At 35.9% G+C, this 72089-nt stretch overlaps 3 protein-coding genes across 3 annotated transcripts in view; 1 reads left to right on the forward strand and 2 right to left on the reverse strand.

Annotated features, from left to right (window-relative positions):
• The first annotated feature begins 8575 nt into the window (after positions 1-8575).
• Positions 8576-37438, forward strand: LOC148860691 (hydroxyproline-rich glycoprotein family protein). The gene is made up of 4 exons (XM_088985839.1): positions 8576-9847; positions 9936-10085; positions 14010-14195; positions 37090-37438. The coding sequence occupies exons 1-4, from the start codon at positions 8819-8821 to the stop codon at positions 37168-37170; spliced, it is 1446 nt and encodes a 481-aa protein (XP_088841965.1). The 5' UTR covers positions 8576-8818; the 3' UTR covers positions 37171-37438.
• Positions 37439-64874: 27436 nt separating this feature from the next.
• On the reverse strand, positions 64875-66769 carry LOC148860692 (uncharacterized). Its single transcript, XM_088985148.1, has 3 exons — positions 66204-66769; positions 65745-66102; positions 64875-65640 (listed from the first exon to the last, which is right to left on the reverse strand). Exons 2-3 carry the CDS (start codon positions 65980-65982, stop codon positions 65414-65416), a joined length of 465 nt encoding a protein of 154 aa, XP_088841274.1. The 5' UTR covers positions 65983-66102; positions 66204-66769; the 3' UTR covers positions 64875-65413.
• A 470-nt stretch (positions 66770-67239) lies between these two features.
• Positions 67240-72089, reverse strand: part of SIP1A (small and basic intrinsic protein 1A) — a 15993-nt gene continuing 11143 nt past the window's right edge. The window contains exon 2 of the mRNA XM_088985147.1: positions 67240-67610. Coding sequence (XP_088841273.1) covers positions 67461-67610 — 150 coding nt within the window. The 3' untranslated portion in view covers positions 67240-67460. The remainder of the gene's footprint in view (positions 67611-72089) is intronic.

Consider the following 72089-nt stretch of genomic DNA (forward strand, 5'->3'; position numbering starts at 1 on the left):
AAAAAGCCAGACCCAAACCCGACTAGGCCCAACTCATTTATATAATATAAAATATTTAATATTTATTATAATATATACATTAATAATTTAATATATACATTTTTTTATTTTTTTCTTTATAATTTCTCTCTCTATTCAGCCACTTTAGCAACGGAATGAGCTGTATACTTTGGGCTCGAGCCTTAAAAAAATTTGTTAATGCAGAGTGAAAGCTCGGCCCGAGCCTAGCCCGAGCCTAGCCCATGAACAGGTCTATGTAGGAAATATGTTGAGAAGGACCATGTTAAAATCTAAATTTGACTTTACTCAACAATATATCCTAAGTGAAAACATTGTTTCTCTTGCTGCTACCTACTCCCTAATGTAGGGTGAAGAGTGTAAGATAGCAACCATGGTTGAAAATTCTGCTTTCATGTCATCTAAGTCCAAGCAAAGCAATAATAAGTCTATAATCATTGAGAGGTCTGATGATGTAATTTGTTAATATTGCAAGAAGCCCAAGCATACTAAGGATAAATGTTAGAAGCTCCATCCTCACTTGAAGCTTGAAAAGTTTAAGACATAAAAGAAGGGCAATGCACACTTGGTTGTAGTTCGTAATCCTTCCAATGAATATACTAAGTTAGGTATTATACTTGCTTGCCTCTCCACTAATAACCCATGGATTGTTGACTCTAAGACTAGTGCCCACATAAACTAGTATGTTTTCCTCTTTTTCTTCCTATACATTGACCACTAGGAAAGGTAAAGTTACAATTGCTAACGGATCCCGGACCCCTATCTCCGATTTGGGTGAAGTTAAATTTGTCCACAACTTTTCCTTAAAATCTGCCCTTCATGTTCCCTAGTTGTGACTTCCTACCCATTGTGTTTTTCAGGACCTGAGCATGGGGAGGATAATTGAAAGTGAACTCAAATTTGAGAGAGTCTACCTTTTTGATAAAGCTCTGGAACAAGGAATGTTATGTCAGGTTGAATCCTTTACAAGTAAAAATTTGAGTTTTTTGCAACTATGGCATTATCGTCATGGTCATGTATTTTTGGTTTTGTTAAAATTTTGTTTCCAAAGTTGTTTGGGTCAGTATTAAACTTGAGTCCTAATTGTGAAGTTTGTCAATTGTCAAAACAATATGGAACCGCATATTTTGCAAGTAATAGAAGAAGCAATGTTGCCTTTCATTTGATCCACACTAATGTCTAGGGCCATATACTAATCCTTGTATGGAAGGTTACAAGTATTTCATTCTTTTCATTGATGATTATTCTTGACACACCTAGCTCTACTTGATATAGAATCGGGATGAGGTTCCTAAAATTGTCCAAAATTTCATGAATATGGTGGAAACACAGTTTGAGAAGATAATTAAAATAATAAGATCTAATAATGCAAAAGAATACTTTGAAAACCAACGACAAGTATTTCTTGAAGAAAAGTGAGTCATCCACTAGAGTTCATGCACTCCTATTCCAAAATAGAATGGGATTATTGAGAGAAAGAATAGGAATTTTGTTGAAGTTACTAGAGGGTTATTGTTTCAAACTCATGTTCCCAGTAGAGGTGTAAATCGAGCCGGGCTACCCACGGGCTGTGCCAGGCCTGGCACAATGGTCCATCTCGTGCTAGGTTAGGGGTTCAAGGTCCATGGGTCGGCACAACACGGCATGACTGTTCGTACCATGCCGCCCGCAGCTCATCATGAGCGGGCACAACATAGCCCGCAAGGCCCATAGCGGGCCACACTCAGCCCATTCGCAAACAAGCCGTTGGGCCAACCCCCAATGGCTAGTTTCAACTTTTTGAGGGATTTTTTACATAAATACCCCCCTAACAATCAACACTCAACAATTCTCTTATTCTCTTAATCTCTTCAGTCTTCCCTCTCTCAGTCTCTCTTAGTCTCTCATACATTCCCTACAATCTGAGTGAACTCTGATAGTCTCATAGTCTTATTGGCTAATTGTCTGATTATCAAAATTAGCAATTTGGGAGGCTTGGAGTCTTGGACGTTGTCTCGTTGAAATCAAGTTGGGATTCTGAACCGACAATCCGGGGTAAGTCCAATTAAATTAGTTTTACTTTTTTAAAATTTGAAAAAAAATGGCCAGCTCTTCCCAAAACCCCAAGTTTAGTAGCCCAATTTGGAAAATATTTAAAATAGAGGATATTTAGGGGAAGGGGAAAATAACAATTTGCCAAAAATGAATAAAAGACTTTAGCTATTGTAGCAAGGGTGGTAGTGGCCATTTGACTAGATATTTTCTCACACATGAGAAGGAAGAAGAAATAATCCACAATTTAAATGAATTGTTGAAATAATGGAAAATAAATTTTAAAAATATTGGGAGAAGTCAAAGAACATTTTTCGCCACCAATCCCACCATGGCACATGATCCGTGATCTACTAACCCCTCTTGTGTCTACAAGCTACAGTTCCATCGGAGTCTTGTTTAGTTGTTTTAGTGCATGACCTGCAGGTACCACTATACCAAGGTTGGCTAGATGCAATCATGAATCATGATGCATAATATACATTACAACTTTACAATTATAAGACAAAGGAGGGCATGATACTACTACATATATCGGATATTTCACCTGAAGCAGATGATGTAAGTGTTTGTGAATGCTTTCATCATAATGTATATGTAAGTTTTGTTTAAATGTAAATTTTAACAAATAACCCATAATTTTTTATTTTTTTTCAAATCATTGTAAATTTTGTTTTAATTTTATTTAATTTATTTGCTATTAATGTAATTTTGTATTTTCAATTTGTAACTATATTGTATTTTTTATATTTTATTAATTTATTCCATTTTCATATTTCATTCATCCAAGTATGAAGTATGAGCTATCCAACCATTGTATATTTCAATATTTGTATGCTTTGTAATTTGTATCATTATTCATACAAATTTAAATGAATTAAAATTCCTATTTGAATTGTTTTATACTTTTATTTATGTATTTATTGGATAATCATAAATTTATGTCTTGATATCCATTTAGTCTAGCTTGGTTTGGCACAGGCCCAAGGCCTACCCTGTGGCCCAGCCCAGCCTAGGCCTGCGGCACGGCACGAGCCCACACGGGCCTGGGCCGTGGGCCATGCCGAACTGACCCCCATAATTTTCACCAAGAAGGGCGGCATGGCCCGTGATGGCTCACAGACTACCCACGGGCGGTCCACTTTACACCTCTAGTTCCCACTCATTTTTTGGGAGATGCTATTGAGGCGTTTGTTTATCTCATTAACTTACTTCCATCAAGGAGCCTCAAACTTCAATCTTCTCATCAATTATTTTTTTCTGATGAACTACCTTTCTTTCTCCCTCTTAGGGTTGTTGGTTGCCTTTACTTTGTTCATGATATGAGTCCCTTAGACACAAATTTGATCCTAAGTCTATCAGATGTGTTTTCTTTGGTTATTCTCCTGTCCAAAAAGGGCCATCACTACTTTGATCCTTAATCTGAAATGAGATATGTTTCTAAGGATGTTACATTCATCAAATCCTCCACCTTTTTCCTGTCATCTCATCCTTCTCTTTAGGGGAGAATGTCAATTCAGACTAGATTCCCTTCTGTCTTCTTGTTTTGGACTCATCTTCTACTTCTAATCCATCTTCTATTACCATTCCTTCACCTCCTCCTCCCCCTCTTGTGTATCATCCTCGGTCTTGGCAACAATTTTTTATTAGGTGGTAGAAAAAGGTGGCTCCTAATGCTGAATGTTCATCACTCAAGTAACCTTGATCCTACTCTTCTTAAACCTATTGATGCTCCTATCATTGATCCTAACATTGATCTTCCATTGCCATCCGCAAGGGAAAGATAAAATGCACCAACTATCCCATCACCAATTATGTCCTATCATTGATCCTAACCTTGATCTTCCAATGCCATCCGCAAGGGAAAGATAAAGTGCACCAACTATCCCATCACCAATTATGTTTCCTATGATGCTCTTTCACCCTCTTATTGTGCTTATATCTCAACTATCTCTTTTGTTTCTATTCTTCATAGTATTACAAAAGCAGTGCAATCACCTCATTTGAAACAAGCTATAAATCTAAAGATGGATGCCATTATAAAGAACTTGACTTTGAGCTTGTTTCTCTACCCAAGGATAAATCTATAGTTGAATGTAAGTGGGTGTATACAATCAAACACAAGATTGATGGCTCCATTGAAAGATATAAGGCACGATTGGTAGCCCTAGGGTATACCCAGACTTATGACATTGATTATTAGGAATTGTTTGTTCTAGTGGCTAAAATGAGTTCTATCCGTGTGATTTTGTTTCTTGTGGCACACTTCTCTTGGCTTTTATATCAAATGGATGTGAAAAATGCCGCTCTTAATTGGGACCTACAAGAGGGAGTTTATATGGACTTGCCACCATGAGTGAGCCTTCCTAATAGTAAGGGAAATGTTTGTCACTTAAAGAAGTCCTTGTATGGACTTAGGAAATCTCCTAGAACTTGATTTGATAGATTTAGAAGACCAATGTTGATAGTTGGGTTCTCTCAATCTCAGGCTGATCATACTTTGTTCATAAGAAGGCATGATGGTTGGGCGACTAGGCTGATAGTTTATCTAGACAATATTATTTTGACTGGAGATGACATCTCTAAAATTTCTTAGTTGAAATATATTTCTTGCCTTTGAGTTTGAAGTCAAGGACCTTGGTAATTTTAAATACTTTTTGTAATTGAAGTAGCAAGATCAAAGAAGGGTATTTTCATTTCTCAAAGAAAATATATTTTTTTATTTGTTCCAAAATGTTGGAAAATTGGTGTTTAAATCAGTTGGAACCCCAATTAATCCTAACCACAAGTTGAATGTCATAGATGGAGATGTTCTTCCAGATAGAGAGGTCTATCAAAGATTGGTTGGTCGTCTTCTCTATCTATGTTTGACAAGACCAGATATATCCTATTCAATCAATGTGGTTAGTTAGTATATGCATGAGCCCAAAACCTCTCACATGCAAGCTGCCAATAGGATTCCACTTACCTGAAGTGTCTTCACAAAGGAATTTTATACTCCAATCATGTGCATTTGAAAATTGAGGTCTTCATAGATGCAGATTGGGCAGGGCCAATGGATGAGAGATCTACTTATAACTATTGTGCCTTAGTTGGGGGCAATGTGATATCTTGGAGGAGCAAGAAGCAATCTTTTGTTGCTCACTCTAGTGCATAGGCAAAATACATGGCAATGGCTTATGGGGTTCCAGAGTTGCTGTAGTTGAATATCTTGATAACAGAAATGAAATTCCAACAAAAAATGCTATGAAACTTTACTATGACAATTAGGCAACTATAAATATTACTCATAATCATAATCAACATGATCATACAAATCATATTGAAGTGGATAGGCATTTCATTTGAGAGAAATTTGATAATGGACAATTTTGTTTTCCATTTGTAAGATTTGAGGATCAACTTGTTGAGTGCTTACTAATGGCCCATTTGGTTGCTGAGAAAGAATGGGATGAGAAAGGATGAAATGATAAGGGATGGGATGAGAAGGGAAAATTTATTTTTCCAATTTTGAATCTTGTGTTTGGTTGTTGATACAAAATATGTGAGAAAATTAATTTTTTTAGTGTTTGATTGGTAAGAACTGAAATTTTAACCAAGGAATGCTTTGAAAATCTTTATGCCATTTGAAGATTCAAAATACAAATTGGATCCTTCCTATTCTGCTAATTAAATTCCTGAATTCCATTGCATTCTAAATGCTTCTTTCAGCCAAAACGACAAATATCGACTTTGTATCTCTGCAACTCCACTCAATGATTGATGGTGTCCCTTCGTGAGTTCCATTTAGGTGTACTATGGGATGCCTTTGGGGAGAAGAAGTAGGCCTTTTGATGGTTAATGGCAGTCATGACCATTAGTTTCAGCATCAGAATGGTGTACTACAAGATGCCTTTGGGGGACAGAAACCTGACCTTCGATCTCTACTTGAGTGTCACCTTCAACCCCTTATCAAAGCTTCACCTTCAATCTATGACTTTAAACATCAGAAACAGTGGCTTTTAGCCAGCAAATGACCATTTCTTCCCAACAGCACAAGGAGACTGGTGGCACAAAAAAATGGACTAAAAAATAGTCACTAGACATCAATGATCATGGATTTGGTCTTACCTTGGTCAGATATTGCCAGGAATGTTGTCGGAAGCTTGACCATTGTAGATGCAGGGAGGCGATGAGAGTTGACTGTGGAACTTTAGTCGAAAGACTCAATACTTTTTTCCATAACTTTCTCTTTCTCATTGGTTCACACCATTTTACCACGACCCCGTGTCCTTGATTTTGGGAAGTGGCATCACACAATTTCCCATCTCATATTGACAAACAAACCTGGGAAAATAAAAATTTAATGGGAATATTCCTATTTTCCCATCCTAGTCACACAAACCAAACATACCATAAAGGATTTCACAAGTTGAAGTTCGATAGTAACCTAGGCAAGCTGGGCATGAAAAATATTTATGCTTAGCTTGAGGGGTGTGTTTAGAATATGCAATATGATGAAAAGGCTTTTTTTGGTTTTTTTTTTCTCATTTCCTCTTTATACTTGGGCGCCCAAGTAAGGGCAAATTTATACTTCTAATAACATTATAAACTTTTAGTCTCTAGTATGAACAATAACTCGAGACACATCTTCACAACATTTCTTCTTCTTCTCTTCTTATCCCTTCTTCTTCACCTTTCTCTTCTTCTTCTTCTTCTTCTTCTTCCATTGTTTTTAGGTTTCACCTTAATAGTGTTAACCCTTGAACATGGAACAATAAAAACAATTTTTTATGCTTCTTGTATTAGTAATGGTATCTACTCAACAGCCAGTATAGGAGAAGCCAGCTTGGTGAAGTAGTTGACTTTAAAGCCAACAACATTGACACCACCATCAACATTGCCAAAGCTTGGGCTGCATGGGAAGCCCACAACCTAGTGCTAAACTTTAAATATCACTCCAATATCATCAAGGGAGACTCAAAGCTTGTGATATCCTCTTGCCTTCAACAAGTGCTAGGCTCACCATGGAGATTAAGGAAAATCATTCATGATTTCCTAGGAACAAAGGTCTATTTGGTAAAGGCTTAATGCACAATAGACCTATTCACAGGCTTACCCCATTCAAAATTTGGAGAAAGCCAAGCCCGAGCTTAGCCCACAAACAAGTCTACTATATAGAAACGTGTACTACAAGTTGAATTAAGCTTTCATGAAGATAAATCAAATGTGTAAGGGTTTGTATTTCTTAATCGTTGTGATCTTCCTTGGTCTTTAGCTTTCATTTGTTCTAATTAGGGGTGAGCAAAATAAACCAAAAAACCGAACCGACCAAAAAAATCGACCGAAATCAAACTGAAAACTCGGTTAACTGAATTGGTCGGTTTGGTTTAGATTAACCTTAAAAAACCAATGGTTAACCGAATTGACCGGTATATTATATTTTACTTTTATATTTTTGAAAATCAAATAGGCTTCTCGTCGTTCTCACTTTCTCTTTTTTTTCTTTTCTCTTTTAAAGTTTTAAGTACAATCCTTTCCCTTTTTGACTTTCTATCGTTTTCACCTTTTTCATGATTTCCTATTGTAGTCTGCTACAACTAGCTAGTCAACTTTTCAAATTTTCATGATTTCCCATTGTAGTCTTCTAGATCTAGTCTTCTACAGCAACGTGCATCCCCATGAAAAATTGCAAATACCCTTTTCTAATCTTCCTCTCTTCGAATCAAATTAAACGCCTTTCCCTTTCTCTATCACTCTCAGTTCTTCGTCTCTCATCTCTTTGGTTTTCTTCTTCCCAGACTGACTGACGGTCTCCGAGTCCCTGACTGATGACCTTCGGGCTCCGATCGAGGACCTTTGAGTTTTCAATCTCTCGTCTCTCAATTCTCTCTCTATCTCTCTCAGAGTAAACGCCTTCCCCTTTCTCTCTCACTCTCAGTTGTTAGTCTCTCATCTCTCTAGTCTTCTTCTTCCCTAGACCGACCGACGGCCTTTGAGTCTTCGACTGACGACTTCCGGGCTCAGACCGATGGCCTCCGAGTTCTCAGTTTCTCATCTCTTAGTCTCTCTCATATCTCTTCTTCTTCCCCAATGGGAAAAAATCTCAGATCGATCGACCTTTCTATTTTTTTTGAGTGCATAAAAAGCTGAAAAATTGAACCGCAGTTAACTGGTTGCATCAGTTCGATTTCGGTTTGAATACTCAAAAAACCGATCAGGTTGGTTCGGTTCAAAAAATAACCCCACGAAACCGAACCGTGAGCACCCCTAATTCTAATGATTTGTGGGGATGTGCTACCTCTATCTTGTGTAGCCCCCTTTGGGATTTATAAAAAAGGTAAAATGTTGAGACATCCCTTGAAGTTTGGTAATTACAATTACATTCCCTAAACTTTTTGACATTGCAAGTAGGCCCACTTTGAAGGTAAAGTTACAACTTTAAATTCTTTTAAGTTCTCTTTTTTTTTTGTTTTAATAAAGTTTGTACTGTGTTTTCAAGAGAAACCAGCTTTAATAGTAAATTCATGAGTATTTTGGACATTTTATGTCTCTTTTTAGAGGACTTTAGGAATGTTAAAGGGAGTGATTGCAATTACCAAAATTCAAGGAAGTTTTTGCAATGGTCCAAAATGCCAGGGGAAATTTCAGCAATTTAAAGAAAATTGGGACGAGTATTTGAAACATCCCATAACTTAGGGGGTTATTGAGTTAACTCAAAATTAAAACAAAGAAGAAATAACCCTTGAGCAGTCGAGCATGCTCTTACAAAGTGAAATCCAACGCCACCATGAGAGGAAGCATAGGAAGATTAGCGAGTGGCAGTAGCAGTAGCAGCGCCAAACAGTCCCTTTATCTTTCTTCCTCTGCTTTCTCCACATTTTCCGGCGGAGGCGGCAGGGGTCGAGGACGTGGTCGAGGTTCAGGTCCCTTCGACTCTCCAAGCTCCTCTCAGTTTTCCCCTCGGACCCCCGGAAAACCCGATACTACCGGTGCCGACGACGCCGAAGCTGACGATTCTTTCCTTCCTTCCGGCCTCGGTCATGGCAGAGGTAAACCAATTCCTTCGACCCCAATTCTCCCGTCATTTTCTTCATGGGTATCTGGCATGCGTCCTTCTGCTGGTCGTGGCGGCCGTTCTACCCAGCAGCAATCCGATTCACATCCATCCGAGCCTCAAGATTTTCAACCCAAGAAACCAATTTTCTTTTCTCGGGAAGATCCACAGGGGCCATTGACCCAGAATCCTCCTACTGGCGAACCTGGTCGAAGCCCGGGGGGGATTGTTCTTCCGTCAAGTCTTTCGTCGGGGTTACCTGGTGCCGGACGCGGAAAACCGCCAAAGCCATCGTTGGGCCCCAGTGAGACTTCTGTTAGCGAAGAAAATCGACATCTTCGGCCGAGAAGAGAGGGAGCTGCTGTTGGGTTGCAGGATAGGACTTCTCCAAGCCCGCCAAGGTTGAGCCGCGAAGACGCAGTTAAGAAGGCGGTCGGAATTTTGCGTAGAGGAGGAGATGGTATGGAAGAGGGGGGAAGAGGAAGAGGAACTAGAGGAAGAGGTGGTCGAGGACGTGGAGGAAGAGGAGTGCAAGGTTGGAGAGGAAGAGGTGGAAGGTCTGGCGGTCGATTCCGTGACTTGGAGGATAATTATGGAACTGGTCTTTATCTTGGTGACAATGCCGACGGGGAGAGGCTGGCTAATAGACTAGGAACGGAGAATATGGATAAGTTGGTTGAAGCATTTGAAGAGATGAGCTACAGTGTGCTTCCTTCACCAATGGATGATGCTTACTTGGATGCTGTCCATACGAATAATCTGGTCAGGATTCATTGTTTTGATCAAATGTGGTTTTAATGGATAAGTTGATAGTTGGGTTTTATTGATTGTGGATATTTCTTGCTTGCAGATAGAGTATGAGCCAGAGTATTTGATGGGGGACTTTGAGACAAACCCGGATATTGATGAGAAGCCTCCAATTCCTCTTAGGGATGCTTTAGAGAAGGTGAAACCATTCTTGATGGCTTATGAGGGAATTCAGAGTCAAGAAGAGTGGGAGGTTTGTATGTCCAATGTCCATGATGCATATTCCAACAAACTGGCCATGCCAATTCCTATTCTCTACTCCCGCAACTTTTACTTTTCTTTGTTTGGATTGATTGCATTCCTTTTATATGCCATAATTTTATCATTTTCTTATAATAGTTGCTTTTACATTTTATTGTTCAATTTCCCATTGGCTTTCTGATCATGATACGTTCAAATTTGCATTTTTGTGTCTACTCAAAGGCTATTCTTTTTAACTATCAACTGTTCATGTGAAACAAGATCTTTCTATAATATATTCTCATGTTGCATAAATGCATTGTATTTGTTCACACTGTCTTTTTCTTTTCTGTTTTTATTTTTCTTTATCATATTTTACTTTTGGTTTTGTGCTTAACAGGAATCTAGATACCATTGGAAATGGCCAAATAATACATTTTATGCTCCTGAATATGCTGGTCTCTAATTTATAGAATTTGAACTTCATCTTCTTTTGAATGAATGTATAGTGAAATTTGAAGTTCAGATGCTAGAAGTGTTGTCATAGATTTTTCTGCACTTTTATTCAAAATGGTTTGTTGGTATCCTTGTTTAAAGTGACATTCCTGTTCATATGACTATACATTATGAATTGTTTCCAGTATCCTTTGATGTTTATTGTTTTTTCCTGTATGCTTTGTTTATTTCAGTATGGATTGTCATTACACTCTTAGCATCATTTAATATTCAATTGACTACGATTAAGCTTAATGGTACAAATTGTGTACCATGGGCCAAATCAGTTCAAGTGTTTTTGATTGGTTGAGGTAAGCTGGTATATATTAAGGAAGATAAGTCGAAGAGTGGGTTTGATGGGTTCAATGAATGGGTGCAAGAGAATGCATAGGTTATGACATCACTATGGAAAATCAAATTAGTATAAATCTTATGTTTCTTGACACAACTAAAAAAATTTTGGATCATGCCAAATAGTTGTATTCTGGACAAGACAATGTAACAAGAATCTATGAATTGTATCAAGAATACTTCACCCTTCAACAAGGTGATAAGATTGTAGACGAGTATTATGCAGCCCTGAAGAACTTGAAAAATGAACTGAATGTCTATCAGCCTTTACCTTACAGATTAAAAGGTTCAACAAGAACAGAGAGAACACTTGAATGCTGCAAGGTTCTTGTTTGGATTGTTGGCAGAATTTGAACCTATCTAGGCTCAGGTTTTGGGTAGTAATAATCTCCTAAATCTATTGGTCATGGGTTTATAGACAATTATGGTGGAGGTAGAGAAAGAGGAAGTATCAGAGGAGGTGGTAGAAGTGGTGGTGAACGTAGGATAGTTTGTGAGTGTTCTCATTGTGGTTGTGAAAGCCATACAATTAATTTTTTCTATGGTTTGCATGGCCCACTATCTATTTGGGCAAACCATGCTGCAGTAGGGGATAATCTTTGCTACAATACCTCCACAGTTGAGACACCTGTTCAAGGAGGTGGTGAGGACAAGGAGTTGATTTCTATTACATGTGAGGAGTATGATAGACTTCACTAATCCTATTCTTCTGATACTACTATCCTTGTTACATCAAGTATAGCTTACTTTGCCTCCAAAGGTCACATGATTGGATCTTTAGACCTGTTTATGTATTCGTCTTCTCCCTCCACACCTCAAAATGTTACTTAGCTAATGCTACTACATCTACTACTGGTACTAGTAATGTGTCTTTTGGTTCTATTACTTTACATTTTTTCTTTTGTGTACCCAAATTTTCCTTCATTCTTCTATCTGTAAGTAAACTTGACCTCTTAATTGTTTTAGTCACCTTTTATCCCTCTTATTTTGTTTTTTAAGACCTCAAGACGGGGAAGTTGATTGGTGGCGGGTGTGAAATTGGAGGACTGTGCTACCTAGATGACAATGATTTTTTTTTGATAAGTAGAAAGAAAAATTCACTAAAAAAAGAAAACAAACGAATACAACCTAGGACGGTGTTGAGAGAACACCTCCAAAGGATCTAAAAGAAACAATAAGTAGCCAAAACCCAGCAAAAGGCCCCCATAACAAACAGACCCCAAACATCAAGCAGCCCAACCAGCCCATGAACAAATAAACAACAGACAAAAACCCGCGAGTAGAACAAAAAGTAGCCTCAACAACAAGCCAGCTGAGCCCAACAACCATGGACCTCTAAGTCTCACCCTCTCAACTGCATCACTACTCAGTACCCACATCTTCCTTTACTCTTCATCAACGGAATCTGACTCCTTTCCTTCTCCTTCCTCCCAATTCTCACCTCCTTCCCCAACTACGCTTCTCTCGTTCTTTTTCTGCCTTCTATTTTGTTCAAATTGCTTGATTGCCTTCCTCACCACTGCTTCTCCCTCTAAAAAGAAAAGGGCAAGAGACTTCCTAACTGCTACTTGTTTATCAACTAGTTTATCAATATTGACTCTTTTCTCAATGCTGACATCCTCAGTAGCTTTATTCCCTCCTATCTCCTTCTCCCCTCTCTGTTTTCCTCTCCAATCATTTCCTAGTCACTTCCTTTTATCTTTGTATTCCTCTCTAATCATCCATTCCTAGATGTCCTTCCTCTTCCCCAATAGATATCGGAAGCTTTTCAAAGTAATTTGCTTGAAATCTTTTACCACTTGTGCCCTTAGGAACATAGCTGAATCCTCCCTCATCCTTCTTCCTCCCTTGAATGACCTTCCACAAGTAGGAAACCTCTCTGGTATCCACGTTTCAGTTGGACATCACAAACAACCTTTGAAGGAGACGAGAATAGACCATTCTTGCCATCTATAGGATATGACGCAACAAAGGTCACGTGCTCTATAGCCTTGTCATTTTGGTTATAAACTTCTTTTGAAGCGCCTGACCCCTTCGGCCTAACTCAACAACCCAAGAGATTGGATCCGTCTCGCCCGTTCATTCTTAGCACCGCCTCTTCATCTTCCTTATTTTGAACCAGGCAAACCTTGTTTGGTGATTTCCAAAGTTCAGACATGATTCCCCTCCCTTGTTCTTGAACTTCTCCCCCCTCTCTCCTCATCTTCTGCTTGTAAACACACATGCCACATCATCATCTTCCTCAGGCGAATCAGTGATTCTCCATAGCAACGCTTCAGCTTCTGACGCGATCCAAACTCTGTGCCAACAACCATCCGCCTACAACTCCACTGACCTTGGAATGAACTTAGGACGGACCTCCGATAATCTCATTCCTGTAGCATGAAGATCCTGAACATCCAAATCAACCAGCTTTCCCCCAATGGCCTTTGCAATATTTTCGAATACTCCTTCCTCCCAAAGTTTGAAAGGAAGACCCAGACAATGTTTTAAAATGTGGAGGTGTGGCGTGAAGCGTTCCACTACCTAGAGGCTTGAGGCATAGTTCAGAATGTAAGAGGCGTAAGCCTCCTGAACACAAGGAGGCATAAGCTTACTTAAGAGGAGGGGGGATGAGGAGGAAGGAGGGAGAAGAGGAAGGAGGATCTCATTTTTTCTTTATTTTTAATAAAAATCTTTTATATTAAGAAGAATGAAGATGTGTATCACTAGTTAAAAGGGGGGGGGTCTTGTCGAAGCAGAGGTGAGTGAGCCGAAGCGGAGCCATTTTATTCTTTCCTTGTTATTTTATTTTATTAATTTTTTGCACAAAGTGGCCACTCTGAGACCCGAACCTGTCTCATTCTTGCCAGCCTGAGATTTTGTACTATTGCACCAAGAAATTGTCCCTGGACTTGTTTATAAATTCTAATGTAGACTAGTGGCTTCTATGTAGAAAACTTTTAAATGTCATTTGGTTCAACCTTACAAGTCAATATACCAAACTATCCTACTTGCTAAGTAATTTATGATAATATGGTTATGGCATGCAAAGCTTTTCTTTTTTTCATTCTTTTTGTAGTTAGCTTAATTAATTTCTCCCCTTTAACAGGAAATTATGAAGGAAACAATGGAGAAACTACCATATATGAAGGAGCTTATTGATATCTACAGTGGTCCTGATAGGGTAACTGGAAAGCAACAACAACAGGAGTTGGAAAGAGTTGCAAAAACTCTCCCTGAAAATGTGCCATCATCGGTAAAGTGTTTCACTGACCGTGCTGTTCTGTCTCTTCAGGTTTGCTCTCATCCTTGTACATTCCCTGAATATCTGCTGACTATGCATATTGTTCATTGGGAGGTTTCTTTACTTCCCAACTCCAAATCCAAGAGCTTGAGAGGCTGGATGGATCAACTATTGACATGGTCAACCTGGTGTAACTGTTTGATCCAGCTAGGTTCTGTTTAACAAAATTGTTAAATTATTTCAAGTCATAAAAGCAAGGCCTGGCATCATGGGTGTTAACGTAGAGCTGGTTGATAGTAGGCAAGATTGATGGGTAACCTTGCTTTAAAAACCAGCTAAGTATTCTCCGAATTTAGGGGATAATTTAGAGAATTGTTGCCGGTTTTCTTCTAGTAGCAAAAATTTACCAGAAAATAACAAAGAAAAAAAGAAATCATGTGTTTCTCCTATACTAATTTCAAGAGAAAAAGTGAGCATCCACTGAGAGGAAAAAAAATTAACTCATTTGGTTCTGTTATGGAAAGATTTATGCGTTACCTTTCGAAAAAAGGGATTTATATGTATTTATTTAACTCAAAGCTTTTACTGAAATAGAAATTTGGTATTTACAAAAAGTGCATTTGACTCGTAATTAGAATCCCAGAAACTTCCAATAATAGAAACTTAGAAAATCAAAGTAGCAGTTGGCTCAAACTAATAGTTTCCTAGACAAAATAGAAACTACCAACTATGAACATTCCAAAAAACAAGGGAGAAACAATAGCTTGTTTTAAAACATATAAATAGAAAACATCTATTTAGACACTGTTAGCATCAAAATTTGGGCACAACCATTGATTCCTTCATCTTTCATATGTTTTAGTAGCTTTGGGGTTTAAAACTCTCCAGAAGTTGATTTGTTGTATTCTTTATTGCTATACTACTGAAGGCTGAACTGTCTCAGTTACCCCCTCTGAAAAGAATTCACCCTTAAATTTCTCTGTCATGCTCCTTGTAATAAGTAAGTGAAAGATGCTTCAGATTGTGACAGTGATTTGCAAATGTGGTGATCCTTGCTAGAACCTCACAAGACCAATACTTATTTAGAGGGTGTTCAATGACATGGTTTTGTTTTTGTTTTTTTTATCAATAACAGGAATTCATTAAATTAATAAGAATTAGTTAAAGCACTTCAGAGAGAGATAAAAAGGTGTAACTCTCTCCAAGAGGACAACAAAAAACAAAACAACTTATAATACAGCCCAAAACATTTGGTCCCTTCCCACCCCCTGCTTTGCCAAAGCATCTGCAAATGCATTTGCTGTTCTCTTCACCCACTGAAATTGGATTGCCCTCACTACTACCATCAAAATTTACCTTTATAACACCACAGCCTGGTGGTGACCACACAGGACAAACAGAAGAGCAAGCAGGAGCAGAATAAGCCACCTCCATCTAGCTGTTCAACAACATATCTATAGAAATATCATTAAACAGGTCCAAGGATTTTAGCCAGTGCACCACCCCAACTGTTATTACTTCAAAATACTTTCTTCTTTCAATTTCAGAAAAAGTTCTGGAGTTCCTTTCTTGCCATAGAGTTCAGCAAATAGCATCCCTCACACACCTCCACATAATCCTTTCCCTTTTCTTTGGCCATCGAAGGAACAAAGAGCTAAACAACCTTTGGATATTTGACGGTGGGGTCCACCTGCAACCAAAAAGGGAAAGAAACCAGTCCTAAATAACAACAACAAAAGGGTAGGGGTTTTCACCACTAGCCTTGCAAAGAATGCACCAATTCAGAGATAAGCACCAAAAAAGCCTTTTTCTTTGTAGTAAGTCACATGTATTACACCTTTCTAGGAAGGCTTCCCAACAAAAGGCTCGAATTAGCTCACCTGAAACTTCCTTTACTGGAAAATTTTGTGCAAAGTTACTAGCAAAGGCAAGAGGGACTTAAAAAAGGAAGCACAAGAGGTCCCAGAGGGAGCTAGGGTCCACAGTCTCTTATCCCTCTCAAAGGGATCCAACACCACCCCATTTAAACTCTGAACCAAATTCATGACATTTTCTACTTCATCCCTTAGGCCTCTTCTAAACCCCAAATCCCAATCAAACCCGAAGTGAGACTGAGAAGGAACTAGAAAACTAGACACAACCTTGCCTTTATACTAGGAGAGGGAAAACAAGGAAGGGAATTGGTCTCTCAAAGGTACATCACCCACCCAAATGTGCTTCCAAAATTTTACTTGATTCCTAGAGCAGAGGTCATACCTGATGTGCTACAGAAAAGAAGGAAGAATGGTATGCATAGATTTCCAAGGAGAGGCTCCAATAGATCTTGCCATATTCCCAATGTCCCAGCCATCATCTGCCTGACCATGAATACTCAGAATTACCCTAGCCCACAACTTATCCTTCTCACCTTCCAAGCTCCACAGCCATTTCCCCAAAAGAGCTTCATTTTCTTCTTAATGTTACCTGATCCTAATCCTCCCTCAGCCCTGCTTTTAGAGACCATTTCCCAATTCACTCTATGATCCTTCCTCTCCTCCCTTGGTTCCCACGACATGGTTTTGTTTTTGATAAGAAAAACAACTCCCATGTCAGCAAAAACAATATAATTTTGCTGATGTGGCAGCTGTTTTTGTTTTCAAAATAAAACAAACCATGTTGTTGACCACCTCCTTAGGTTTTGGAAAGTGTTGAAAGAGTAGCTTTACTTGTGTTTATTTTCACTATTTATAACAGTATTTTCATAAATGGCAGCAATATTGTTATTTTGATTTATCATGAGAGAAGAAAACCAGTCCAAGAATTTCCTACTTGTATAATAAGAAAAATGAGAAGGGAGAAGGGAGAAAGAGCTTTTCAAGAGAAAGAAGAAGTTGGAAGAAAAGAGGAAGAGAAGAGAAAAACACCCCTCTCTCACTCCTTTAGTCTCCTTATATATGTGCTGGATTAATTTAAAGAAGAAATTACATGGGTCCCTTGGTTAGGTGGCTGACCCAATAAACATAAGAACAATGTGTTAAGGGCCCATAAAGACAGCTCATTACAGTGGAAATAAAACAATAAACAGCTGAACTAAAGCAAGGCCCATTTAGCCACCAAACTAAGGTCATTTGACCTAATCTCTCTACATTCTCCCTCAAGCTGAGCATAGATGTCATTCATGCCCAACTTGCTTATATAGTGTTGGAGCTTTGCCTTAGGTACTTCCTTGGTCAAGTTGTCTGCCAGTTGTTCCTTTGAAGAGATGAAAGGGAGGCACACTTCTCTCGAGGCCACTCTCTCTTGTATGAAGTGTTTGTCCACTTCAATGTGTTTGGTCCTATCATGTTGAATTGAGTTATGAGCAATGTCAATGGTACCTTGATAATCACAATACAATATACACATTAGCGGCCTTCATAATAAATTTCCATCTCTTCTAAGAGAGATTTGAGACACAACAACTCTAACACCCCATGAGCCATAGCCCCTATACTCTGCCTCAACTAAAGATCGGGCAACAACAGATTGCTTCTTATTCCTCCAGGAGACTATTTCCATCCACCATGACACAATAACCTGATGTGGATCTTCTGTCATCTATATTGCCTACCTAGTCAACATCTGTATACGCTTCTAACTTCATATGTCCATGCTTAGTAAAGAGTATACCTTTCCCAAGAGTACCCTTAAAATAACACAACACCTTTTCTGCAGCAGCCATATATGTGTCTCTAGGAGCATGCGTAAACTAGCTAATCACACTCACAACATAGGAAACGTCTGGCTGTGTCATACACAGGTATAGAATCTTTCACAACAATCTTTAAAACACTCCCTTGTCTTTCAAGAGCTCCCAGTCATTAACGAGAGCTTATGATTCACATCAATAGTTGTGGAAGTAGGCTTGGCACCAAGTTTCCTAGTCTTAGTTAGAAAGTCTAACACATACTTTCTTTGGGAGATGAAAAGTTCCTCTTAGACCTAGCAACCTCAATGACCAAGAAGTACCACAACTCCCCCAAATCTTTATCTCAAATTCAGAGTTATGGAAGTATTTGATATCATGAGTTTCATGTGCATCACTACCTGTGACAACAATGTCATCCATATACACAATAAGGAAGGTAACATGAGAAGCTCTCCTCTTCACAAATAGAGTGATCTAATTGTCTCTATGTATAACTAAACTGAACAAGTGCAGTCCCGAATCTATCAAATCAAGCACTAGGAGATTGCTTAAGTCCATAAAGAGATTTTTTCAGTTTATGCACCTTATCTTGCATCTCCTTACCAAACATTCCAGGGGGAAGGGACATATACACCTCTTTTGTCAAGTCACCATTCAAGAAGTCAGTTTTGACATAAAACTGGTATAGAGGCCAATCATAATTTATTGCCAAAGACAAGACCTGAGTAATCAATCCCATAGACTTGAGTATACCCCTTAGGCAACAAGGTGGACTTTATACCTCTTAATCTGTCCACTAGCATGGTACTTTATGGTATAAAGCCATTTACAAACAACAGGCTCCTTTCTAGTAGTCCCAAGTATTGTTATTACGAAGTGTTTCTATCTTAGTTCTCATAGCATCCCTCCATTCTGGCTTAGATAAGGCTTCTAATACATTCTTAGGGACAAGTTGGGCTGAAATGGAGGCCAAGAAGGAATAGTAGGAAGGGGACAAAAAACTGTAAGAAAGGTGTTTAGAAATGAATTGAGTAGTACATTTCCTTTTAGCTTTTCTTACAATAATGGGTAGGTCAAGGTTTGGGAATGAGGGTATTGGTTGTGGTTCTACAGGACCTGTCCTCTCTTCAGTGATTAGAAGTTGCAGAGGCTTACTTGGAGATGGGGGAACAAGTTGTCCATGTCTTAGTCCTTGACGTCGGTACCACCTCTGAAGTACAGGAGGTGTAGTGAACACAAAAGGACTAGGAGGAAGAAGAGGAGGTGAAAGAATGGAGGAGCCAAAATGTTCAACTACTAGAGCTAAAGGAGCTGGAGGACTAATACAAGAGCCAATAGGAGCTGGTAAAGGTGGGGAAGAAGCAAACAACTCACTAGAGGGCTCTCCCTCAGAAGAACAACTATAAAAAGGGGTTGACTCTGCAAAAGTGGCATCCATAGAAACAAAACGGGTGCCACTACTAGGATCAAAGCAATAATAACCCTTCTGTGTGGAGGCATACCCTAAAAAAATGCACTTCCTAGCAACGTTCTGAAAATCGTAATCGTATCGTAAATCTTAAAGGGGTTTGAATTGAATCGTATCATGAATGTATCGTAAATCGTAAGATTTTTTCTTATTTTTTCAAAAGTCAAAAACTCTAAAATATACCTAAATCTCTCTCTCTCTCAAAAAAAAAAAAAGGAAAAAAGGACTTTGCACAAGCTTTCTAACCCATAAACATCTTATAACTATATAGTAATGATAGACTTATAGTTACACTAGTGTCAATAAGAAGCAATATCTTTAATTATCTTGGTATGAAATATGAGTGAACCATAATTTTTTAAAAGGAACCATAACTATATAGTATAGAGTCTTGTTTCTATTGTTTTAAATTTTTACTTTCAACTTTCAAGTGTTTAACAAAGTAACAAACTACGCCCATCAAGTCATCAATTAGTAATTATCCATACAATTTATAAATAGTGAGACAAACACTACAAATGAAAGTTATACAACTAAAGAAATTATTTTCTCTGAAATTAATGAATATAAAGAGATATCATATGTATAGAACTAGGGATGAGTTTTAATTCCATTCTAAAAAAAATCAAATTTTAAAGTCTAAGTACAAGTGCTTCATAAATCATAATCTAAGTTCAAGGAGGAAGGAAAATATAAACAAGGGAAAAATGAAGAGAAGAAAGAATGGGGCAGAGTCATTGTTTTAATAAGAATAATGAAAGAAAGAAAACAAATGAACCCTGTTTTCATGTTAGAAAAGAGTGAAAAAATAGAATATATCCCTGGTTTTTCATAAAAAATGAGAGTGGAAATAATAGAATGCAACATGTTTTAACATTAGCAAAAAGGAAAAAAGGAAGCTATTTTTGCACAATAGAAAGCAATCTGTTTTAACCTACAAAGTGCAAATACATCTCTATTTTTGCATAATACAGTTTTATTTTATGTGTAAAAAAGAATGAAAAATGGAGATGAACCCTGTTTTGTGATTAGAAAAGGGTGAGGCGAATATATTAGGGATAAAGCCCTATTTTCATGCAAGAAAACAAGTAAAAATATTGGGGAAAAGCCCCTGTTTATGCATGGAAAAAGGGTGAAAAGTAAAGGGCAGAGCAAAAAGGATGCTTTTAGTAACTTCCACAATGTGTTTGTTCCTTCTCTAATTCTCTCCACTACCCCATTTTGTTTTGGAGTGCGAGCACAAGAGTTTTGGTGAACAACTCCAAACTTCTCAAAATAAGAGTGGTGAATGTAGAGAGGATGGGCCGAATGGCCCATAGGCTCTTTATTCTTTCTTACCTTTTATATTCCTTTCTGTAATGGGCCTTATTCTGGGCTCATCCTTTCTATGTTATGTTCTTTTAATTTCTTGCCCAACTAAGGGCCTCCTTGTAATTATTCAAGTTTAACTTAATAAAATAGTGTTTAGGTGTAGGAGAAGAGAGTAAGGTTCGAAACTCTCATTCTCTGAACCCTTATTGTCGCCATCTTCTTCTTCACCTTCTACTCCATAGAAGAAGCATTTTCTGCTGTTTCTTTTTGATTTCTGCATCTATTCTAAACAGTCCCCCATTCCTAAGGACTGTTTTACTTCTTGGTATCAGAGCAGGCCTAAACTTGGCTTGGGCTCTCATGTGGGTGTAGTCCAGCCGACTACATGAGAGTGTTCTAGGGCTGGAAGCTTCAGCTTGTGTGCCTGATTCTTGGAGGTCATTGGAGATTGAAGAAAGTGCCCAAGATTCAAATCTCTTGGAGAGTGGTTCGGTGACTAGGAAGAATCATAGAAAACAGGTCGGTTTTTGATTTGGAGCTTAAGTTAGAGATAGTAAGTTGTGCTCAGTTATTTTTGGGTTACTTTTTTTGTTATGGACTGTTGAAGTGTCCGAAGGTTCTTTGAAAACTGTACAACTATTCGGCTGTTTTTAATCTGGTTTAACCTAGAGATTTCTGGGTTGTTTTCATTCCTTTTTTGGACTGTCAAGTTGTCGAAATACCTTTGGATTCAGTGCTGCGGGTTGTTGCTTCCTTGAGTTGTTTTTTGGGCACCTGTACAGGCTGTTCCTGAGCTGTTTTTTACCTTTGACAGTGGGGTCTTCTTTGCTGCCCACACTGTGTTTGTAAAAAGGCCTCTTCGTCAATACAGATTGTTCTTTGCTCTTTTGGGGGTACTTTTTGGTAAGTACATGGAATTTCTGTTTAGAAAAGGAGTTTGGATTGGGTGCACAGTGTTTGGAGGTTTTCTGATTATTTCTTGAAGGCCGAACCAAGCTCTTTAGTGTCTCGTGTAGTCAACAAGGTGCTGCTTCAGTCTTGGTTCTCACAGCTTCCGGGTGTGATTTGGTTTTGTGTATTGCTGCTTTGAGGCTGGTTTAACACAACCCTTGCTCATCCTCATTCAGTACTTTTGTTGAAGTTGGTCGAAATCTTATTTGAAGTGTTTAAAGGGATGGACTCCTCAGAGATTGAAAATAAGAATGTTGCTGAATTCGGGCAAGTTCAGGGGGCTCCAGTTGATTCTTTATTGATTGTGACCACAGTCAAGCTGGATGGAACTAATTATCTGGCATGGTCACAATCGGTAAAGATTTATATATGTAGTAGAGGAAAGTGGGGCTTTATCTCCGGGAGCAAGAAGGCTCCCCTAGAGGATGATCCATTCTATGAGAAGTGGATGCAAGAGAATTACACTGTTATCAGGTGGCTTGTGAACTCAATGCAGCCACAGATTAGCCAACACTATCTATGGATGAATTCAACAAAGGAAATCTGGGACAGTGTTGCAGAAACCTTTTCCCAAAAACTAAATGTGGCTAGAGCTTATAAATTGAGAAGTGATGTAAAGAATTTAAGACAGGGGGAGAAACGTTTAGCTGTATACTTCTCAACCCTGAAGTCTTTGTGGCAAGAAATAAACTTAATAGAAGCTGTAACCTGCGACACCACCAATGATGCAGAGACCTACATGAAAATGGTTGAAAGAAACATGGTGTTTGAGTTCTTAACCGGACTAAACCCAGAATATGATATCACAAAACAAAATATTTTATCCAAGGAGAGTGTCTCATTGTCACAAGCATATGCATTGGTGAGTAGTGAAGAGAGCAAAAGGATTGTCCAGGTTCAAGGGACTGGTATAAGTGATCACTTTGTTAATATGGGAGTGAAACCCAAAGGAGTTGCAGGGACTTCTAGTGGCTCTGGGAAGAAAGATGTATGTGACTACTGCAAGAAGCCAAAACACACCAAAGACGAGTGCTGGAAATTACATTCTGATCTTGTTTCCCTTCGGTTTCAGAAAAAAACATGATAGTAAAAGGGCAGAGAGTGCAAATGTTGCTGCTGGTCCAGATAGTGACAAGTACCATACTGAAGAGATATTTGCTTGCGCACAGTTAGCAGCCATGGAAACAGAATATGAAAAGTTTGGGAAGATGATTAGTCATCTAGAGGGTGTGACTACTTCCAACCCTTTGGGGAATTCAATCTCTTATGCATTTGCTCATTCAGGTACAAGGGCCTCTGCCATTCATGCATCCATATCAGGTAATCTCACGATCCCTTGGATTATCGATTCAGGTGCTTCTGATCACATGACCAATCTTTCTACCTTGTTTGTTTCATATGACTTGCTTCCTGGACGTGATAAAATCACCCTAGCTGATGGTTCTCTTGCCCCTATTTCTGCCAAGGGAACCATCGAGGCTATAGATTCTTTGTTCCTATCTTCTGCCTTCATGTATCTAGACTAAATACAAATTTGTTGTCTGTAAGTAGTTTAACTAAGTCATTAAATTGTTGTGTAACCTTCTTTCATTCCTACTGTGTTTTTCAGGATCTGGATTCTCAAAAGGTGATTGGGAGTGGCCATGAGGCGAATGGATTATACCTGCTTGATACTCCGGGACAATGCCCTGATCAACCTGGGAATGTTGCTTTTGGGTCTGTTTCTTCAGAGTCTATTAGTCGAATTATCTTATGTCATTTTCATTTGGGTCACCTTTCCTTTTCTGCTTTGAGTCATTTATTCCCTGAATTGTTTAAGGGAATTAGTTTGTCCAGTCTTCATTGTGAATCTTGTGAGTTGTCAAAGCATTGTAGAAACAATTATCCTTTGAATAATAAAAGATTTTATTTTCCTTTTAATATTGTGCACTCTGATGTGTGGGAGACTTACCACTTACCCTCTATCGGTGGCTACAAGTATTTTATCCTGTTTATTGATGATTTTTCTCGGTTCACTAGGATATTCCTGATGAAATCCCGTGATGAAGTTCAAAGACTCGTGAGGCAGTTCCATGAATTTGTTGTAACACAGTTTGATCCAGGATTAAAATTTTCAGATCTGACAATGCAAAATAATATTTTGAGAAGAACTTATCATGCTATCTCTCTGACATGGGGGTTTTCCATCAAAGTTCCTGTGTTAGGACCCCATAACAGAATGGAGTTGCTGAAAGAAAAAATAGGCATATTGTTGAAGTTGCAAGAAGTATTTTGTTTGTCTCACATGTTCCTACAAGGTTTTGGGGTGATGCTGTTCTCACTATTACCTACCTTATAAACCGTATGCCATCCAGGGTTAGAAAAAAACAGTCATTGAGAGTGTGGGACTGTTTAGGATAGATGTAGAAATCAAAAGGAATAAAAAATTGCAGAGAAGATTGCTTCTATTGAGTAGAATATGAAGAGGGAGATGGCAGCAAAGAGGGTTAGAGTATGAGAGGTTCGAACTTCACTCTCCCTCTAACACCCTAACACTATTTCATTAAGTTAGTTTTGAATAATTACAAGGGGGGGGGGTTGGTTGGGCAAGAAATTACAAGAGCATAACATAGAAGAGGATGGGCCCAGAATAAGGCCCATTACAGAAAGGAACATAAAGAGTAAGAAAGAATAACAGCCTATGGACCATTTGGCCCATCTTCTCTACACCCCCTCAAGTCGAGCATAGATGTCAATCATGCCAAGCTTGCCAGTGTCATGTTGAAGCTTTGCCTTGGGAATGCCCTTGGTGAGAAAATCTGCTAACTATCCTTTAGATGTGATGAAAGGAAGACACACTTCACCTGATGAGACCCTTTCTCGAATAAAGTGTCTATCAACTTCAATATGCTTAGTTCTATCATGTTGCACTGGGTTGTGGGCAATGTTGATGGCGGCCTGATTATCACAGTACAACATCATTCGCTTGTCATGTTCAACCCCAAGTTTCTCTATCAATGATTTTAGCCATAACAGTTTAGAAACTCCATGTGCCATGGCCCTGTATTCTGCTTCTGTTAAAGATCGAGCAACAACCGATTGTTTCTTGCTTCTCCAAGAAACAACATTACCAGCCACCAAGCTGCAATACCTAGAAGTAGATCTTCTGTCATCAATGTTTCCAGCCTAATCAACATCAGTATAGGCTTCAAGTTTCATATGACCATGCTTGGCAAATAAAATTCCCTTTCTTGGAGAGCCCTTCAAATAACACAGAATTCGCTCTGCTGTTGCCATATGAGTGTCTCGAGGAGCATGCATTAATTGGCTAGTACAACTGATAGCATATGCAATATCTGGCCGAGTCATGCATGGGTACAGGAGTTTCCCAAGAAATCTCTGGAAGACCCCTTTGTCTTCTAACAATGTTCCATCTAAAGCAGAAAGTTTATGACTCATATCAATAGGAGTAGCAATTGGTCTAGCACCCATCTTCCCAGTTTCATAGAGCAAGTCAAGAACATATTTCCTTTGGGAGATAAGAATCCCATCCTTGGATTTAGCAACTTCTATGCCAAATAAGTATCTCAATTCCCCCAGGTCTTTAATCTCAAACTCTGTGTTGAGGAAATATTTGAGAGCATGAATTCTTGAAACATCAGTGCTAGTCACAACAATATCATCTACATACACAATGAGGTATACTGCTAGAGGTCCACTCCTCTTCACAAAAAGAGTATGATCAAACTGTGTCTGAACATAGCAAAAGTTAACAAGTGTTGTTCTAAATCTCTCAAACCATGCTCTAGGGGACTATTTGAAGCCATAAAGGGATTTCTTCAGTATGCATACATTTCCTTGCATATCTCTTCCATACATCCCTGGAGGAAGAGACATATAAACCTCCTCATGTAATTCACCATTCAGAAATGCATTCTTTACATCCAATTGATAAAGGGGCCAGTCAAAGTGAGCAGCTAGAGATAGAAGAACCCTCACAGATGTCATCTTAGCAATAGGTCAAAGGTCTTTAGATAATCAATCCCATATGTCTGTGTATAGCCTTTTGCAACTAGCTTGGCCTTGTACCTCTCAATGGTCCCATCAACCTGATATTTAGTAGTAAATACCCACTTGCAACCAACTGGGTCCTTCCCTTCATGCAAGTCATCCACTTCCCAAGTGTCATTCTTGTGTAGGGCATCAATTTCAGATCTCATTGCATCCCTCCATTCTGGAATATTAAGGGCTTTTGACATAGACCTGGGAATAGGGTTAGAGGCAACTGAAGAGAGAGAGGAAAAATATGAAGGGGAAAGCAGACTATAAGAAAGGTGTTTGGAAATGCAGTGTGCAGTGCACTTCCGTTTTCCTTTCCTAACAGCAATGGGAATATCAAGTTCAGGGAAAATGGCTCCAAAGGGGTTGAAACAGTACCTGTTGTCTCATCTGTGACTGGAAGTGCATGAGGCTCATGTGTTGTAAGGGAAATAACCTGCTCATTCTTGGATCTTTGCCTTTGGTACACCTTGGGATTGAGGATAGGACGAGCAGGTAAAGAGTGAAGAACACTGAGACTAGGAGAATGGAATGACTGACCCTCCCTTGATTCATTTGAAGGAGACGCAGACTCATCAAAAGACTCAACTGGGACAGGGAGAGGAAGAGCAAACACTTGTGATAAACCCTCCCCCTGTGGACAATGTTCTTTTAGAGAGGAACCATAAAAGGGAGAAAACTCATCAAATGTGACATCCATTAAGGCATATCAAGTGCCAGTCTTTGGATCAAAACAACAGTAACCATTCTGTGTGGGGGAATAACCAAGGAAGATACACTTGTGGGCTTTTGGTTCAAATTTATGTCTTTGGACACTTGGAACATGTACATAACAGGTGCAACCAAAGACACGAAGAGGAACAAGAAAAAAGTCCTTGTCCGGATGAAGAAGATTGAAGGGAGACAAACCCTAAAACCCTGGATGGCATACGGTTTATGAGGTAGGTAGCAGTGAGGACAACATCACCCAAAAATCTTGTAGGAACATGTGAGGCAAACAAAGTACTTCTTGCAACTTCAACAATATGCCTATTTTTTCTTTCAGCAACTCCGTTCTGTTCTGGGGTCCTAACATAGGAACTTTGATGAATAACCCCCATGTCAAAGAGATAACAGGATAAGCTCTTCTCAAAATATTCTTTTGCATTGTCAGATCTGAAAATTTTAATCCTAGTATCAAACTGTGTTAGAACAAATTCATGGAATTGTCTTACAAGTCTTGGAACTTTATCACGAGATTTCATCAGGAATATCCAAGTGAACCGAGAAAAGTCATCAATAAACAAGATAAAATATTTGTAGCCCCCCATAGAGGTTAAGTGGTAAGGCCCCCACACATCAATGTGCACAATATTAAAAGGAAAAGAAGATCTTTTATTGCTCAAAGGATAATTGTTTCTACAATGCTTTGATAACTCACAAGATTCACAATGAAGACTAGACACACTAATTCCCTTGAACAGTTTAGGGAATAGATGACTCAAAGCAGAAAAGGAAATGTGACTCAAACGAAAATGACATAACATAATTCGACTAATAGACTCTGAAGAAACAGACCCAAAAGCAACATTCCCAAGTTGATCAGGGCATTGTTCCCGAGTATCAAGCAGGTATATTCCATTCGTCTCATGGCCACTCCCAATCATCTTCTGAGACTCCAGATCCTAAAAAACACAGTAGGAAGGAAAGAAGGTTACACAACAATTTAATGACTTGGTTAAACTACTTACATATAACAAATTTGTATTTAGTCTAGGTACATGAAGGGCAGAAGATAGGAGCAAGGAATCTGTAGCCTTGACGGTTCCCTTGCCAAAAATAGAGGCAAGAGAACCATCGGCTAAGGTGATTTTATCACGTCCAGGAAGCAAATCATATGAAACGAACAAAGTAGAAAGGTTGGTCATATGATTAGAAGCACCTGAGTCGATAATTCAAGGGATCTTAAGATTACCTGAAGTGGTTGCATGATTAGCAGAAGCCCTTATACCTGAATGAGCAAATGCAGAAGGAATTGAATTTCTTTAAGGGTTGGAAGAAGAAATTACACCCTTGAGATGACCAATCATCTTCCCAAACTTTTCATATTCTGCTTTCATGGCTGCCAACTGTGCACAAGCAGACTCAACTTCAGTATCTGGACCAACAACCACATTTGCACTCCCTGTCCTTCTACTATCATGTTTTTTCTGAAACCGATTAGGAACAAGATCGGGATGTAATTTCCAACACTTGTCTTTGGTTTGCTTTGGCTTTTTGCAGTATTCACATACAACCTCTTTTTTTCCAGAGCCACTAGGTTTAACCCCCATATTCGCAAAGTGATCACTAATATCAACCCCTTGAACCTGGACCATCCTTCTGCTTTCTTCACTGCTCACCAAAGCATACGCTTGTGACAATGATACATTTTCTTTGGATAGAATATTCAGTTTTGTGATGTCATATTTTGGGTTTAGTCTGGTTAAGAACTCAAACACCCTTTTTCTTTCAACTAGTTTCCTGTAGGTCTTTGCATCATTGGTGGTGTCCCAAGTTACAACTTCTATTAGATCAATTTTTGCCACAGACTTCAGGGTTGAGAAGTATACAGCAAGGGATTTCTCCCCCTGCTTTAAAATTTTCACATCACTTCTCAATTTATAGGCTCTAGCCACATTTAGTTTCTGGGAATAGGTTTCTGCAACACTGTCCTAGATTTCCTTTCCTGAATTCATCCTCAGATAATGTTGGCTAATTTGTGGCTGCATTGAGTTCACAAGCCACCCAATAACAGTGTAATTCTCTTGCATCCACTTCTCATAGAATGGATCATCCTCTGGGGGAGCCTTCTTGCTCCTGGAGATAAACCCCCACTTTCCTCTACTACATATATAAATCTTTACCGATTGTGACCATGCCAGATAGTTGGTTCCATCCAGCTTAACTGTGGTCACAGTCAATAAAGAATCAACTGGAGTTCCTTGAACTTGTCCAAATTCAGCAACATTTTTACTCTCAATCTTTGAGGAGTCCAACATGTAAACACTTCAAATAGGGTTTTAGTCAACTTCTACTAGTGTACTGAATGAGGATGAGCTAGGACTGTGTTAAATCGGCCTCAAACACAGCAATACACAAAGGCCAAACCACACCTGGAAGCTGTGAGAACCAAGCCTGGCAGCAGCACCTTGTTGTCTACACGAGACACTAAATGGCTCGGTTCAGCCTTCAAGAAGTAATCAACAGACCTCCAAGCACTGTGCACCCAATTGAAGTACCTTTTCTAATTAGGGATTCTCGGTACTCACTAACAAGTGCCCTAAAAAGAGCAAAAAATAGTCCGTAGTGATTAGGGGGCCTTTTTACGAACACTGTGTGGGCAGCAGAGAAGATCCCACTATCAACAAGTGAGAAACACCTCAGGAGCAGTTCGTACTGGTCCAAAAAACAACCAAACAGAAGCAAGAACTCGCACCACTGAATCCAAAGAGGTTTCAACAACTTAACAGTCCAAAAAAGGGAGAAAACCAACCTAGAAATCTCTGGGTTAAACCAGATTAACCACAACCGAACAACTGTACAGTTTCAAGGGAACTTTGAACATTTCAACAGTCCCCAAAACAGAAATATAACTCAGGAATAACTGAGTGCAACATTGATAAAAAAAAAAAAAAACTGAGTGCAACTTACAATCTCATCAATCTCTGATTTGAGCTCCAAATCAGGAACCGAACAGTCCTTTTCTTTGATTCTTCCTGGTCACCGAACCACTCTCCAAGAGATTAGAGTCTTGGGCACCCTCCAATGACCTCCAAGAATCAGGCGAACAAGCTGAAGCTTCCAGCCCAAAAAAACCCTCATGCAGTCGGTTGGACTACACCCACATGAGAGCCAAGCCCAGTTCAGGCCTGCTCTGATACCAAGAAGAAAAACAGTCATTGAGAGTGTGGGACTGTTTAGGATAGATGTAGAAATCAAAAGGAATCAAAAACTGTAGAGAAGATTGCTTCTATTGAGTAGAAGATGAAGAGGGAGATGGCAGCAAAGAGGGTTAGAGTATGAGAGGTTCGAACTTCACTCTCCCTCTAACACCCTAACACTATTTCATTAAGTTAGTTTTGAATAATTACAAGGGGGGCCCTTGGTTGGGCAAGAAATTACAAGAACATAACATAGAAGAGCATGGGCCTAGAATAAGGCCCATTACAGAAAGGAACATAAACAATAAGAAAGAATAACAGCCTATGGGCTATTCGACCCATATTCTTTACAGGGTTTAAGTCTCCTTTCAGTCTCCTTCATCCGGACAAGGACCTTTTTCCTATTCCTCTTCATGTCTTTGGTTGCACCTATTATGTACATATTCCAAGTGTCCAAAGGCATAAATTTGAACCAAAAGCCCACAAGTGTATCTTCCTTGGTTATTCCCCCACATAGAAGGGTTACTGTTGTTTTGATCTGAAGACTGGCACTCGGTATGTCTCAATGGATGTCACCTTTGATGATCTTTCTCCCTTTTATGGTTTCTCCCTGGAAGGACATTGTCCAAGGGGGAGGATTTGTCACAGGTGTTTGCTCTTCCTCTTCCTATTCCAATTGAGTCTTTTGATGAGTCTATTTCTCCTTCAAATGAATCAAGGAAGGATCGGTCATTCCATTCTCCCTGTCCCAGTGTTCTTCCCCTTTTACCTCCTCGTTCTATCTTCAATCCCAAGGTGTATCAAAGGCAAAGATTTAGAAATGAGCAAGTTGTCCCCCCTACAACTCATGAGCCTCATGCACTTCCAGTTACAGATAAGACAACATGTACTATTTCAGCCCCCTTGGGGCCATCTTTCCCTGATCTTGATATTCCCATTGCTATTAGAAAAGGAAAACGGAAGTGTATTGCACATTGCATTTCCAAACACCTTTCTTATAGTCTGCTTCCCCCTTTAGACTTTGCCTATCTCTCTTCTGTTGCCTCTAACCCTATTCCCAGGTTCGTGTCAGAAGCTCTAAATATTCTAGAATGGAGGGATGTTATGAGATCCGAAATTGATGCCCTACACAAGAATGATGGCACCATTGATGGGTACAAGGCCAGGCTGGTTGCAAAAGGCTATACACAAACATATGAGATTGATTATCTGGAGACCTTCGCACCTGTTGCCAAGATGACATCTGTGAGGATTCTTCTATCTCTAACTGCTCACTCTGATTGGCCCCTTTATCAATTGGATGTAAATAATGCATTTTTGAATGGTAAATTACATGAGGAGGTTTATATGTCTCTTCCTCCAGGGATGTATGGAACAGATATGAAAGGAAAGGTATGCAGGCTAAAGAAATCTCTTTATAAACTAAAACAATCCACTAGAGCATGGTTTGAGAGATTTAGAACTGCCCTTGTTAACTTTGGCTATGTACAGCCACAGTCTGATCATACTCTTTTTGTGAAGAGGAGTGAACCTCTGGCAGTATACCTCATTATGTATGTAGATGATATTGTTGTGACTGATAATGATGTTTCAGGAATTCATGATCTCAAATCTTTTCTCCATACAGAGTTTGAGATAAAAGATTTGGGGGAATTCAGATACTTCCTTGGCATAGAAGTTGTTAGATCCAAGGATGAGATTCTTATCTCCCAAAGGAAGTATGTTCTTGACTTGCTCTCTGAAACAGGGAAGATGGGTGCTAGACTAGTTGCTACTCCTATTGATACGAGTAATAAACTCTCTGCTTCAGATGGAACATTGTTAGAAGACAAAGGAGTTTTCCAAAGACTTCTTGGAAAACTTCTGTACCTATGCATGACTCAGCCAGACATTGCTTATGCTGTCAGTTGCATAAGCCAATTCATGCATGCTCCCCGAGACACTCATATGGCAGCAGCAGAGCGAATCCTGTGTTATTTGAAGGGCTCTCCAGGAAAGGAAATTCTGTTTGCCAAGCATTGTCATATGAAACTTGAAGCCTATACTGATGCTGACTGGACTGGAAACATTTTTGACAGAAGATCTACTTCTGGGTATTGCAGCTTGGTGGCTGGTAATATTGTTTCTTGGAGAAGCAAGAAACAATCGATTGTTGCTCGATCTTCATTGATGGAGGAATTGGGGGTTGAGCATGACAAGCCAATGATGTTATACTGTGATAATCAGGTTGCCATCAACATTGCTCACAACCCTGTGCAACATGATAGAACTAAGCATATTGAAGTCGATAGACACTTTATTCGAGAAAGAGTCTCTTCGGGTGAAGTATGTCTTCCTTTCATCACCTCTGAAGGACAGTTAGCAGATTTTCTCACCAAGGGCATTCCCAAGGCAAAACTTCAGCATGATACTGGCAAGCTTGGCATGATTGACATCTATGCTCAGCTTGAGGGGAAGTGTAGAGAGGATGGCTGTTTATTCTTTCTTACCTTTTATATTCCTTTCTGTAATGGGCCTTATTCTGGGCCTATCCTTTCTATGTTATGTTCTTTTAATTCCTTGCCCAACTAAGGGCCTCCTTGTAATTATTCAAGTTTAACTTAATAAAATAGTGTTAAGGTGTAGGAGAAGAGAGTAAGGTTCAAAACTCTCATTCTCTGAACCCTTATTGCCGCCATCTTCTTCTTCACCTTCTACTCCATAGAAGAAGCATTTTCTGCTATTTCTTTTTGATTTCTGCATCTATTCTAAACAGTTCCCCATTCCTAAGGACTGTTTTTCTTCTGTGAACAACTCCAAACTTCTCAAAATAAGAGGCAAGATGCTTCTCAAGATATTCCTTAGCATTGTTTGATCAGAATATTTTGATTTCGGGTGTCAAACTGGGTAAGCATAAATTCATTAAATTGTTGAACACGTTTAGGCACTTCAGCACGTGAACGCAGAAGATACAATCAAGTGTAGTGAGAGAAGTCATCAATGAACAAAATAAAATATTTATAGCCTCCCATCCAAGGTAAATGGTAAGGCCCCACACACATAAGAGTAAACAATGTTAAAAGGAAAAAAATGGATTTTTATTACTCGTTGGATAAGAGTTTTTACAATGTTTTGAAAACTTGCAGGTCACACAATGTAGACTCGATAGATTGACTCCTTCAAACAATGCGGGAAACAATGTAGACTCAATAGATTGACTCCTTCAAACAATAGGAAGGAATTGAAGTTACATGGCAGTTCAGAGATTTAGTCAAGTTACTAACTGAAAGTAAGTTGGTATCAAGTTTAGGTACATGAAGCATAGAAGTCAAAGGGAGTCTGAGGTTCTGAGGTCGTCATATGGTCAGAAGCACCAAAATCTAATATCCTGGGGATCCTACGATTACCTGAAGTAGAGGCCTGATTTGCAGTAGCACGAATATCTGAGTGAGCATAGGTGAGGTGCTGTTGTTAGTTGCTAGTGTGGAGTGGAAGCTGAAGTAAACTTTAGATGACTGATGATGTGGCCATATTTCTCATTTCAGCCCTGACGGCTGCTAGCTATTCCCCTACAGTCTTCTCATCACATTGCCCCTCCTCATCATCAGAGGAGGTGGCTACATTAGCCTTGCCTCCTTTCTCATTCCTGCTCTTTCTGTCATTGTTATTATTATTCTTGAATCTGGGGGTAGGAGCTGTGGATGTAATTTCCAACTTCAGCTATTTGATAAATTTCCTTCCTTGTCACAATTTTCCTCCACTTCAACTCTTTCCACCACTCCATCACCCTCCTTAATCCCATCTGAAAATTTAAGAATTTCTTTCACAGAGTTTATGGTCGAATCCATGGCACCATATTTTTCTTGTGATGCCATCGAGTTTGGTTCTCCAAGATCACACCCAACCTCTAGGGGCATCAAATCTGTAACCTTGGGGTTAGAGGAACCACGAATCCCTTTGAGATCTCTATTATCTTGAAATCAGGTTCTTGCCACATAGACTTCAATATTGAGAAATACACAGCTAATGGCTTCTCCCCCTATATCAAATTATTCACATCATTCTTCAATTTGTAGGCCCTAGCAACATTCAACTTCTGTGAGTAGGTCTCCTTAACAATATCCCATACTTAGCAGTCTCTAACCACAAGTAGTGTTGACTAATGAGGTTGCATAGAGTTCACCGTTCTACAACAATTTAATTATCCTGCATCCACTTCTCATAGGTAGGATCCATCCTCCTTGGGTTGTCTTACTCCTAGTAATATACCCCCATTTTCCTCTACTACAAAATGAATACAAACATGAATTTTTATTGAGACTGCCCCACAAGATTCTCTACAGATCCTTGACCACATCTGGAGTTTGTAGGGTATTTTGTCTCACCTCCAGTATGCTCTTTTGATCAAATGGAGGCAAACGAATATCAAAATAAGATACTATTAATCAAGAAAACACTAACTTGGGATTTTCTGTAGCAGAAAACTAGGGTTCCATAGCACCCGACAAAATGGGAGAGAGAGAGCTTGTGCTGCTTGTACTAGGGACTCTAGAAACTTCTCTAACTAGAGTCGATCTCCAAATGGGTCAATAAACTCCCTATTAAACCCTAAGCACCAGCTTCAAATTGTCTCTAAACCCCTTAGTCCAATTTCTACAGTCAGCTAGGGTTAGTAGTATTTGATTTCTATTTGTCAAAGATTAGTAGTAATTGATTTCTCCTGATACTTCTAGGAAAATATGGAAACAAGTGAAGTGTTTCTTTAGCCTACAAGGAGACAAGTCCCTTGAGGAGTATTATTATGAAATGGTGGGTCTTTGACTTTTTGTGAGGAGCTTAATATTTATTAGCCAATAACTGATGTTACTGTATGGAACAGCAGGGAGAAGACTTTTAAGTTGCAAGTTTATATCTAGAGTTAAGTCAGAGTATGAACAAGTTTTGGTCTCAAATCTTGGGCAACCTTGAATTACCTTGTCTGAAGGAGGTGTTTTCTTGACATCAGAGGGCTATAGATTGTTAGATTCTTATTTTACACCCACGATTAGTTTATTTAGTCTAGCAGTTTCTGGGAACATTAATCATGGGAGCTGTGCTGGTCATACAGCATATGGTGGACATGGCCCTCTAGGCCTTTTGGTGATCAAGGAGATTATATATAAGAAGGGCTAGTTGTGGACGTTTGCACTCATTGTGGTTTAGTGGGCCATACTATCTGCTATTGCAAAGACTTGCATAGAGTATGTTTTTGTACCCATTGCAATTGTGAGGGTCACAGGATTGATTATTGTAGATTGCTTAAGAGATTAAGGAGTTTTGCCAACCAAGTTTTCTTTCATGATGGCACATTATTTACTTCAGCACAGTTATTTTCCCCATCCACCTAGCCAGGAGGTGAGATAATGAAAAATTCCATAGAGGAATAATGGAATATGCCAAAACTTCTATTGGCGAAACAACCTTTTACTTTGCTACTATGGCACAATCATGTATTGGCTCCACCTGTCTTCTTTTCTACCAAATATCCATGGGCCATTGACCTTTTCACTTTTTATATTTAGTTCAGTCCTTTATCTTCCTCCTTGCACTGTGTAACCCTTCTCAATGGTACTTCATTACATGTTCTTGGGGTAGGATAGATCAGCCCCACTCCTCACTGCCTTCCTCCTACTTGTGGTCCAACCCTGATGGTCCAAGGAGAATGATGAATTGAACCAAGGGGAGGTGGAGAGGAAAGAAGTTGGCTGAACCCCCAGAGGGTCTGCCTACATACCCTCCAGTGAGGAATCAGGTCATTGTAGTTCACCAGTTCTAGAATTCCAGTGAGAGGGAGATGGTACTGTCAATGGGAGGTCGGGGAGACTGAGAGAGGTTGCAGAAGAGGGTTCAGGATCTCGGATCTGAGATCTGAGAGAGTCTCAGGCAGGATAGGAAGCTCACATGGTCTGACAGTATGAATGCCTTGTTGATTCTCTCGGGGATCCCCTATTTATAGATTTTCCTTAGGACATTTGCTATCTTGCAGGTTGGGCTTGCGGTTGGGCTTGCGGTTGGGCTTGCGATCTCGTGACATTTGCTATCTTGCAGGTTGATTGAGTCCTCAAGGAGAATGCGATGAGAGGCACGATGTGATGAGTGTGATGCGATGGGTTTTACTTGAGTGGTGCCAGCTGTGCTCTTTAGCTAATGTTATCAAAGTTACCATTTCCTAAAAAAAAAAAAGAAAAAGAAAAACTCCATCTTTCTGTTTAATACCTTTGAAATATATATTCCTTTAAATCTATAGCTTCCTTTTGTAAAATGTAAAAATGGTTCATTATTGAATAAATGATGGTCCTGGCTAAATGGGGTCTTTGAGGGGGGGGGGACTGGAAATGATTTTGGTTTTTTGCACACACTGGCTGCATTGGACTCAATACCATTACTCTTAAAGTCCTTCCTTTTTCTTCAGAGTTGGGTACTTGAAACTTGTTCCCTGTTCATGAGAAGGATGAAGGGAGGAGTTGTAGTCTTTCTTTTCCTCAGCAAAGAAGCCTCTTTCTGGCTGTGCAGGTTATTAATTGAGGTTGTTTCATTGTTGGGATCAAAGAAGCTGTGAGATCACATGTGAGGGTTAAAAAGAACCTATTTGTGAGCTTGGCACTCCCACCAGGGGGGGGGGGTCTCTCTTACTGTTCTTGGGTATCTCTTTTTGGCTCTTTTTTAGATACATTATCTTTTCATCTTTTCACTAAATGGTTTACAGTTGCCACAAGAAAAAGAATTAAAAACTATAAAGAACAACTAACGATGTGATTCATTTTTGTAAATATCAAACAAGAAAAGAACCTATTTGTTGAGCTAAGCACCCAGGTGGTTGTTGGGGGTTTTCTCTTTTCATGTTATTTTCTTAGGTCAGTTGCCACAAGAAAAAAGAATTAAAGTTTCTAAAGAACAACTAAGATGGAAGAAAAAGATGCAATTCATTTAAGAAAAGAACCTATTTGTTTCTACCCCATCCCCACTCACCCCGTCCCCTGGACACTTGGCTCACAAACAAGTAAGAAGTATGCAATTCATTTAAGAAAGAACATTATTAATTTTTTTAGTTGGTACAAGAAAAAAAGAATTAGAAAATCTAAAGAACAACCAAGACAGGAAAGATTTGATTCATTTTCGCAAATAAGAAAATAACTTGTTCATGAGCTTACAGCTAAGCACAAGGGGGAGGGGTGGGGGTAGTGGTTCTCTCTTGCTGTGTTATATACTTGGACATTCTGTTCATCTTTTCACTAAATGATTTTCCACAAAAATGAAGAACTAAAAATTCTAGAGAACAACTAAGATTAAACAAATATGTGATTTACTTTTGCAAATATCAAAATAAGATCACTTAATCTAGCTAAAATGGTGAATTTTCTAATGAATAAATTAGGGGCAAAAATGGCCCTGTTAAGAACCAACTTTTCTTTAGATACAACTGCAATTTAATATTATTGCCTGTATCTGCTTATGTCTTACCAACGTTGCTTTCTGATTATACTGATAGTTTAGCTGTTTTTGGATCCTTTTGAATGCCATTTTTATATCTCGTTTATTTAGGTTTAAATATAGGAAGCATAACCCTTTCTAAATTGGTTGGCGATGCAGAGCAACCCAGGCTGGGGGTTTGACAAGAAATGCCAATTCATGGATAAGCTTGTTTGGGAGGTTTCTCAGCATTACAAATAGCATAATAACGTGTTGTTACAAGTTTGAGAAAAATCTTCCATCCTCAGAATCCCGTACAGTGAATTTTGGAATGTCAACCTTGGGTACAAGGGATTATTTTCATCTGATTTGAGGTCATCCTTTTCTTTTACCTTTTAAATGCCAAGTTGCTAATGGGCACTCCTACTTGGGAAAGTTTGGTGGGTTTTATATTGTTATCACTTCATTCTGTCAGATGCTATGTTTTATCTAATGTTAACTCTTGCTCACTGATCTTCCCATTACCAAATTCTGTCTTTGGCCAAGGCAGACGGATCTTTTGTTTGATTGGACTGCATGGCAACTTTACCAACCTAATAACTCAAGTTGCTGACATTTTTATACCTATTTTTGGTGGACGTATGTTGTCTTAGCTTGAAAGAGGTTTTATTTTCAAGATAAAAAAAGTTTTATTTTCAAGGTTATTTCATTTACCAAAGAATTGAGGAGATTAAATTTGAAATGCACAAAGTATATTAGGCATTGAAACTCTCTCTCTGGATAATTTATGCAATAAATAAGGTAGGATGGTAATGGTTGCACCTTGTAACCCAAGGAAAGAGATTTAGTTTATCTAACCCGAGGAAAGGGTTTCATTTCATTGTTTAGTGATATCAAAAACTTGGTTTTCATTTCATGATTTCATCCAAGGTTCAAAGTATGGAAATTCTAAGAGATTCAGAAATGCAATTTTCAGAGGCATTTTGGGTTACGTATGGATACGGTGTAAAATTAGGATGTGTCTGGGTATCTTAGGGAAATGTAAAAACCTGTATAATATATATCTTGGGCTGTTGGTTGATGCATTATTAAGCTATTGTATGATATGCATGTCCCAAATCCCAATATGTTGATTGTACTGTTTTTTTTCTACCAAAAAATATTAAAAGTATGTTTTTCTCATGTGTATTTTATTTCAACCCTAACCTTCAGGGAGGTCGGTTTAGGGCTCCTCTACCCCTTGAACCGGTCAGACCCCTGATACATCCACAATAGGGGTGTATCGGTGGGGTCCCGGAACGATACGTATCAGCCAATATGTGTTGCAACACTTTGAACTTGATGACATGTATAGAATTTTTATTCATCGGAATTTTAATTTTGAGCTCATCTCAGGCTGCAAAGAGCTGAGCACCACCTCAGTCAAAATGCTTCTTTATTAACTTGGCTACTTTTTTAACCTAACTAAAACGACCCAACAACTGAAAAAACCAAAATGAGTTACCCATCTCATTTGTCTAGAGATCTAAGGAACTTCTTGTAGACCAAAGGTCCCAACAAGAGATGGCATTTGCAATTTCGTATTTCCCTATTCAAATTTCTACTATTTGAATCAGACAAGCCATTCCTAAAAATAACATAAAGCGCCTAAAACATTTGAGCCACATAAAATGTTTTTTTTTTTTTTTTTTTTTTTTTTCCTTTCAACCATTTGAATCGCCTAAACTCAACTAAATCACTACCAGAATGTCCAAATCTCATTAACATAACCTGGTCATACATGTAGAATGCCAATCACAACATAGCCATCAGCCATGTATGCAAAATGCCAATGACCTGTCCATATACCATGCAAAATTCATAACAAAACAGGTCCATATAACCTTCATATCATAACATATCATAACCTGTTCAAACAACTTGTAAATTCATAACAAAACATGTCCAAATAACCTGCAACATTCAAAACATAACCTGTCTCAATAACCAACAAAAATCATATCATTACATGTCCTAAACTCCTAATAACCTGTCCAAGTTACTTGCAAAATTCCTAACATAACATGTCCATATATGCAAAATGCATAGCATAACGAGTCCATACATGTAAAACTCATAACTGTCCAGCAAAATTCATAACATAATTTGACTCTGTCCAGCAAAATTCATAACATAATTTGTAACTTGTCCATTTATGCAAAATGCAAGACAAGTATATCAAAATATTTCAATTCAACAAGGAACTTCCCAACAATGGACCTGGCATCACCCAATCACACCCGTCTAACAACACCTTTCAAACTTATACTGTTCAAAAACTAAATTTTAGTTTTTTTTTTTCTTTTTTTTTGGTGTACTTCATCTGATGATGACTGTAATATTAATTAGATGGGAATGCTACTCTACTCAATTGAATTCAATGAGGCTTAACCCAACCATGTAGGAATTCCTATATTGCTCCTATTATTCCTGTTTTGACAGTCTATCAAGGGAATAATTAACAAGAGAATGGAATTTATGTGATGTCTTGGAATACCCATCTCCATTCACACCATATTCGGGAATTAATAATAGAACCCCCAAGTCTCAAAGTAGCAAATGGTGAATGTTATCTACAAAAGTTAAAATGCCAACATTGCTCACTTACCTCTCATTTTGAGAACTGGATGGCTGTGGATGGGAATTAGGCCATGTATTTACTAAATTAGACATAACCAAGAACATAAGAGATATTTTTCTCCTTAAAACTAACAATAATCCATAATGTTTTTCAAAACAATTTGGAGGATGTAGCTTTAGGAGTCTTCTCCTTACCTGATTTAAGGAATCCTTGTATTTTTGTAGGGCACAAAACTATGGTGGGCAGAAATTAGCATGTGCTTCTGCTTGCTAAACTTGACATTTGTAGTATATGATTTCTTGAAGGAATCCATTAGTGGTCCAAGGAATATAAAGCCCTAGATTGAAGGTTTGGTGAGGACTTTAAGATAATCAAGGAGAATGACAAATATGCATGGTACCGGATGTATTGTTTTATTAATAATACACTATGCAAGCTTGAACAGTGGGTTCTACTGTTAAGTATTTATGATGCCTTTCAGTTATCCCTGAAGCTGAGAAAAACATTAATTCAAGCATTACTAAATCATGAACAATTCGAGAATGGAGTTGATCAGGTTGAAGTACAACCCAATTCCTCCGGTGTATGTGCCTTATGTATGGCTTGCATTTCTTTTGATGATGAAAATCTTCAACTTGGGACAAAATATCACAATCATCCATTAGATGTGTCAATCATAGTAGGGAATACATCTATCAATCGAGTATTATTTGATCGTGGATTTGTGGTAAATCTATTACCCTTGAAAACTTTGTTAATCATGGGTATGACACCCCGCCAACTATCTCCATCGTATCTCTCACTATTCAAGGATTCAATTAAAAAGGGCAAAAAACAATGGGAACTATTGATTTAAAATTTGAGATTGGAGAATTATATTCACATGCTCTATTCTATGTCATTGATGCAATCACTTCATAGAATGTCTTTCTAGGACGCCCTTGGTTGTATACATATGGAGTAGTCCCATCTACACTTCACCACTGTTTTAAATTCAGTAAAGATCAATGGAGAGGTAAAGAAAATTGTTTCCAAACAAATCCATTCCAAGGGGAGGAGGTTCACTACACAGATGCTAAGTTCTACAAAGCTCCTAATATATCTACACCCGAAGCCATAAGAGAAAAAGTAAATGGATAAAATTCTACAATAGATATGACTTTGTTGATGATCCCAAAAGTCAAGATTACTATGCTTCTTCAAAGTGAAGTGAAAAAGAAACAAGACTGTCAAACTGACCCAAAACCTAAATCCATCTTTAAGTATAATTCAAAGAGTCAAAGAAAGCCGGGAAAAGACTCTTACATTATTACAAAGTGTTATATCAACATTTACAACACGTTACGCTTTCTTATTGAGGAGGATTGATCAATCTATTTCTTAGACTTAGTTGATTGTGTCAACTTCATTTCAAGATAGGAATAAAAGGAATAAGAGGATTGTCTTTTGCAAATTTAAGCCATTATCTTTTGTAAATAGAGGCAATGAGAATCCCACATGTAGTGATGTGGCACCAACTTTAGAGGCACCGATTTAGAGAAGGCTATTCTTAGCCTAAATGAATTAAAGCCACAAGTTTTGTGTTCAAACAATTCAAAGGCTTGAAAGATGATGAGGTAAAGAAGCGAGTTTATGTATTCAATAAATTAACATTTCCATCCCAAAAGATCATAAAACAAGAACAACCAGAAATCATCATAGAGAAATTTGAAAAGGATGGAGAGTTTAAGATTGAAGCCAACCACATCTCCATCAAAGGAATCATTTTCAAGATCAAGGTAGGAATGTTATTCCAGAATCTTCTAAATATACAAAATCACACAATCAAAATATACACCTTAATTTTACAATTTTTGAATAGATATAGCCTCTTAAAGAATCTTTTCAGTCAGCTCCACCAAAGCAGTTAAAGAAATTGGAGACATTCAGCCAGTTTCACCAAAGCTTGAAGATGGGGGTCAAGCAACTGAAGACAATCTTTGTGAAATCAACCTTAGTACTATCAAAGACCCCAAACCCTTTTTTGTTAGTACTTTGATTACTAAAGAAGAATTTAAGGCATATGAAGCATTAATCTGGGAATTCCGTGATGTGTTTGCTTGGGGACATCAGGATATGCCAAGACTTGATCCTAAAATAGTAGTACATAGACTAGCGATATCTAAGGATAAGCGTCCTATAAAACAATCATAACACCGCTTTAGGCCAGAGCTTATAGTGAAAATTGAGGCTCAGGTTGATAAATTAATAAATGTTGACTTTATTAGGGAAGTTAAATATCCCATTTGGTTGACAATATTGTCCTAGTTAAAGAGTAAAATGGACAAATATGCATATGATTTTAGGGATCTTAGGCCATGTTTGGGAGTGCTTAAAAATAAGTGCTTATTTGGGCTGAAACCATACCATTAAGCACTTATTGGTGTCTAGGAAATAAGCCCAAAATAAGTGCTTATTTTAAAAGATAAAAGCTTATTTTTTAAGCCCAAATTTCTAGCTTTTTTTAAATGCTCATACAATAAGCATTTATTCAAAATTTTTCTCCCAGAATTGTCCTTAGTAAATTTTTAGAATACCAATTATGCCCTTTCAATATTTACTTTTAGCAACAATATTGTTACTTTTAAAAAAACACTTTTGTGAAAGCACTTATGTAAAATCACTTTTGTAAAAAGTACTTTTACATGAAAGCACTTATATAAAAGTACTTTTACATGAAAGCCCTTATACAAAAGTACTTTTATAAGAGCACTTTTATGAAGGCACTTTTACAAAATCACTCTTATGAAACTTCTTTTATAAAGTAATTTTACTTTTATGAAAGCACTTTTATGAATGTACTTTTATCAAAGCGCTTTTACGAAAGCATTTTTATAAAAACACTTTTACAAAAGTACTTTTTTTAAAGCACTTTGTGAAAGTACTTTTATACAAACACTTTTACGAAAGTACTTTTATAGATTATTTAAATATTTAAATAACTAAATATTTATCATAACTAGATTTTAAATAGTTAAAATAACCAAATTATGTAATAAATTAAAAAAATATATTCAAATTAGAAAAATAATTATAATATAATATTGAAATTAATAATAATTCTATATATTACAAAATTAATAATGAATTTATGCAATAATAGTATAAATTATGATTTTATAGATAATTAAATTCAATAAATAATTAATATTTTAAATTTTAAATATTTTACATATTATTTACATATTTAAATAACAAAATATTTAACATAACTAGATTTTAAATAGTTAAAATAAAGAAATTATGTAATAAATTTAAAAAAAATCTAAAAAGTAGAAAAATAATTATATCATAATAATGAAATTAATAATGATTTAATATTTTTACATAATACTTTAAATAATTAATTTCACTTATATCAAGTAAGAATTGGAGAAAATAACTTTCAAAAAAATAATATTTATTAATAATAATTTTAAACTCTTAATCTGTATTTATTATATAATTATATATACTAAAAGTAATATTTATTGTCTTTTTGTGATAAATGTATTTTCAATGATTATGTATAAATTTATTTTGTTTTGTTATTTAACAAAAAACTTTCACTAATTATTGGAGATTAGATTACTATTATTGAAAATTTTAAATTTAACTTATTGTACTTATTGTATTTATTGTATTTTTGTTATAAGTTATTGATTAATATTTATTAGAGATTAAACTATTATTTGAGATTATACTATAATATATTTTTAGTACTTATTGTATTTTTGTAATTTTTGTAATTATTGTATTTTTTATTATCAATACATTTTCAATAATTATGTATTTTTGCTATAATCTTTCAATAATTATCGGAGATTAAACAATTGTTATTTATTAGAGATAAGACTATTAATTTAGCTGAAATAATGAGTGTTCATGAGTTGATTCGGTTTGGTCGTAGGCTATTTGGCCAACCAAATTGACCTAGTCAAGTTAGAGAGTTGGTCAGCGGATATTGACTAACCTTTTGTGAAAACCGACCCACTCAAGTTGTATCGGTTTGGGTCGATTTTTTGGTTTGATCAGTCTATTCAAAAGATTTAAACTTAAAAATTTAATTCAATTTTAAAAATTACAGTTCAATTATTAAAAAATAAATTAAAAATTAGATTTATGATATAAAACATTTTAGACTAAGAAATATGGGAAAATTCATACTTTTCCATATTAAAAATTATATTTAAAATATAAAATATTAATATATATCCATGGTTAGGTCATTCGGTTTTGGTCGGTTTACAAATGGCCAAAGTGAAACTGATCCAACTTGGTCGAACTGAGAAGTTTTTGAACGAAAGCCAAGCTAAAATACTAGAAAATCGACCAACTCGGGTCGAGTTAATTAGGTTAGCTGGTTTCATCAGTTTGATAAATAAACCTAACTGAAATTAATTATTGTTATTTTTGTATTATAAAAATTTTATTGAAAGTAGTATATAAATAAGAATAATTATTAAGTATTTAAAAAGTTGAAAATATAAAACAATTGTATACTCTTATGTGTTTTTATTAGGGTCATTTATTAGAACACACTTTTAGGGATGGCAATTTTCCCCATCCTCGACGAGGACCCGACTTCCCTGACCCGATGGGGTTGTGGATGGGGATTGTTTTGGTGGGGCAGGGATGGGGACGTGGATTAATAGGAATTCCCAGTTGAGGTCAGGGTCGAGGATGGGGATTGAGGTCCCCGCCCCGCCCGACCCCGATTATATATATTACTTGTTATGTTTTAGTAAAATTCTAACTATATGGTAAATTTTAGTAAATCCATGAAACTATAAGGGGTATTTTACTATATGACTCTTTCTATTATTTAGCTTTCTCTTAATAAATCTCGTGCATCGCATGGGTCCCCGCTATTATATATATTAAAACAAAGTGGAGAAGAAATTTTCTCTTCTTTTTAAATTTTTTATTTTTTTATTCCATGCCATTTTCAAAACAACCAATGAGAAGTACTTTCCCAATAACCGAAATAATCTCTTCTCCTAAAATTTCTCTAAACTACCTCCCTTCCAAATTTATCTCTAATTCCTATTTATCTCCAAAATTATCTCTAATTTAGTAGAGAGTTTCTCTCCCAAATTATCTCTACTTCCTATATCCTCTCCCTTACTTTTTATTTATATCTATCTAAAGAAAGGTTGGATTAAAAAATTTAAGAATTATTTAAATATTATAACAAAATTATATAATTACTTTAAAATATTTATTAAAAATACAAAAAATATTTTTATATTTTTTACAAAATATATCACGAAATTCTGTGCTAACAATTTAAATTCTGTTTTTTTGGATTATCAATTTAAATTATTTTCAAATATATAATAATATGTAATATCTTTAAATAAATAAAATTTAAATAACAAAAGAATTAAATATTTTATAGACTATTTAAATATTTAAATAACTAAATATTTATCATTACTAGATTTTAAATAGTTAAAATAATGAAATTATGTAATAAATTTAAAACATTTCTTCAAAGTAGAAAAATAATTATAACATAATATTGAAATTAATAATAAATAAATATACTACAAAGTTAATAATATAATTATGTAATAATAGTATAAATTATGATTTTATGGATAATTAAATTCAATAAAAAATAATATTTTAAATTTTAAATATTTTATATATTATTTAAGTATTTAAATAACTAAATATTTTAAATAAAAAAATATATAACATAGCTAGATTTTAAATAGTTAAAATAAAGAAATTATGTAATAAATTTTAAAAAATCTGAAAAGTAGAAAAATAATTATAACAATTTTGAAATTATTAATAATTTGATATTATCACATAATATTATAAATAACTAATTTCACTTTTATCAAGTAATAATTCGAGAAAATAACTTTCAAAAAATTAAATTTATTAATAATAATTTCAAACTCTTAATCTGTATTTATTACATAATTATATATACTAAAATTAATATTTATTGTATTTTAGTAATTATTTATTGTTTTTTGTGACAAATGTATTTTCAATGGTTATGTATAAATTTATTTTGTTTTGTTATTTAATAGAAGACTTTCAATAATAATTGGAGTTTAAACTACTATTATTGAAAATTTTAAATTGATTAATATTTATTAGAGATCAAACTATTATTTGAGATTATACTATTTATTGACTAGGTTAATATATTTTTACTACTTACTGTATTTTTGTAATTATTGTATTTTTTCATTATTAATATATTTTCAATAATTGCATATTTTCACTATAAATTTTCAATAATTATTGGAGATTAAACTATGGTTATTTGTCAAAGATGAGACTATTAATTTAACATAAATTATGAGTGTTTATGAGTTGGTTCAGTTTAGTCATAGGCTATTTGGCCAACCAAATTGACATGGTCAGGTTGGGAAGTTGGTCAACTAAAACTGGCTGACCTTTTGTGAAAACTGGCCCACTCAAGTTATATCGATTTGGGTCGATTTTTTTGGTTTGGTCAGTTGGTTGAAAAGATTTAAACTTAAAAATTAAATTAAATTTTAAAAATTACAGTGCAATTCTTAAAAAATAATTTTAAAAATTAGATTTATGATATAAAACATTTTAAACTAAAAAAATATGGAAATTTTCCCATGTTTCCATATTAAAATATAAAATATTAATATATATCCATGGTTAGGTCGTTCAGGTTGGGAAGTTGGTCAACTAAAACTGGTTGAACTTTTGTGAAAACCGGGCCACTCAAGTTATATCGATTTGGGTCAATTTTTTTGGTTTGGCCAGTTGGTTGAAAAGATTTAAACTTAAAAATTAAATTAAATTTTAAAAATTTACAGTGCAATTCTTAAAAAATAATTTTAAAATTTAGATTTATGATATAAAACATTTTAGACTAAAAAAAATGGGAAATTGATCCAACTTGGTTGAGTTGAGAAAATTTTGAACCAGAGCTGACCTCAAATACTAGAAAATCGATCAACTCGGGTCGAGCCGGGAATTGGACCCTAACCGATTCATTCTTCGGGTCGGTTTTAAAAAGGTAGTATATAAAATATGAATAAGTATTAATTATTTAAAAAGTTAAAAATCTAAAACAATTGTATACTCTTATGTGTTTCTATTAGGGTCATTTACTAGAATACACCTTATAGTTTTATACAAGGTTTTAGAAACTGGCCCGGAAATGGAACCGTTATAGGTACTAGTTTTTGGGTCAGCGGTTTGATCATCCGGGTCGAATAGTTCAAACAGTTTGTATATTAGGGTTAGGGAAAATATTTTATATGAGATTTAAGAAAGGAGAGTTGGAGTGGAGAAGAGATGTCGGCTGAGAAAGAAAAAAAGAAAGAAGAAAAAGAAAGAAAGGAAGGAAGGAGAAAGGAAAAAAAGAAAAGAAGAGAAAGGAAAGGAAGGAGGGAAGAAGAACAAAGAGTGGGAGGATGGTTTGACATCACCAGCGACAATAATGGCGACGGTGATGGCGAAGCAGTGGAAATAGATAGATCTAAGTTCTCAGATCTGAGAACTCAGGTCCGAGATTCTTTGCAACATCTTCTTCTTCTTCTTCTTCCACAGCACAGATCTCAGACACGAACTTAGATCTCAGATAGATCTGAGTCCGGGTCAAACGAGTTGACGGTTCGACCGCCCGGGTCAGCGGTTTTCTGAAAAAAATCAATGTTTTTTGACCCAAGAATGGGTTAGGGGTGAAATGGAACCGGTTGCTTGGATGGTTTTCGGGCCGAATGGTCTGACCGTCCAGGTCAATGATGGTTCAAAAACATTGGTTTTATATATTTACTTAAACCTATAGTTTTCATTTTACTAAAACATCCCATATATTTTACAACTTATTTACTTAATCAGTCTTTCATTAAGGAGTGTTTATTTTGCTAATAGGCCCAAAAGTACCCTTAACACCTTTTTTGTACAGAAAACAAAATTGACCAAATATAATCAATAGAGTGGTTGACCGTGTCTTATGAAGGGAAAAAATGTCATTTTTATTTTTATTTTCATTTGATTAAATTTATTTAAATGAACATTAGCGTCAATACTATCATTTTCCATAGTCATCTAATGGAAGATTGATTAAATCCATTGCAAATTATAAGTGGTGTTTTAATAAAATGGTAACTATAGGGTAGATTTTAGTAAATCCATGAAACTATAAGTGGTATTTTAATAAACGACCGTTTCTATTATTTAGATTTCACTTAATAAATCTCGTGCATCACATGGGTCCCCGCTAGTATATATTAAAACAAGTCTAAAAATTTTCTCATTTTTTTTAAATTATTTATTTTTTTAATTCCATGTCATTTTTGAAACAACTAATGAGATACACTTTCCCAATAACCTAAATAATATCTTTTCCTAACATTTCTCCTAAAATACCTCCCCCATTATCCCCCACTCTTTCCCAAACTATCTCTAATTCCTATTTATCTCCAAAATTATATCTAATTTAGTAAAGAGTTTCTCTCCTAAATCATCTCTAATTCCTATTTATCCTTTCCCCTACTTTTCATCTATATGTATCTAAAAAAGTCTGGATTAAAAACTTTAAGAATTATTTAAATATTCTAACAAAATTATATAATAACATTAAAATATTTATTAAAAAAATAAAACATAATTTTATATTTTTACAAAGTATATCACAAAATTATGTACTAATAATTTAAATTATGGTTTTCTAAACTATCAATTTAAATGTTTTTCAAATATTTAACAATATGTAATAGCTTTTAATAAATAAAATTCAAATAAAAATTTTTAAATATTTTACAGATTATTTAAATATTTAAATAACTAAATATTTATCATAACAAGATTTTAAATAGTTAAAATAACAAATTTATGTAATAAACTAAAAAAAAATCTTCAAAGTAAAAAATAATTATAACATAATATTGAAATTAATAATAACTTAATACATTACAAAATTATTTAAAGAAATTACGTAATAATAGTATAAATTATGATTTAATGGATAATTAAATTCAATAAATAATTAACATTTAAATATTTAAATATTATTTAAGTATTTAAATAACAAAATATTTAACATAACTAGATTTTAAATTGTTAAAATAAAGAAATTATGTAATAAATTAAAAAAATCTGAAAAGTAGAAAAATAACTATAACATAATATTGAAATTAATAATAATTTAATATTTCTACATAATATTGTAAATAACTAATTTCACTTATATCAAGTAATAATTCAAGAAAATAACTTTCAAAAAAATTAATATTTATTAATGATAATTTTAAACTCTTAATCTCTATTTATTATATAATTATATATACTAAAATTAATATTTACTCTATTTTAGTAATTATTTATTGTTTTTTGTGATAAATGTAATTTCAATGATTATGTACAAATTTAATTTGTTTTTTATTTAACAGAAAACTTTCAATAATTATTGGAGATTAAACTACTGTCATTGAAATTTTTAAATGTAATTATATTGTAGTTATTGTATTTATTGTAATTTTGTTATAACTTGTTGATTAATATTTATTAGAGATTATACTATTTTTTGACTAAGTTAATATATTTTTAGTACTTATCATAGTTTTGTAATTATTGTAATTTTTTATTGTATTTTTTTCATTATCAATATATTTTCAATAATTGTGTATTTTCGCTATAAATTTTCAATAATTATTTGATATTAAACTATTGTTATTTATCAGAGATGAGACTATTAATTTAACTGAAATTATGACTGTTCATGAGTTGGTTCATTTCGATCATAGGCTATTTGGCCAACCAAATTGACCTGGTCAGGTTGGGGAGTTAGTCAGCTGAAACTAATTGACCTTTGTGAAAACTGACCCACTCAAGTTGTATCGATTTGGGTCAATTATTTGGTTTAGTCAGTCGATTCAAAAGATTTGAACTGAAAAATTAAATTAAATTTTAAAAGTTATAGTGCAATTATTAAAAAATAAAATAAAAAATTAGATTTATGATATACAACATTTTAGACTAAAAAATATGGGAAATTTCCCACTTTTCCATATTAAAAATCATATTTAAAATATAAAATACTAATATATATCCTTGGTTAGGTCATTCAATTTTAGTCATTTACAAATGGCCAAAGTGAAACTGATCCAACTTGGTCGAATTGGGAAAATTTTGAACCAAAGCTGACCTAAAATACTAGAAAACGACCAACTCGGGTCGAGTTGATCGGGTTGGTCGATTTCATCAGTTTCATGAATAAACCTAACTGAAAGTAATTATTGTTATTTTTGTATTATAAAAAATTTATTAAAAGTAGTATATAAAATATGAATAATTATTAAATTTTTAAAAAGTTGAAAATATAAAACAATTGTATACTCTTATGTGTTTTTATTAGGGTCATTTACATATTTACTTAAACCTACCATATAATTTTCATTTTACTAAAACATCCCATATATTTTACAACTTATTTACTTAATCAATCTTTCATTAAGGAGTGTTTGTTTTGCCATTAGGCCCATAATTTTTATTCCAAAAATACCCGTAACACATTTTGTGTATAGAAAACAAAATTGACCAAATATGGCCAATAGAATGGTTGTCTGATTAAGGGAAAAAAATGGTATTTTATTTTTACTTTCTTTTGATTAAATTTATTTGAAATAACATTCTTATTTAGGGCAAAAATGGTATTTTATTTTTATTTTCTTTTGATTAAGTTTATTTAAATGAACATTAGGGTCAACACTATGATTTTCTACTTTCATCTAATGGAAGATTAATTAAATCCATTGCAAATTATAAGTGGTGTTTTAGTAAAATGCTAATTATAGGGTAGATTTTAGTAAATCCATGAAACTATAAGGGGTATTTTAGTAAATTAAAACAAGGATTTCTAAAAATTTTTCATTTTTTTGAATTTTTGAATTTTTTTTAATTCATGTCATTTTCGAAAATACCAATTCGAAACTCTACTTTCCCCCAAAAATCTTCCTAAAATCTCTCTCTCTCTCTCTCTCTCTCTCTCTCTCTCTCTCCCCTACACGTTCCAATAACCTAAATAATCTGATATCCTAAAATTTCTCCTTAACACCTCCCCCACTTTCCCCAAAACTTTCTCCTAAGTTATCTCTAATTTAGTAGAGAGTTTCTTTGCTAAATTATCTTTAATTCTTATTTATCTTCTCCCCCACTTTTTATCTACATTTATCTAAAGAAAGTTTGAATTAAAAAATTTAAGAATTATTTAACTATTCTAACAAAATTCTATAATAACTTTAAAATATTTATTAAAAAGACAAATTATTATAATCGATTTAATGATATTCATATTATTAATAATTATATATTTTTACAAAATTCATCACAAAATTATGTACAAATAATAAACAATATAAACTATGATTTTTTGGACTAGTCAATCTAAATGTTATTCAAATAATAAAAATCTAACATAAAAAATGAAATAGTATTTAAATGATTTAATAACTAAATATCTTAAATAACAAAATGTGAAAAATAATAATTTAAATTAATTAGTAATATATTTTAAATAGTTACTGAATAACTTTCAATTATAATAAATAGATTAATATTTTAAATATTTAGTTAAATAGCTAAATATTTTAAATAACGAAATTTTTAACATAACTAGATTTTAAATAGTTAAAATAACAAAATTATGTAATAATAGTACTATAATTTTATGGATTACTAAATTCAACAAGTAATTAATATTTCAAAATTTAAATAATGATATTATTTCAACAAATAAATAATATTGTAAATAACTAATTTCATTTATACCAATTAATAATTCTAGAAAATAACTTTCAAAAAATTATTGTTTATTAATAATGATTTTAAAAACTTAATCTTTTTTATTATATATTTATCTAAACTAAAATTAATATTTATTGTATTTCAGTAATTATTTATTATTTTTTGTGATAAATAAATTTTCAATAATTATGTATAAATCTATTTTTGTTTTATTATTTAATGGAAAATTTTCAATAATTATTGGAGTTTAAACCACTACTATTTAGATTTTTAAAATTAATTTGTTGTGTGATTTTACTATAAATTTTTAATAATTGTTGGAGATTAAACTATTGTTCACGGGTTGGTTGTATGTTGTTTGGCCAACCAAATCGACCTGGTCTGGTTGGGAGGTTGGTCACTTAGGTTATATCGGTTTGGGTTGACTTTTAGTTTGGTTGGTCGGTTCAAAAGATTTAAACTTGAAAAATTCAATTTAAAAATTAAGTTTAAATTAAAAAAAATTACAATGGTATTATTTAAAAATTAAATTTATGATATAAACTATTTTAGTCTAAGCAAGATTGGATTTTCCCACTTTCCCATATTAAAAATATATTTAAAATATAAACTATTAATATATATCTATGGTCGGGCCATTAGATTTTAGTCAGTTTGCAAATGGCCAAAGCGAAACTGATCCAACCTAGTCAGGTTGGGAAAATGTTGAACCAAAGTTGACTATAAATACTAGAAATCGGGTTGGTCAGTTTCATTAGTTTGATTCGGAATGGCAACGGGGTGAAGCGGGGACAAGGAGCCTCTCCCCATCCCCATCCCCATGAAAATCCCCATCCATGTCCTCGTCCCCATCCCCGTGTCCATGGGGATCCCCACCCCCCATGATTCTTTATAATGTCAACCATTATGTTTTTGTTTTTAATGTTATTTAAAAGATAAAAGTAAAATAATTAAAATTTACAATCCTATTAGAACAGATTCAAACATATTCAACTATATTTTTAAAAATATTAACATATAGACGTATGTGTACATATATACATAATATAATCGTATGTGTATATATACATATAAATTAGTAAGGATCCCCATGGGTCTCCCTGTCCTGCCAACAAGGATGAAAATTTCCCCAAGGGAAAATCATCCCCGTCCCTGCCCCATTCGGGACAGATCCCCATGGGGATCGGGGAAATGGGGAAAATTGCCATCCCTAAGCTTGATAAACAACCATATCTAAATTATTTATTGTTAATTTTATATTGTAAAAATCTTATTAAAAGTAATATATAAAATATAGATGATTTTTAATTATTATATAAAACAATTGTATACTCTTACATTTTTATATTATTTATCTTTAACTTAACAAACCTTATGCATCACACAGATCTCCGCTAGTTTAATGTATATACCCACACACACTTTCGTAGAGCCATGCTTCATCAAGATTCTAGGAGGTTTATTTTCAGGCTTAAATCTCTCCCTCTACCTCAGTCTCTCCATCTATTGCTACTTTTTCCCTCCCTTACTGAATTGCTATTTTTTAATTCTTAAAGACATAAGAATTTTTGTCAATCACGAGGATAACAATTACTTCCATACATATTCTGCCAGCGGTTCTATCAACACTTGGAAGAGAGATCAATCCAATAGTCAGAAACAAAAGAATTTCCATCAGACAGTTAATAAATTTTAAATATAAAAAGTATAGATATTTATATATATGCACAAACATCAGAAGAAAGTAAATACCCAAAAAAACATCAAAAGAAAGTAATGTATATGAAGCGGACTGTCACGCCCAAGAACAAATAATGGAACTCTCTTTGTTTTAAAAAAATAAATAAAACAAATCTTAAAAAAAAATAGTGGAAGCCTCTTTCACTCATCCTCATTGTCGCTGTAGTGCAAGGGAACTTTCAATTGCAAGATACATCACGAAAATAATCACTTTAAGATATTTGAGTATTTGGTTCTGATTCTTCTATAGCCTTATTCAGACTATATTCTGTTGAAGGTCACTTACTTTTCTTTTTATTCTTCCATAGGCTTATTTGTACAATTTTCATTTTTGTGTTCAATCCGTTATCTTTTAAGTTTATTGTTGAGAATTTTTTGGGTTGATATTTGATATAACGGGGTTCTATGATTTGTAGGAAATTTGATAGGGCATTAGGTCAGTCATAATGGTTGAACTTGGGATTTTTGTGATCTTCTCAAACCCTAGAATTTGATTTTTTTTAAGGGACGACTTTTTTTGTGGAATTAATTTTTAGGTTTTGGCTTTGCAGGGGAGAATTTGCAAAGTAAGGTTTTTAAGATAAGTGATAATTTGATGGGCAAAGCCTAAAGATTGAAGGAGCTAAGAGGTTATCTTGTTTGGCTATTTCAAGTCTTTTGAAATTCTTCTTTCCAGTGGTGATACTAGTTAGATGGATCTATATTCTATATTATGACTCATATGTTTTTTTATTTTTTTATTTAATATTAAAATGAATTTCATATATGAGCTTCCTATGCCGCCCATGCTTCTGCAGCATTAATAGAAGAATAACCCAACCACTATTGAATTTCATATAAATTTCATATATTAATGCCTCTACAGCATTAATATATGAATTTCATATATTTGGCTACGAACTTCGGCGAGTTCTCAACCACTATTGAGGGGAATTCCAATCTAGTTATCTCAAAGGTCTGATACGAGGATTCTAATCTAGTTAAAAATGTTAGGCCTGATCCCTCCTTCGAATCTTAGGAACGTAATCTCAAGTTGGCAGATGAAGGGAAAGATGGAAGGTAGAGTTTGCTACAGGCACGTGTATCGGGAGGCAAACCAAGCGGCAGAGTGGCTGGTGAACAAGACTCATTCTTTGTCTAGTGGTGTTGTTTCTCTCAATCTGTGTTCCCTTCCTAGTGATATAGCTTCTATTTGTTTTGGTGATTTTGTGGGGCATGCTACCCTCGTCTTGTGTATCACCTTTTGTTTCTATAAAAAAATGAATTTCATATATGGGGTTGGTTAGGGGTGTCAACGGCATTCAAAAATTCGAATTTGAATTCGATATCCGATATAATTAGTTCGAATTTGAACAATTTGAACGATGCAAATAGTCAAATTCGAATATATGCTTTGTACCGATTAAGTAATCGAATCGTTTTCGAATACATGTCGATTCGATTTGATAATTATCTAAATTCGATTATTATAGTAATATAATATAATATATTGTTCTAACATTCCTTTTATAAAAGAAAGATACATGTCTTAAAAGTTATAACTTCGGTCAAGTGTCTTTAACTTTTTATATTATATATTGTTATATACTCTTATTTTAATATGAGAAATAAAAAAGAACTAATTGCTTCTGCCATGATAAGATCACTCGATTCAGACTTATTTTCATTAGTTGACAGGTGATAAAAGTGCATTAATTACTTCAACCTGCTTCGTCTCATCTCCCCCCATTTCCCTCCCTTGTATCTCTCATTTCTTCATTCTCCTGCATTGACTTCCTCCTTTGCATTTGGTTTTGCTGATTTTCATGGAAGAGATTTCAAAAAAAAAAAAAAAGAATAGCGCATACTGAAAGCAAAGATCATGTATTAATGAAGCAAAAGAGAGTTTCACAGTAAATGAATAGCACAGTTATAGGTATCATCCATTTATGGTAAACGAAAAAAACGTTGCAGTCTCTCCCTCTTCTCCTCTTTCTCTTCCTCTCTTCCTCTCTACCTCTCTTGCTTTCTCCTTGTTCTTTGTCCATCTTTTTTGTTGTTTGTTCCAGATTTTATTAGGTTTTTTGTTTTTCTTTTCTATTTTTTCCCTTGTTCGTATGTCTTCTTCATTTACAGAAACAATGTACATCCTTTGTTCATTCAAAGAAAACAAGCTAAGACTTTCTCCATAATTCATTCAAAGGAAACAAGAGGGTTCATTCTTGGATTTCAAGAATTAGAATGTAATCCATCAATTTTGAATTAATTGAATATTTGATTATTCGATTATCTACTCGAATTTGAATAATCAGTTTTATAATCAAATTCCAATTCAAATATGACGTGATTCAATTTGAATCACCCCAATTATAGGCCTAGGGTTGGTTTGTTGTACCTTGAAGGGAGGATCTTTTGTTTGCTTGTGATTAACTAATTACCAATTGAGAGCTGGCTCATTAGTGTGTTAGCTGGTTTGTTTCAGCGCTAATGTGGAATTGAATCCCACAACCAGCACTTTGGGTAAAAAGGGGTAAGGGGGAAGTCATTAATGGTGCATGGCACCTAATACCAAAAAAAATGAAAAAAAAGGAGAAAAACAATTACAAGCTTCATAGACAACATATAGGAAACAGAAGATATGGTTGAAGAATGTCAACAAGCACACAGTGTTATTAACTTTTTAATCTCACTTTGTTGTTGTTACGTAGGAGAGAAGAAGAGAAGAGAGAAAAGAGAGAGAGAGAGAATAAGAAAGAAGAGAGATTTGAGAGCAAAAAGTGTTGCCAGTGGCGCCAACTATTGGTATTTATACTAGGGCGACAGAATATAAAAAAAGTAAAAGGAAAAAGTACAATAGTATCCCTGTGGTACTATACTTAAAAGAATTAATAGTGTTTAACACTCCCCCTCAAGTTGGGACATAGATGTCAATCATGCCCAATTTGTCACACAAATCATGATGTCGTGAGTGATGTAACCCTTTTGTAAAGATGTTTGCATGCTGATCTTCAAAGCTAACATAAGGAGTGCACACTTCCCCTGTGACGTCATTTTCTTTGATAAATTGTTTGTCGACTTCGATGTGTTTAGTTCTATCATGCAGCACTGGGTTAGCAGCAATATTTATTGCTGATTTGTTATCACAGGATAGGGTAATAGGTCCATCAATTGGAAAGCCCAACTCACTCAACAAATTTTTTAGCCACTCCATGAGACATAGCCTGATATTCAGCTTCAAAACTAGATCTAGCTACCACATTCTGCTTTTTACTTCTCCAGGTAACTAGATACCCTCCCACAAAGGTACAATAGGTGCTAATTGACTTTCTATCATTTAGGGATCTTGCCCAATCTGTATCAATATACACTTCAACTTTCAAATACCCGTGTTTTGGAATAAGCATGCACCTGGAAACTTCTTAAGATATCTGAGAACCTTTTTTGCTTTTTCAAGGTGGGTAGTTTTAGAGGCATGCATGAACTGGTTAAGAACATCCACTGCATAAGCAATGTTTAGTCGAATCATAGAAAGATATAACAACCTTCCTACAAGTCTCTCGAATTGTTTCACGTCCTTGATGGGTTCACCTTGACAATCACCTAATTTGTTGTTAGGATCAATAGGGGAATCAACTGGCTTCACTCCCAATTTTCCTGTATCCTGGAGTAGATTTAGGACATACTTTCTTTGAGAAATGAATATACCCTTTTGTGAGTGGGCCACTTCAATCCCAAGGAAGTACCATAGAGGACCTAGATCTTTTACTTCAAACTGGGTAGCAAGAAAATTCTTCAACTTTTGAATTTCATCATTCCAATCACTAGTGATAACTATATCATCAACATATACTATCAGTGCAGCAATTTTTCCTTCCCTTCTTTTCACAAACAATGTGTGATTAGATTGGTACTGCTTGTACCCTCTTTGTTGAATTGCTACATGGAACCTATTGAACTAGGCTCTCAGTGACTGTTTCAGCCCGTATAATGATTTCTTTAACCTGCACACTTTCGGTTCATTACCTTGAACCCGAAACCTAGGGGGTTGTACCATGTATACTTCCTCTTCAAAGTCACCATTCAGAAAGGTATTCTTGATGTCAAGCTGATGAAGGTCCTAGTTAAGATTATCATCTAGGGAGAAAAGCACCCTAATAGAGTTCATCTTAGCAACCGGTGCAAAAGTTTTTGCATAATCTACTCCATACACCTATGTAAACCCCTTTGCCACTAAATGAGATTTATATCGCTCCATTGTTCCATCAACCCAATGTTTTACTGTGAAAACCCATTACATCCAATTGGATCTTTCCCTTTAGGAAGATTTACTAATTCTCATGTACCATTTTTATGTAAATCATTAATTTCTTCATTCATACCATTTGTCCATTCAGGCACCGAAAGAGCTTCTACCACATTCTTAGGAATAAAAACACTGTTAATGGAAGAAAGAAAAGCCTAAAAGGAGGATGAAATGTTTTCATAGGAAATAAAGTGGGAAATAGGGTGTTTAGTGGTGCAAGATCTAACACCTTTCTAGTGAGCAATAGGAAGGTCAAGGTCATTAGCAATAGAAGTATCAATAGTAATAGGGTCAAAAACATCAATAGGAACCAAGGTACCTAATTGGGTATGATCTACCCCTGGAGAGTTTGATGGCATTAGTGATACAACTTCTAGGTGCTCCACAGCTCTTGAACATGGTTGGCCTTTGTGAAGGCGAAAGAAGACACGAAAGGGGCAAGGATCAAGAAAAGGAGGGAGCTGAACCGGTTTCTCCTCATTCCTACACTTCCCCTGAGGAGAAACAAGGAAGAAATGCTCACTAAAAAAAGGAGACATCCATAGAAACATAAAACCTTTGAGAGATGGGATCAAAGTATCGGTGTCCTTTCTGAGTGAGAGAGTACCCCAAGAAGATGAAGGAATAGCACAAGGATCCAATTTTCCACAAGTGGGTGACAGATTTTGAACAAAACAATGACAACCAAACACATGCAGAGGAATAGAAAAAATGGGAGCTTTAGGAAAAAGAAGCTGATGTGGGGCTTTGCACTCTAACCAACGAAAGGGCATATAGTTGATGAGATAGGTAGCACAAAGGACAATTTCAAGCCAAAAGTATTTCAGGACATACATTTGAATTAGTAACCCCTGGGCCACTTCAAGGAGGTGTCGGTTCTTTCTTTCAACAACCATTTTGTTGTGGTGTTTGAGCACAAGAGATACAGTTAAGTAAACCACGTGAAGCAAAAAACTCTGTGAGATCACTACGAAAATATTCTTTAGCATTATTTGATTGAAAAATTTGGATTTCAGTTTGAAATTAGGTGAAGATCATCTGCTGAAAATCTTGAATAATTTTGGGTACTTCATCCATGGTTCGCATAGGATATACCCATGTATATCTGGAGTAATCATCGATAATGGTAATAGAATACTTATAGTCACTCTTAGATGGTAATTTATAGGGACCTAAACATCAGAATGAACAATGTGGAAAGGAAATTCAAATTTATTGTTCTTTAAAGAAAAATGAGTTCTACACTACTTACTCAATTGACAAGTTTGACAAGTAAATTCTAATACTGACATTAACTTAAATAACTCTAGAAGCACCATTTTTAAAGATTCAAAAGATAAAAGACCAAGACGACTATGCCATAAATAGACCTGACTCTTACAAGACCGACTCTTAGACTCTGTAACTATAAGACCAGCCTTATTCTCCAGCATGTAGAGCCCATCCACCATACATCCTCTACCAATCATCTTCCCCAAGGCCAAATCCTAGATCACATAGAAAGAAGGGAAAAAGGTCACTGAGTAGTTTAAGGAATTAGTAATACTACTAATAGAGAACAAATTAATGAAAAATTTTGAGACATGTAAAACATTAGACAGGATAAAGCCAAAAGGAAGAGAAATGGTTCATTGACCAGCTATGGTAGAGTATGATCCATCAGCTAGTCTCACCTTGTTTCTTCTAGAAATGATGTGATAGGTTTGAAAGTAAGAAGACTTACTAGTCATGTGTTTAGGTGCTCCAAAATCAATGATCCAAGGAGTGCTAGGGGAATGGGATGCTAGATGGAAAGTTGTGGCAGAGTTACCTGATGTAGACCCAAATAAAGTGGAGGGAGGAGCATCCATCAAACGAATTGCTCTACCATAGAGCTATAAGTGGTCATGGGAGGAATTAATAATATCCTCCCTTGGGTTAGATCTAGAGACATGTGTCTGAGTCACAGTAGTAATGGGGGGCTGATCCTCCTGAGTAGCCATGTTTCCATAGTATGCTTTTTTGTACCTTGCTATCCTAACTTTTTATTCAGATCTGAACCTTACTTCTTACTCAAATCTTGAGCCCATTTCGGCTTCCCATGAAGATCCCAGCATGTATCTCGGGTGTGTCGGGGTTTCTAGTAATGAGTATACCATAGTTTGTCTTTGTCATCCACCCTTTTTTAAAAGTCCCCCTTCTTAAAGGTATTTCTTCCACCTGTAGTAACACTCCCTTTTGCTATCAACACAATTGCATCCCCTCCAAAATTGTTCATCAAATTTCTTCTACTTTCTTCTTATTGTACTAGAGCATAAACTTCCTTGATAGATGGAAGACCCTTGCTACCTAGGATATGAACTTTGATAGATTCATATGCATGATTCAGGCCATGGACGAAAGCAAACACTCTTTGTTGGGAAACAAGTTTCTTATACAATTTTGCATCTTCATCACACTTCTAATCTACACTCTGATAATGATATAACTCCTTCCAGACAAAGGTCAAGTTTGTATAGTACATAGAAAGACATATCTCCATCTGTTTACAAGTGGACGATTCTACCTGTAACTAGTAAATTTTTGCATAGTGATGCAACTCAGAATATGTTGATTTTGCTTGTTCCCAAATCTCATTTGCCATTTCAGCCCACATAAAATTCCTTCTTATTTGAGGTTGCATAGACACTAAAAGCTAGGACATGACCATGCTATTTTCCTGGTTCCATCTGTCATATTCAAAATTCCTAGAATTGTGTTCTTTAATTCTTCCATTTATATATCCTATCTTTCCCCTTGCAATAATGTATAAATTGATCCCTCTTGATCAATCTAAACAATGTAAGCCATTGAGGGGAATAACAACCATGGGAAAGGATAGGTCCGCACCCCTATTCATTCCATTCTGCATTGAGGAAACACCGGATGTAGCAGAATCTTCATCGCTCATGGTTATAGATTAAAAAAGGATCTTAAAGTGAGCACAAAGTCTTTAAAAAAAGTCTAACACCAAGGGAGAAAGGAACCCCTTTTTTTTTTGTTAAATGCAGGTGTTGTTATAGCACTAACAGGTCATCCCCTAACCTACATAATCAAAACTAGTTGTTGTCGTAGTGCATACAGGTCACCTCGTGACCTACGTAGGCTTGTAAACAGTATCCGAAAATTTGAATTTGAATTCGAATTCAAGATTCGATTTAAACAAATCGATTTTGAATGATTCAAAAGGAATAAACGGTCAAAATCGAATATATTTTTTGTACCGATTATTTAATCGGATTGAAGTTGAATACATGCTGATTCGATTCGATAATAAATATTATAATATAAATATATTATATTTTAATTTGATTGTTGTAGTACACCTTTTAGACACACATATGATTCATTTACTGAGATACCAAAAGCTTTTCAAAAACTTTTTCAACTTTTTCATTTACCGAGATACCAAAAGCCTTTTAACTTCTTCTCCCCTCTTTCTCCTCCCTCTCCATCTCTTCAATTCTCACATTCAATCAAAAGTTTTTTGCAACACCTTTCCTTTTGGCGCTTAGGATGAAAATGTTTAGAGAGAAAGTAAGGAGAACCAGCTTCAATCAAAGGCGAAAGGTGAAATGGCTTCTGAAGATTAAATTTCGACTTCTGTCGATTGGGACTATTATCCAAGATTTCTTGCTCTTCCTTTGTTTTCTCTCCCCTTTTCTGTCTCTTGTTTCTTCTTTCTTCTGGATTATGGTTTTTTTTTTGTCTATTTTCATTCTTGTCTTAGATTTTTTTAGGTTATTTTTTGCATTATTAACCAAGTGATTTCTTTTTTGAGTTTTTTTTTTTGTGTTGTTAACATGTGATGGCTGTTTCTCCTCTTTGGTTTTTAGATTTACAATTTTCTATGCAAAATCTATTATAATCGAATATTCAACATTTTAATCAAAATCAAATCTGGTTGGGATTTTTGAATATCCGATGGATTTTGAATCGAATTCGAATCACTTATGATATAATTGGAATCTAATTTGAACATGGCCTGATTTGATTCAAATTCGCTCTGTTTATAGGCCTAGACCTACGCATCGAATAGAGATGCTATTAAAGCATGTACAAGTCACTCTCTGACCTTCAAGTTCACCATAAAAACTGCTACCATAGCACACAAAAGGTCTTCACAGACCTATAGTTTTTCTTTTTATAGGGATCAGCCAACACCACAAAAATGGAAAGAAAGAGGTATTGATCACTTCACATCCAACCAGTAGACCTAGTATAGGTTCTGCTCTAGCGCACGACCATAAAAAAGGGGAGAGAGATTACTTTAGTGTGTGAGAAAATTGGATCTTCGATCACCCGAACAGTAGATGAGGACGGCGGATCTGGAAATTTGGTGTGAAGGAAATAGCTCACTCGATCTCTCCTTTCATATATAATAGTCCCGCTCTGATACCATGTTATGCAGGAGAGAAGAAGAGAGGAAGAGAGAAAAGAGAGAGAAAAAAAAAGAAAGAGAGATTGAGAGCAAAAAATGTTGCTGGTGGTGCTAGCTATTGGTATTTATACTACGGTGATATAATATAAAAAATAAAAGGAGAAAGTACAATAGTACCCTTGCGATACTATACTTAAAGAATTAACAATGTTTAACAATTGTATTATTGTATTTTTATGTATTTATGAAGGCTAATGAGCTCATACTTGTTCTTCTTTGTCTATTATTGCTCCTGTTGCTTCTTTTTCAGTTTTTTTTTGCGATTATATTTTTCTCTGCCATTATCTTTTATTGTTCTTCTTCACAAATGAGCTAGAATCTCATTTCTTCTTTTTTTTTCTTAATTTGCTCATAAATAAATTTAAACAGAATGTTGTTTGCTCTATAGGCCATTGTCCATCAGAGTTGCCAATCATCTGGCTAGTTAAAGAACCATGGTGTTGTCTGGTCACATATTTAGCCATGAACATGTTTTAGGGTCCATTTGGTTCATATAGTGAAATAGAATTGGAATTAGAATCGGAATTGGAATGGTCCATTCCCATAGTCTGTTTGGTTCAGACAGGAATGGGAATGAGAATTGGAATCAGCAAGAATGGGATTTCATTCCCAAGGGAGGGGCAGGGAATGGCCATTCCCTCAAATGGGGGAATGCCATTTCAGCAAGAATGGGAATGGGATTCCGATTCCTCTCAACCGAACAGTTGGGCCCATTCGGATTCTGATTCCAGACCCCTATTCCCATGAACCAAATAGGGTCTTAGATTTGGCAATCAATTGCATTCAATGTTTTTGAACCACCATTGATCCGGACAGTCAGACCTTCAACCCGAAAACCGTCCAAGCAACTGGTTCCGTTTCACCCTTAACCCGTTTTTTGGTCAAAACCGTTGACTTAGTTAAAGAACCACTGACCCAGGCAATTGAACTGTCAACCCGTTTGACCCAGACTGCACTCGCAGGTACAGCAGAAAGAGAGATCTAAGATCCAAACATAAATCTCCCCTTTGTTGTTCAAATTGGACTAATTAGGACTGCCCTGTTGGGTGATGTCATCAGACATAGATCTCGCCTTTGTTAACAGTCCGTCAAGAACCATTTGCATGGGACTATCACATGATGTTGATTTTTTTAAAACCCAAATTTGCCCCTTGATGGACCTCTGGCCATGATTAATATCTCAAAATATTTGAAATAGAAAACCAACATTATTGTTAGCTTATGTCTGCTCGTTTCCTTTTATTCCCCTTACCTTTTTGCCAGAACAAATAACCTAAAACGTACTTGCTTGAATCCATAGGGTTCTTCCAAGAAACATTGTCTTTGTTTTCTTTTCACACTTTAGATCCTCTGTTCTCCATCTTCATAGCACTGTATAGTCTCATACTCCTCTATTTTCCATGGATTTTCCTAGACCATGTCTTCTCTCCTGTCTTAATTGGAATTTTCTATCAACCTTGCTTGGATTATAGGGACAGATCAAAGCATTTTAGTTTTGTTCTTAAAACATTTGTCTTTACCTCGTTCCTGGAAAACAACTTGAAGGCGCCATAGATGTCAAATACAAAAAAAAAAAAAAAAAGAATGAGGTGAATGAAAAGGAAGACTCGTCAAATGGGTATGATAGATTGTCACTTTACCACGTAGAATATGACATAGGCAACTCATCGGAGGGAGAATTCCCAGAGATCCATCTGTGAGATTCTCCCAAAAATGTATTTTACATGGGACAAAAATGAGAGGGATTAATTGAGATATCTTTAGATGCCTAGGGTAGTCCAATTGTTTACATTGAAGAGGACAATCTGAGGCCCCGTTCGTTTTTCGGTAAGTTATTTAGGGTAGGTTTTTTTTGGGAAACACTTACCTATGTAAGTGTATTTACCTATGTTCTTTGATTTTCCAAGTAAAAAAAAAGAAAAAAGAAAATGACCATTCTAGCCATTATTAATGGGGTATTTTTATCCCATTCAAGTGTTGGAATCTTTCCCCCATGTGGGAAAGTTATTTACCCTCCTAGGAGATGGGTATCACTTACCCGTAGGTAGGAAAATAAATTTTCCCTGACCCCCACATTAGTAATGAAAAAAGAATATAGGATTCTTGGTCAATGGAAATAAAAAAAAAAAGAATGCCCCCTGATTGAAATTGACCTTTCTCCTATGAGAGCTTGAAAGGAAGTGCTGGTTTTTTTTTTTTCTAGCTAGCGTCAAATTCAATTAACACAGGTTAATTAAATATAGAAATCCATATTTGAATTTCCAACTTCAAGGGTAGATGAAGAAGTTTTCAAAATGGTGATGACTACCTCAGCATGTGGAATTGGGAGTTTCAACCAACAAAAGACATTCCAACCCTCTACCAATTTGATCTGACACCACACATCTCACTATAAGACTGGGACCCGCCATGTATGAGATGTGCTGTGTAAGATCATGTTGGTAGGTCATTGAAATGACTTTTGTTGGCAGTGATCCGGACTCCAGTATGTGAGTCATTGTTGATGTTATCTGTTGTTTTACTAGCTAAGGCAAATCCAAAAGCGGACGACCGGATACAACTCTTATATCTGCCCATTTTAGCTCTGTAATGCAGTTCAATTTGCATAGTATTAGATCTGAAGTTCATAGTGGTCATCATACATTACAATACTGCAAAAATATTTTCTTCGGTTCTTTGGGCTCTCTAAAACTGAATCTAAGAATTAAAAGGGCAATAAAGACCTTTTGATGATTCCGTTTCACATAAATCTAACATGAGAGGTCCTAATCCAATTTGAAAAAAGAGGAGAGGTTTTCAGTATTTACGAGAAAACTTAAGGGAGGTTTAAGTCTTTAGCCCGTACTGTTATTATTTTTAAGATTTATTTGAGTTTTACTATACCCATGTGTACTCAAACCAACTTGTTTTTCATGCATGATATTTGGCTTATCACTTATGGCAAATCCAAACTGTCCATCAAACAAAGGACTGACTGGATTATAATTTCTAATAGCCCATCAAAATCAATATTTAAAAAAGCTAACCTAAAATCAAAACCACTTTGGTCATCGCTTTTTTGGTCAACAGTTGGACTGTCCAATTCGAAGTTGGAACAAACAATTCACTACAAGTTTAAATTAAAAAAAAAATAATAATAATAATTAAAAGGATGAATTATAAAGACCCCCTATATTATTGGGGTCAGTCACAAAGACCCCTGTACTTTGTTTTGCAACAAAAACCCCCTTGTAATATGACCGTGAGACAAAAGACACTATTCTATCTTCCCCATACTACCTTCTAATAACTATTGGAGAAAAACACTACTCTATCTTCCCCGACCTCACCTCACAGTACACGAACAACGGCGATAGATGTTGCAGCGGCGGCAGCCGAAACTGATACTGAGATCGGAGAAGAAACTCTCGACTTCTTTGCCTCGTTACTCGATCCATCGGTCTCTTTTGAATCTACCTTCTGTGATGCGTTTGCTGTAATTTTTTGGTTTGGCGGGCACTGTGATTGCCTTTTCAATCCATACAGAACATTTGCGACCTGACCTTGATCTCAATCTCCTGTATTGAAGATGATGAGACCTTAGTAATCTTTGGAGGCCGGTGCTTAACTCCGATAGGTCTCTGCAACATTAGTTCAAACTTTCAATAGATGAATCTCCGAACACAGACATAGAAGCAGTGGAAGAAGAAGGCGAGATCAAAGCCGGTGAGGGTATTGGCGCACTTGGTCTCGCAGGTGAAGTTGAAGCCTGACGGTGAAACTGCTCGCCGCAGCCACCACCACCTCCGCCTCCTCCTGCCCCACCACCACCACCTCCACTTGAGGTCCAACATTCATGTGACCTTTTAGCCGAAGCTGCGAAAACAAAAGATATGAACATTTCCTGTTAATATCCATACAGAAAGAACATAATAGAACATCAAACTTCTCATAAGCTCCATCCTCGTCTCTTTCTCTACCTGACCGAGCTTTTCTCGGTACCGACATCTCATCAGAGACCTTCCACGTCGGGGCCACCCTAACAACCTTAGCAGGCGGAAAGCTCTTTCGATGATGATGATGATTCGACAGAGAGGATGATGGAGGATTCGGGGGAAGCATCCGAACCGCACCGGCGTCTTCGTCCTCATCCTCCTCATCATTGTCAACGCTTTCTTCGGTACTTTCTTCCTCCACCTTCCTCCCGTTTACTCCCATGCATCAATCTATCTCCCCTTCTTCTCTTGTTCCGACTCGACCGATCCTGATCTCTATCTTTCTTATTTACTTTTTCTCATAACCTCGCCGTTTCCTGCAATTCCATTGACCCATCTTCCTCTGTAAAATCAACAAAGTAAAGAAAGCAATGTCAAGATCAGAGGAAAAATGAATAAAATTAATGAGAAACAGTACTAAAGACGGATCTGAGAAATCCGAACCAGGCGAATCCCTCAGACTACTGCTCCTTTGTCTCCTTCTCGACAATCCATTCGTCGCCGCTAAGCTTCCTCTCCTTGCTTCTCTGTTTCTATCCATCTCTTTCCACTTCTTCTCATGAAATCAAATACAAAAGAATGTAAATCTTAGGCTGGTAGCTCAGAATATCCGGATTATCAATAATTGCAGGATCAGAGATCACCGAGTAAAGCATCGGAGAAGTCGGAAGAAGCGTGTGGGAAGATTTCTCCATTGCGATCGGTCTTGGAGGCGAAGCGGAACAACCGTTTCCAAAGTATATTCGCTTTGCGAGCTTCAAGCCATCTTTGACAGATTTCACAAATTGTTGAGCCATTCTGATCAGACTATTGAGAGAGAAACGAAATTAAGACAAATTTTCGGAATGCCACTCTGGTTTCCATTTCGCGTCACCGACGCTATGCTTTTTGAATGGATGAGATCGTCATCACCAACAGGCGAGGGAGGACTTCAGAAGTCCGCCACCGCTACAACATCTATCGCCGCTGTCGTGTAGGGGAAGATGAACAGTGTTTTGGATAATATGGGGATTAAAAAATATTGCAACGCGGATTTAAACGGAAGGCTAACGGAGGTCTTTTGTCTCACGGTCATAGTACAAGGGGTCTTTGTCACAGACTCCATAGTACAAGGGGGGTCTTTGTAATTTACCCTAATTAAAATAAAAATGATTGAAAACCATTATCTAGGTCAAAAAAGTCACCGGTTTGAGCACCCAGGTCAATGGATCACTGAACTGACTGGCAACATTCCAGTTCAGAGGTGAAACAAAACCAGTTGACTGGGCGGTTTCTGGGCTGAATGGTCCAACCATCCAGATCAACGACGGTTGGAAAACCATGATCAAAAGCCTTAATGTTTTTCTAGAGCTTAGATTTTCACAATTAAATTAGCATCTAAAAGTAGTTTAACATTCCCAAGCCAGCAAGGTTTTTCAGCCAAAAAATTTTCCCATAGTAGAGGAACTAGGACTGTGATCTGATTAGCAAACCCACTTGATTAACTTCATCAACACCAAGAATGAGCTTGATTGCAGCAAGAATAAGATGGAAGATAATTGTTTTGAAATTGTGGATAAATCATAGCAACAACTAAAAAGCAGGGGAGAGAGAGACTAAATAATAGGTAGAGAGAATAAAAATGGAGTTACAGTACATGCCAAGGTGTTTATTACTGAATGCACTAAACAGAAATGGCGAATTAGACTACTCTTCTCGCCTTTAGGCTTTCTTCTGCTTAATTGGAGGTGGAGGGATGACAAATCGGAAGATCCAACCAGCCAGAATTGCTCCAATAAATGGGCAAATCCAGTACACATAAAACTGTTCCCATGTATTGTGGCGGTTATTAATATATGCCCAGCCGAAGGCCTGCAGAACAAGTAGCACAAATGCTGTACTTAGCCAAGTTCAAAATATCCACATGAGAAGATCTATATGCTCGTTGCAGAACATTTAAAACAAATGAACAACTCATCAACTTCCTTGTAAGTGTAAATGAGTTTTCTAATGGACATGGTATGCAATTTTTGTGTTTTTTTGGTAGAAGTAGAAGGTGTTTGAATAAACATGCATCAAAAGGTGATTCCATCAGCATTCATTTACACTAAAACACTGTACAATGAGATGCACCCAAAAAATAAAAAAGAACAGCAAAAGCTTCAAAACTTTTCTTTTTATGAATAGACAAATTTATAAAAAAAAAAAAAAAACAACAGCTGACTTGTGTGGTATTCTTTTGAACAGCCAGCCAAATGCACAAGTACGCAAGCCTTCCCAAGAAAATGACCTACAGCTGAGTGGAGATGGCAATGGAGAAATATGAGTGACCATCTTCGGTGAGGTGAAGAAAGGGAATGCATTTGGTGTTCCAGATATATCCCCCCTCTAACGAAGCTGTCAGCTGTACAGCATTCATCTAATGCTACTATAAATTCAAGAAAAGCACTTTTGAAGGGAGAATTGTAAACCAAATCTTGATGCAGAGACAGAGGCCAGGGAATGTTGAGTTAAGCTTCCTTGAGAAAGATTGAGCTGAAAAAGAACCGGTGTGGTCCCGGGACCACACTGCATTCTGCTTAACCCAAAGAATGTTTCTTGCTTTGATTTTTTTTTTTTCCTTTTGTAGTAACTCAGACATGAGTTCAATTTCCTAATCATTCATGTTTCATTTTAGTAGTGTTCCAAAACATTTCATTAATTATGAAGCTTACGGCATTCAGGCACAAGGACATCCCTATTCTTTTTTGATCAGCAAGGACATCCCTATTCTTGGCCACTATAAGGAGTGAGAGAAATAATCCAAAAAGGACAAGCACACCATGGATCCTCCAAAACCTTGCCTCTGTTCCCTCACAGGTTTTGTATCTGATAACATTGTTTGGTTCAATGGTAAAATCTCAAATGACAAGCATAAGAATGCACATTTGATTCTCGCAGCAGCTAATTGTGCAAAATATGCCACAGGCAGGTCCATAACCAGTCCACCCCTCCCAAGACATTAACTAGTGAAGACCACCAACATTGGGCATTTTTCTCCCTTATTCTGTGGCCTCCCTTATTTCTTCTCTAAATATTTTGTTTCTGAATTCCAAATACCGAACTTGTAGTTTTTTTACTTACATGGTATCAGAGCACAACTAGTGTTCTACTATGCCAGGTAATGTGAGGTTAAATTGTATCACACCCCCTTATTGGTTCAAGGCAAAGAGAGACTGAGAAGATATGGTGAAAGTGTAGAAAGTTCAGACAGTAAGAATTGAATAGTTATCAAGACATCTAGGCAATACCAGGTGACAGTGGAGAGCCTAGGTGACATCTAGGCCATAAGAATTTTAACAAAACTAAATTTAGCAATTTACCTAGTTTTTTATACCATGCAGCATGAATATTAATTGAAAAAATAGAAATTCCCTTTATTAAGAATATTAAATTTCCTCTAAAAACAAGGCAAATAATCAAATCTAAAAATAAAAAAACATTTTAAATATTAATTTCAATATTTTCAAAAAAATACTAATATAATAAATATTTAATTGAGCACTTTTATATCAATTAGCAACTAAAGAAGGCTATACTTTTATATACTAAAAATTGTAGAAAGTAAGAGAAAAAGAATCCTCTTTATACTTCTTTTCTATTCTTTCTTTCTTTTTCTCTTCTCAAAACCTTTTAATATTTTAAATTTCAATAGTACAACTTGAAAACAAGGTATAACTGATTATTTGGTTGATCTATAAGATTCATTTCCACTTTCTGTGAGTTTTAGTTTTGCTTGAACTTACTCTATTCTTTAATTTAAACTCTGAAAGTCTACAACAACTTCTTAGCATATTATTTTCTCTATTAACTTCAGTTTCTTGGCTTCATTTGATAGTTTAAAACTAGATAACAATCTAAAAGGATCTATCTATGCTTCTTTCATCATTTCATAAAATATCATTGTATATTTTCACATATTTCACAATGTTTCAACAATGCCAAGAATTTTTAAAATATTTTTATAAGATATTTTCAATATTTCTGACAGGTTTCCTATATTTGGATGGCCGATATTTCCACCAACATCAACCTTTTAAAACATGAGTACTACAAGGACTACAGATTGGGAAATCTTTGAACCTGAAAATAATGGTGGAAAGGAATTCAAAAGTTGTAGTGGGCTGGATAAAAAATACTAAGCTAGGAACGTGGCACTCTATGACTCTTTATGAAAGAGATTTATGCACTTGAAAGGCAGCTGGATGCAAGGCTTGTCTGGGCTGTTACATCAGCATATGGCCTAGCTGATTCCATGGCCAAACAAGGGGTTGACAGATGACAATTGTACTGGGGAAATCTAATGGAAAATGTAATATAAGCTGAATGTGGGAGAGGTGGTTGCAGGCCAGCCTCTTAGAGCATTGTAGACACACTTGTCATTTTATTCGAGAGAGAGCTACTTTTTTGTTTGCCTTTTGTCAAGTCAATATTACAGCCAGCTGATGTTATGGTCATAGTTGTCAAGGCATAGCCTAGGTGAATAGTCACGTTTGGTTGGGCTCTTCACCTAAATGCCATGATTTACAGCAATAAGATGGCCCATCCAGGCAACTAAGCACCCCTGCCTAGGGCCCTAGGCAACAAAAATCACAAGGCAGATGCATTTTCATCATTACTATGGCTACATCTTACTCAAATGTGTGCCAACACATTCTATTATACAATATATATCATCTATACTTTGTTTTAAAGTTTTACCATTGACATTTAAAAGATCACATGGTATTTTAGAAGAGAGAAAAAAGTTAAGGATAGCGGGATCCTCTCTTTATTTCTCCATTCTCTCTCTATTACATTAAATAAAATAACGGCAACACCCTTGTTCTTTTCTCTTTATTTATTTTCTTATCTTAAATTTTTATCATATAAAGTTATAGCCTTCTTTAGCTGCTAAGTTGATATGAAATCGCTCTAATAAATACTTATTATATTAGTATTATGTTTTAAAAATATTGAAATTAATATATTTAAACTACTATTGCCTTTTAGATGCGATGATTTGCCATGTTTTGAGAGGAAATTTGATGTTTGTAATAAAGAAAAATGTTATTTTCAAATTAATGCAATGCTGATTTATATATAAATTAGAGAACTAACCAAAATTTAGTTTTTTAATTTATAAAATTCTTATCTGCTAGGCTATGCCTATGCACTCACCTAGGCAACTGGGCATCCCACTGTTAACCATAACGGCCTAGACGCCCATGGATATGGAAAAAGGAGTAATTAAATGCAAGTTTTAAGAATAATCTTATTAAGCCGAATATTATTAATATCTATGTTAACAGATTTTGGGTTGTTTATGCCTTTCTAATTGGGTTATTTATGTCTTTATGTGTTAGGATGGTCCAATGTTTTGACGGAGGAATAACATGAGCCATTCCACTACCCAGAGGCATGATTCATAGTTAAGAGCGTAAGAGGCATAAGCCTCCTAAGCACAAGGTGTAAACCTCCTCAGGAGGAGTAGTTCTTTCTTTCCCCAATATTTGAGCCTTGTGAGGAATGATGCATGCACTGGAGATAAGGTTTTGTTCTGGGAAGACCTTTGGATTGGTAATTCCACTCTTAAGGACCTTTTTCCCTCTTTGTACTCTATTTCCCTGTTTAAAAACGAATCCATCCAAAGATTTGCCTCGTTTTCCTCTTTGACAGGTATTAGTTGGGACTTGGGTTTCAGAAAAGATCTGAGGGATTTTGAGTGTAATCAGGTGGCTTCACTACTAAAAGTTCTTGATTCATTTCTATTGGACCCTTCATCACCTGAAACTAGGGTGTGGAATGCTCACCCTAAAGGTTTCTTCACTTGTGCTTCTTTCTTCTCTTCCTTGTGCTTAGTGGCTTCCTCTCAACCCATTTCCTTCCAAAGATTTGTGGTCCAAACCTATTCCAACAAGGTTAGTGCTCTTTACTGGGAAGACTTTTTTTTTCGGAAAAGGTAAGGTAATTTTATTCAGAACAAGAAATCGTACAGACAGAGATCAGGCCAAGGAAAAACAGCCTGAGAACAACACAAATTACAAGCTCCAACAGGACTGAGACCGAAATAAAAGAGGCAAGTTCAGGTGCCTGAACTCCTCAGAAACAGACACCTAAGAGATCTGCTTGCCCACTGCTCTCTGTACAACGTGTTCAGGACTTTGAACTCTATTACAGAAGATTCTGTTGTTTCTTTCAGTCTAAATGGACCACAAAACTGCTGCAGGAATGGTCCTCCACACTAATTTTCCTCTCTTACTTAGGCCTTTTACTTTCCAGCAACACAGTAGCTCTTTGACCGACCTAGGCATAACCCAGCTGATGTCCATG

This window comes from Nelumbo lutea, chromosome 4 (assembly GCF_056320005.1).
Source record: "Nelumbo lutea isolate HS-2025 chromosome 4, American lotus-T2T, whole genome shotgun sequence".
Classification (NCBI taxonomy): Eukaryota; Viridiplantae; Streptophyta; class Magnoliopsida; order Proteales; family Nelumbonaceae; genus Nelumbo; species Nelumbo lutea.

Coding starts and splice junctions, on each gene's coding strand:
- LOC148860692 (XM_088985148.1), bottom strand. CDS start 65,982: ATGGGAGTAAACGGGAGGAAGGTGGAGGAAGAAAGTACCGAAGAAAGC. Junction 65,641..65,744: donor ACCGAGAAAAGCTCGGTCAG/GTAGAGAAAGAG, acceptor TTGTTTTCGCAG/CTTCGGCTAAAAGGTCACAT.
- LOC148860691 (XM_088985839.1), top strand. CDS start 8,819: ATGAGAGGAAGCATAGGAAGATTAGCGAGTGGCAGTAGCAGTAGCAGC. Junction 9,848..9,935: donor CTGTCCATACGAATAATCTG/GTCAGGATTCAT, acceptor TCTTGCTTGCAG/ATAGAGTATGAGCCAGAGTA. Junction 10,086..14,009: donor AGAGTCAAGAAGAGTGGGAG/GTTTGTATGTCC, acceptor CCCCTTTAACAG/GAAATTATGAAGGAAACAAT.